The sequence below is a fragment of the Budorcas taxicolor genome, chromosome 1, assembly GCF_023091745.1.
Source record: "Budorcas taxicolor isolate Tak-1 chromosome 1, Takin1.1, whole genome shotgun sequence".
NCBI classification, from domain to species: Eukaryota; Metazoa; Chordata; class Mammalia; order Artiodactyla; family Bovidae; genus Budorcas; species Budorcas taxicolor.
The window spans coordinates 160672480-160744568 of NC_068910.1; the positions used below are offsets into that span (position 1 = coordinate 160672480).

Below are 72089 nucleotides of genomic sequence, written 5' to 3' on the forward strand. Positions count from 1 at the left end.
CATTTGTTAAACAAATATTGAGTGCCTACTATGTACCAGGCACTCTCAAGCCGCTGCAGATAACAAGAAGGGCAACATCTCCTCCACATTCATGGAACTTAAATGTGGTGAGGAAAGTGGACCATGATAGACTGTAGCCTATCACGCGCCTCTGTCCATAGGATTTTCCAGGCAAGAGTACTGGAGTGGGTTGCCATTTTCTCCTCCAGAGGATTTTTCTGACCCAGGGATTGAACCCGGGTCTCCTGCATTGTAGGCAGACACTTAATCATCTGAGCCACCAGGGAAGTCCAAATAATAAAATAGTAACAATAAATTTAAATAACAAAATAATTTCAATATTTGATATTTTAATAATTAGATATTTTTACTAGACCTTTCAATTTATTAAATGTTTAATTTTTAATAAATAATGGTAAATCAGATTTCAAGCATAGATCTATGAAGAAAATAAAGCAAAGTAACAGGCCTGAGAATGAGTTGGGGGGTAGGTTGTGCCCACCTTAAGAAGCCTGCTTGGAGAGCCTTGTTGAATCCTCAAGGGAATATAAAGGAGCCAACCTCAGACAAGCCTGGTGGAGTGCTGTAGGCAGAGCAACGTCAAGTACAAAGCTGAGACTGGAACATGTTAACCAAGTCTGAGGACAGTGTGGCTAAGTCCAGAGAAGGAGAGCAGTAAAAGGCTAGGTCAGTGTCAGGGAAGGTTATATCAAATCAGCCTCTCAGGCTGTGCTGACCAATGTGGGTTTCCTTCTAAGGGTGACAGGGAAGTCTTTGGAGACTTTTAAGCAAGGGGTATTACTTTCTGGTGCATGAGCCATAAGAGCTGTGGGTTTGATCCTGGATCAGGAAGAGATCCCTGGAGGAGGGCATGGCAACTCACTCCAGTATTCTTGCCTGGAGAATCCCATGGACAGAGGAGTCCATGGGGCCATCAAGAGTCAGACACCATTGAAGCAACTTAGCATGCATGCCTTACTGTCTGGTTTACTTTTAAAATCACCATTGGCTTCTCTGTCAAAAAGAGACTATAGGATGAGACTGGGGGCAGGGAAGCCAGGCTGGGCAGTCACATTCAGGACAGATACTGGTGGGATGGATCAGAGTGGGATCTGTGGAGAGGGTGAGAAGAGGCAGGCTACAATAAGGACAAACTTGACTCAGAAATCTTAAAATACACTGGCTTTCTTCAGAATCTAGGACCTCCCAATATTCTTCCCGCACTCCTAGGTTGGCCCAGTTTGAACCCATTTTATTTGGTTCCCCAGAGATGCCTTTCAGACACGACTGAGCGACTTCACTTTCACTTTTCACTTTCATGCATTGGAGAAGGAAATGGCAACCCACTCCAGTGTTCTTGCCTGGAGAAGCCCAGGGATGGGGGAGCCTGGTGGGCTGCCGTGTATGGGGTCGCACAGAGTCAGACATGACTGAAGCGACTTAGCAGCAGCAGCAGCAGCAGCAGCAGAGATGCCTTTGCACTTCTCCATACCTGAGCCTATCAGAGAGGGATGCACATGCTAAGAGAGTGAGTTGTCTTTTTTCCATTTATAGAAATAAACTCTCATTTCACTCAAAGTAAAGATACTATGGGGTTTCCCAGGTGGCTCAGCCTGTAAAGAACCCGCCTGCCAATGCAGAAGAAGCAGAAGTGGATTCGATCCCTGGGTGGGGAAGATCCTCTGGAGAAGGGAATGGCTACCCACTCCAGTCTTCTTGCCTGGAGAATCCCCATGGACAGAGGAGCCTGGCAAGCTGCAGTCCATGGGGTCACAAAGAGTGGGACATGACTGAGCAACTGGGAGGGCAAAGATAACACAGAAGAAAGGAGGGGAAGCTCTTTTCCATCCTTGAAAAACTCTCCAGTTAGAGCCACTGGTGCCTACTATGAAGATTAAATTAATCAAGAAGTAATCAGAATATGACTTCAAGTGTTTAAAAAGCGAATCCTAAAAAACAAAACCCACCACACAGAGCTGGTTTTATACCACCCACAGGGCATCTCTGGGTGATTCTAGGCACTGGTGTACCTCATTGGGTGGCCACCATCCCGTCAGCAAAGCGAGAAAACGCTGACTTTATCTCACAACCAGGGAAGCATGGAGACAACTCCAGGCAACCGGACCCGCCGCTCCTCGGGTGGATGCTAAGGCAGACTCTCCTGAGAGGCTGAAATACATTATCAGTTCTCCGAGAGCTAAATGCCAATGCAGTCACTGTTAACAATTCCTCCACCCTACAACTGGAGATAAAGTTCCAGCCCATCCCTAAAAGGTGCAGAGATTACTTATTTCTGAGTAAGAGCAGAACAGGAGAGGTCTGGGCTAAGCCAGAGGAAACTGGTCTGGGTGGCTTACGGTCCCGCATCCCGGGTTAACGAATAGCAGGGCGCACTTCCAATGGAGAGAACAGCTACCCTGCTCGCGCTGCGTGGCTCCAACCTAGTAAAAGTTAAAGGTTTCCTGACCTCACGCCGCACTCAAGACCATCTCTTAAAAGGTAAGTTCCATAAACAAAGGTTGGTAAACAGAGGGGACTATTATTTTTGACAGCAGCACAAAGACTTTCTGGCAGAATATCATGTCACTGGAAAATGATTGCTAAGAAGTCCTCTCCTGATTTAAGACGCTCTGACAATGGCTGTAGACATCACCAGCTGAAACTAGAGCAGAAAGCCAGGAGCCAGGCTATGCACGAAGAGGAGTGTAGCTACCAGGGGTCTTCAAAGTCTGATTTCAAAACTGCCCCCTAAAGCGTGGCTGTGCAACGGAGAGTGCCTTCTGTTGTGGTTGAACTGGTTAATGCGTGTAAAGTGCTGAGACCAGCATTTGGCACCAAGCAAGAACTCATAAAGATTAACTATCTTTGCTAATAATACTCGTTCATGCCTTTCCACCAAGAAATTACTGTATTGTTGTCTATAGTTACGTTTATCTCTCCGTATGCATTATGAGCTCTGAAGTCTCTTTTTATATCGTGCATTGCAGAGCCTGGGACTGTGAGTTGAAATGAATTATTGACTCACTTGCATTATCGGGTAGAAGTGACAGAAATGGAAAGAGGGCGGAGAAATAAAAGACAAATGAAGTCTGAGTGTCCTTTACGTCCTCACCCTCTGTTTCTTTGTAACACCCCTCATTTAGGGGCTGTTCGTTACATTTTCTTTGTTGGACACTGGTTCCGGTTGAGCCTCAGTGGAGTCAGTAACACTCTCTGCTAGACACAGTTCAAGCTCAGCCGAATGAGATGTCACCCATCTCCCCACAAGGACTGGACATCACAGAGGATACACAGAAGGGCACAAGCCCAGGCCCTGCGAGCAGGTTTATTTGAGACCTCTCCACTACTGCCCCTGACAGGTACTTCCTGACATACACTGAACCAATAACAGTAATAGCAAAAACAACAGCAACCAACATTTGCTGAGCACTTATTCTTTCATATATTACCACATTTAACCCAATCCATTAAAGTGTATATTCTGTTCTTTTGTCATGTGAAAAAACTAAGGCACAGAAAAGTCTCATGCTTAAGGTGACACCACTAGAAAAATGGTGAGATTCAAACCCAAGTTCATGACTGTCCAAGTTCATTCAGGTAACCACTCAAGCCTACAGTGACCCCGGACCACACAGTTGGGCTCTGAAGCAGAAGCACCACAGCACTGGTTCTCTGCAGGGCGTCTGCCTCCTGTGCGCCTGTCTTTCTTGTCCGCACAACAGACCAGGGCAGCCCAGCATATCTCATTTGCTATAAAAGACTCTATAAGCTTTCTTTTTCCCTTGCCCCTGGTTACTGCCCCACTTAGCACGTGCCTTAAAACACAACCATCTCTGGTTTGTAACTTACACAGAAGAAACCTGCTCCCATTTTCTTTCCTGGTAGAACAAAGACATTGAAGCCACAGGTAACAGAGGCAAAGCATTTATTGATTAGATTCTCATCAATATTCACCTCTGCCCAAGATTAGACTTGGCCTCATGCCTCCTAGCCTGGCCCCTCCTATTCTAATGTATAACTAGTCTCAGAAAGCTGGAGAAGGACAGTCAGAAGCTGGCCACTGCATCTGCCACTCTAGACCTGGAGTTAAGAGGAAGACTCCGGCCCATAAAATGACAGAAGACAAGGTACAGTTGTATTATGTCCATTTGAGGACACGAATAGGGAAATCTGTTCAAGTCAGTGAGCATATTGAGGATTCTGTAGGAGTGTATTGAAGATCTGGGGAACGTTGGGTGTAGCAACTACAGAACTACAGATGAACCCTTCTTCTCTTGGCCAATTGATAGTTAATTTAGCTGCTAAAAAATCATATTTTTTTTCATTAATTGGAAGTTTAAGAATATTTGCTCTGTTTTCTGACTAGCCTGTGTAATGTTTTCTCAAGTGGTATGGCATAACCATATTACTGAAGGAATGTGCAAAAAAGGGCACTTTAACCCAAATCTAACTAATCATGAAACTGATCTGAAATCTTCAAAAATATCAGTATATGAGAATGACTGTCCTAGATTAAAGGAGACTAAAAAGGACTATTCTAGATTAAAAGAGACAAAGAAGAAAAGACAGCCAAATGCAACAAGTGAGCTTAGATTGTAGAAGGAAGAAGAAAACAGCTCCAAGGGACAATATGGGGATAGAAATTGTGGGTATATTAGAAATATTTCATAGCTACTATGTTCTTGGATATGATAATAGTATTATAATTATAATAGGAGTAGGAGAATGTCTTTTTCTTAGTGAGTACATGCTGAAGGATTTAAGAGTAAAGTGACATAACATCTGATACTTATTTTTGAATGATTTGCCAAATAACACACACAGACACACACAATGAGAATGAAACAAATGTAAAGGCTAACCACTGGTGAACACAGGTGAAGGTTATGGAGTGTTCACTGCACTACTCTTTCAATTTCTCTGTAGAAAAATACTTTTCAAAACAAAAACTTGAAAAGAGAAAGGGTATAGTGCTATTGCTCCCTTATAAGTGTCCCCCAACCAAATCACAATCATACAAGTAGGTAAATGGGTGTTCGAGGAGGGACCTCTGAGTTCTGATCTGGTGTAACTTACTCTGCCGAGCCTTCCTTCATGTCAGTAAGTGACAAGGCTAGGAGCACAGGCTTTGTGGTCATGATCCTAGATTGGGAGTGTGCTAATGTTGCCTACCTGCTGTGATATGAGGGTTAAGTTTTTTAATTGGCCTATCTACCAATTGAGATTTTAAGAATATTTGCTCTGTTTTCTGACTAGTCTGTGTAATGTTTTCTCAAATGGTTTTTCTGTCTTGCAACAAATTAAAAACACATTGGAATCGAACATAAGGATATAGTATGGGAGATAGGGATTATAATAGTTCTTTACTGTGTGGGGCTTCCCTAGTAGCTCAGACAGTAAAGTGTCTGCATGCAATGTGGGACACCTGGGTTCGATACCTGGTTGGGAAGATCCCCTGGAGAAGGAAATGGCAACCCACTCCAGTACCCTTGCCTAGAAAATCCCACGGATGGAGGAGCCTAGTAGGCTACAGTCCATGGGGTCGCAAAGAGTCAGACACGACTGAGTGACTTTACTTTCTTTCTTTCTTTCTTTCTTTTTACTGTATGGGAGTAATTAAATGAGATAATATTAGAGAAACTCAGATGACAAACAGTTTACTATCAATAGCTGTGTGTTTGTATAATGTATATTTAAGGAATACTAACTAGGATTTCATGATTTCTTATTATAGCCCAGGATACAGCTGAAGTAGATAAAACTTTAAAAGCAATATAAAGATAAATATTGAGTTAATAAATATACAGATGATATGTAGATTTGGCAAAAAAAAATCATGAAGGTAGCGTTCAAACAACTGAAGTTTGGTAGATACTGCAAAACAGAAGGTGCTTGTCCACAGTGCCTGGCACAGAGAAGATACTCAAGTTTCATTTAAAGTGATTATTACCTTCCCTTAGCAGCCCTAGAAATTGTGCTATAGCACTTCTCTTGAGAATTAAAGAATTGGCTAAAAAGGGAACCCAGAAAGAATGAGAACTAATGTAAAGCACTCTGTCACCTTTGTAAATTCACCCAGGTTGAAAGGAGCTAAGCAGGAGACTGAGGGGTAGGAGCCCTGGATTCTCACTCTGGATATAGCCAGTGATGCGTTGTACAACTTAAAGGACTTCGATTCTCCAACTGAAAAAAGAAGGATTAGACTAGAATCCATTGCTCTCAAAGGTCCCTTGAAACTTGAAAATTCTATAGCTTGAGAAACTCCTGGACTTTTCCAAAGCTGAGTGCAAGATCGCCTTTGACTTGGTGTTTGTGGTATTTTGTGGAGGAAACAGTACAAGCTTCTCCTCCCGGCCTAGTCAATCAGTAGCTGCTGAAAATCTGAAAATCATTCTGTTTAGCAGTGGGAGTTTAAGATGAGCTTTGGGTTCCAATAAAAGAGTATCTGTTATTTACCAGCTATGTGTGTTGGGAATACCACTTAGTCTCTGAGCCCTGGTTTCCTCACCTGCAAAATGGGGATATTTTATAGTAGTGTTGTGAAAACGATATGTTTGAAAAATTGACAGGTGTTTTTTTTGGCAAGAGTGATGAACAAGATGATAATGATGTGATTAAAAATCAGTTGTTTTATAGCCCTTTTACTGTTTATAGGAAGAGCATAGTGTGTGTCTTATTCAGTCTTTATAATAAGTCTATGCATAACTGCTGCTGCTGCTGCTGAGTCGCTTCAGTCGTGTCCGACTCTTTGCGGCCCCATAGACGGCCTCCCACCAGGCTCTTCTGTCCCTGGGATTCTCCAGGCAAGAACACTGGAGTGGGTTGCCATTTCCCTCTCCAATGCATGAAAGTGAAAAGCGAAGGTGAAGTCGTTCAATTGTGTCCAACTCTTAGTGACCCCATGGTCTGCAGCCCACCAGGCTCCTCCATCCATGGGATTTTCCAGGCAAGAGTACTGGAGTGGGGTGCCATTGCCTTCTCCGCTATGCATAACTATTATACCCATTTTGGGGGCAAAGAAACTGACACTTGGGGATGTTAAGGGCCTGGATGGGACTCTTATAGGTTTTCTGACTCCCAAGTTTTGTTTTTCCTGATGGACTCCATCTGACCTCTAAGTCACAAAATAAACACCACATTTTGTTCTATGTTAAGGTTTACCCTACTTGCCCACATTCTTTTCTTCTACATTTATCCAGCAGCATATTTTTAATTGGATATAGAGCATAGCTTTCTTTAACTTAAAATCATTAAGCTCCCAATGTCTTTCAAAAAGTGCAGACTTGATACTTTGCTGCCTATGAAAACGAAGAAGGTAATGGCACCCCACTCCAGTACTCTTGCCTGGAAAATCCCATGGATGGAGGAGCCTGGTGCTGCAGTCCCTGGGGTTGCTGCGAGTCGGATACGACTGAGCGACTTCGCTTTCACTTTTCACTTTCATCATTGGAGAAGGAAACGGCAACCCACTCCAGTGTTCTTGCCTGGAGAATTCCAGGGATGGGGGAGCCTGGTGGGCTGCTGTCTATGGGGTCGCACAGAGTCGGACACGACTGAAGTGACTTAGCAGCAGCAGCAGCCTATGAAAGGTTGAGAAAAGACTTGAATATCTTCTACCACTTGGTGGTTACAGGCCTTCAGACAAGTTCCTTACCCTTTCTGTATCAGTTTTCCCATAGGTAAAATGGTAGAATTCCAACCTGCAAGGTTATTGAGAGAAAAGGCAAACCAGTTAGATCACAGAGCCTGGACAGAGTGAGCTCCCAGCTAAGTTATCACTAGCTCCTATGTACTTATTTGTGGGTCAATCTCTTGGATGATAGATTGAATGAATTAGGGTTAATGGGCTAATTCAAATGTAGTAGTTTTCAGAAATTCTCCCTCTCATAAACAGAACTTTGACCAAATCTAACCACATAGAGGGTTGACTACAAATGTTACCTCTTTTTATTTGACAATGGAAAAGGAAAAGATGGGACGCAAAGAGCCAGTTCAGAATGGAGTTCAGAGAGGGAAGTCAAGCCTGAAAGAAAGAGATACAAAACAAAAAAAGAACATGCAATCAAACAGTTCCAGAGTCTTCGATATTTGGAACGATCGCTTCAGTTGGGAATTCAAATAACCCGCTTAAAATAAATGAGACTGCTCCTTATCTGACCAAAAATTTCTCTCTCGAGGAGTTAAAGTGGGGAACTACAGGCCATAGGGTGGCAGGACCAGAGCCTTCACTAAAGAAAAGAAGCCAGGAAGACCAGAGGTCAAAGATTTTAAGAATATCCTACAATTCCTAAACATTTAAAACCTCTCCTGAGTGGGACGAGTGAAGAAAGTAGCATTGACATATGTACACTATCATGTGTAAAATAGGTGGCAAGTGGGAAGTTACTATACAACACAAGGAGCCCAGCCTGGTGCTCTGTGATGACCTAGAGGGGTGGGCTGGGAGGAGGGGATGGAGGCTCAGGAGGGAGGAGCTCCAGTTCCAGTTCCGGTTCAGTCGTTCATTCATATCTGACTCATTGTGACCCCATGGACTACAGGATGGCAGGCTTCCCTGTCCATCACCAACTCCTGGAGCTTGCTCAAACTCATGTCCATTGAGTCGGTGATGCCATCCAACCATCTCATCCTCTGTCGTCCCCTTCTCCTCCCACCTTCAATCATTCCCAGCATCAGGGTCTTTTCAAATGAGTTAGTTCCTCAAATCAAGTGGCCAAAGTATTGGAGTTTCATCTTTAGCATCGGTCCTTCCAATGAATATTCAGGACTGATCTCCCTTAGGATGGACTGGTTGGATCTCTGTGCTGTCCAAGGGACTCTCAAGAGTCTTCTCCAACACCACTGTTCAAAAGCATCAATTCTTCAGCACTCAGCTTTCTTTATAGTTCAACTCTCACATTCATACATGACTACCAGAAAATCCCATGGATGGAGAAGCTTGGTAGGCTGCAGTCCATGGGGTCGCTAGGAGTCGGACACGACTGAAGCGGCCTAGCAGCAGCAGCAACTAGAAAATCCAAAGCTTTGACTAGATGGACCTTTGTTGATATATATATATATATATATATATATATATATATATATATATATGTATGTATGTATGTATATATAAATAAATAAAATTATGGCTGATTCAAGTTGTTGTATGACAGAAACCAAAACAACATTTTAAAGCAAGTCTCTTACAATTAAAAAATAAATTAAAAACCCTATCTTTCCTGTCTCCTTCTCAGTGGTATTTTTTGTTATCTTTAAGTGGAAGAAAGTGATCTTAGGGGCAACTCCAGCATTCCTACAGCAATGGCTTAGAACAATTTAATTGGGAGGTAATGAAACAGAGTTCTATCTTTAAAAGTTAACTTATTTTTGTCAAAGAAATGTAGGAACAGCTAACACTGTTGTGACTGAGACTCATTTGGAGTGTCAGAGGAAGGCTGATGGAGTGTGTGTGTGTGTCCATATGCAAGCACATGCACTCGGTCGTATCCACTCTTTGAAACTCTCTGGACTGTAGCCTGGAGCTTCCCAGGGTGCTAATGTAAAGAACCCACCTGCTGATGCAAGAGCTGTAAGAGGCGCGGATTCAATCCCTGGGTCGCGAAGAGACCCTGGAGAAGGGAAAACCCGCTCCAGTATTCTGACCTAGAGAATCCCCATGGTTGGAGGAGCCAGGCAGGTTACAGTCCATAGGGTCACAAAGAGTTGGACACGACTGAAGCGACTTAGCACGCAGCATGCACAGATTGTAGCCTGCCAGGCTCCTCTGTCTGTGGAATTTTCGAGGCAAGAATACTGGCGCAGGTTGCCATTTCCTCCTGCAGGGAATCTTCTCGACCCAGGGATCAAACCCTCCTCTCTTGGGTCTCCTGCATTGGCAGGTGGATTCTTTACCGCTGCACCACCTGGGTACAGCAGACCAAACCTGCTGCAGCCACTACCTTCACCCCCAACTTCCATTCCTGCTCACCACTGCCATGGTCCCTGGTTGCACTCAAAATAAGAAGAGAGGAACCATATGCTTGTCTGGTAGGGAGCAGAGAGCCAGCAGAGAGCAGAAGCCTGGGGTGGGTGGGGCGTCACTAAGACACCAGGTGCTGGGAGACCCTGCCGCCGGAGGAACAGGGGATGTGGAGGGGAAACTAGGAGAGTATATTGTGGCTCTGGGCTTGGTGTTGGGTAGAACCTAAGGTTCTTCAGCTGAGCTACAGAGGAGCAGTTGAGTAGCCTTTGTTTGTCTTTTCAATTTTTGCCAAAAACTTCACAAAAGTCTTCTGTGGGTGTGTGAGGATGGTGGGCGTTTGTGTGATGAGTGGTAGGAAAATGCGCTTGGAATTGGTGGGTGTTTGGTCATTTGGCTTCAGCATCAAAATTGGCAAATTCTATGAATATGTGCACTCTTGGATATTTTTTCCAATTTAGGAAAATTAGGATCCTAGATTTTCAGATATGTTTGGCTTTTGAATGTCTTCTGATTCATGAGAAATTCAAAATAACCAAGTAATTAAAAGCATAGGTTCTAGATCCAAATCATTATTCTACAACTTACTGGCTGTAAGACCTTAACCTAGCCTGCTGCTGCTGCTGCTAAGTCGCTTCAGTCGTGTCTGACTCTGTGCGACCCCATACACGGCAGCCCAATAGGCCCCTCCTTCCCTGGGATTCTCCAGGCAAGAACACTGGAGTGGGTTGCCATTTCCTTCTCCAATGTGTGAAAGTGAAATGTGAAAGTGAAGTTGCTCAGTCGTGTCCGACTCTTAGCAACCCCATGGACTGCAGCCTACCAGGCTCCTCCGACCATGGGATTTTCCAGCAAGAGTACTGGAGTGGGGTGCCATAACCTAGCCTAGTTATCTATAAAGTAGGGATACTAATGGTACTGTTGTGAGGAGTGCTGTTGGCAGAATAAGAGCCCTCGAAAGATACTCTTAACTGTCCCTGGTTGTGTTCTTTGTCCCATGTGAATCTGTTACCTTACACAGAAAAAAGGGCCTTCCAAACATCTTTACTGTTATGGACCTTGAGATAGGGAGATTCTGTTATGAAGATGAAGGAAGGGCACAACTAATCAAGGGATGTTGTGGCCTCCAGAGCTGGGAATGGCCGTTGCTTTACAGCCAGCACAGACGCTGGTCCTTCAACAAGAAGGACCAAAATTCTATCAACACGAATTTTCCCCTACATCCTCCAGAGAGGAACCCAGCTTGCCAACACCTTAATTATAGTCTGGTGAGACTAGTATCAGACTTCTGACCTACAAGAATTGTAAAGTAACACATTTGTGTTACTTAAGCCACTAGTTTGTTGATTTTTTTGTAATAGTGACAAGAGAAAACTATTACACACACACACACACACACACACACACACACAGTGTGTGTGAAGTGATACTAAATCACTTGAGTCATGTCTGACTCTGTCCTTCCCCATGGTCTGTAGTCCGCCAGGCTCCTCTGTACAAGGGATTCTCCAAGCAAGAATACTGGAGTGGGTTGCCATTTCCTCCTCCAGGGGATCTTCCCAACCCAGGGATCAAACCCGCATCTGTCTCCTGCATTGGCAGGCGGGCTCTCCACCGCCAGCACCACCTAGGAAGCCCCTTGTCTTATAGGAGAGGAGATTTAATGACAAAGATGAGAATGCAGAACCATGTATGACAGAGAGCAGGTGCGCAACAGTCTTTCAGGAGAAAACATCAGCCTGCCAAGGGCAGAGCTGAGCGCTGTGGGAAGAGGTGGTCTCCAGCCAGTGGCTTCTGGGCCTCCTGCCTTGCTGCTCTTCTGCGTTCTGTAACTTCCATGCCCAGCCCTCTTGGTTGCATTTCTGGTTTGGTTCTCGAGTTCAAGTTTCCGGGTGCTACTTACAACTCTGCACATACAGCATCTTGCTTCCATGTCAAGATGCAAAGTAAGTGACTTCATTTGTAAAGCAGTTCTCGGAGACAATTTAGTATCGTGTCCTGTGGGTGCTTCTTTAAACATATATGCCCCGATCCCATCACTTAGGGTTTTGTGTTAACTGAAAATTTTTTCATGCTTCCCAGTACATGCCAAGTCTGACACAAGGAACCCCTCTTATCTCCTATCTCAAAACCCTGCCTATTCATATAAAGAACTCAGATTCCCTTTTAGCTCAGTAAAGAATCCAGCTGCAATGCAGGAGAAGCCTAGAGAAGGCATTGGCTACCCACTTCAGTATTCTTGAGCTTCCCGGGTAACTCAGACGGTAAAGAATTCGCCTGCAATGCAGGAGACCTGGGTTGGGAAGATCCCCTGGAGAAGGGCATGGCAACCAACTCCAGTATTCTTACCTGGAGAATCCCATGGACAGAGGAGCCTGACAGGCTATCGTCCATGGGGTTGCAGAGTTGGACACAACTGAAGCGACTTAGCACATACACATGTGGAGAAGGATGTTTGGTTCCTTCCCTGGAGGAAGCTGTCCCAGACTTTTTGCTACTTTGTCAGTATAGGAGAAATGAAAGACACCCACACTCCCATATGAATGAGCCCTGCCAGGAACACAGGGGTATATGATGAATAAGTATCAAGTGGCAAGAACCAGCCCATGGAACCTGTCAGAAGCCCATGCTGCAGACTGATGGATGGTGGGTAACTGAAATTGCTTGGTGTTTCCCAGCCCTGTGTTTCATTCCCCGCAGGTCACCGGGACCTTGGTTTTGGCTGTCTTCACTGCTGTGCTGAGTTCCTTCCAGTTTGGATATGACATTGGTGTGATCAATGCACCTCAACAGGCAAGTGAAACATACAAGTTCTCTTTTTGGCAATTTCTGTCAGTGGCAGAAAGATATCAGCTCCTCATCCAGAGAGATAAAGTGTGCCCACATGGGGAACACGTGATAATCCAGTCTCCTGTCAGGTACCACGTGCCTGATTCCAATGCTGATGACTTGACCTTTACTCCTCATTTAATAACCCTCATAGAAAAAGAAAGAGTAATGAATAATTCTTGATCTCTGATTCTGCTGTTCGCTGAGCTCACAGAAAACTTCAGCCAGAATACCACGTGGCCAAAAGGATTTAAAAAACAAAAACAAAAAAAGGCTTAAGAGCTTATTGCAGCATATATTCAGAGCTCCTAGCCAAAAATGGATAGAAATGCCAGGGTGTAAGAAGAAACAGTGGAAGTATAGGTTTTTCTCAGTGCAGAAACATGTACCGAGCACCAACTCACTGTGTGTCAGGAACCAGCATAGGCTCTCCCCTGCTGATTCGCCCAACAACCTGGTTATGCCCATTTTTTGTCCAGATCAAAGCATTTTGGAGCCTTGGGTGGGGAGGGGGTGGAATCAGATAAAGGTAGTTAAAAGGTACAAACTTTTAACTGTAAGATAAGTAAGTACTATAGAAGTGATGTTCAACATGACAAATGTAATTAAATATAACTAATACAGCAGTGTGTTATATATGAAAGTTGTTAAGAGGGTAAATCCTAAGAGTTCTCATCACAAGAAAAAAAAAGACAAGCAAAGGAGAAACTCTGTAGGAGCCTAACACTGGAAAGATTCTAGTCCTTCCCTCTACGTCAGTCTCCCATGTATGATCCAAAGTAAAATAATATAAACCGTTTAAATGAGTCAAGAAGTCCAACAAAGTTTGGGTTTTCTCCACGTTGACTCTTTGGGTATTTTTAATATTGGATACTTTCTATCATTTTTCACTTTTCCTGTATGCATCCCTACTCTGGTTTCCAGGAAATATACAGGAGAGAGATGTCATTTGTCTCAGATCCCACAGCCTGTAAGTGGGGGAAATCAGGACTTTACTCCCTCTTCCCTAACTCAGACCACCAGGTCATTTAGGGTGGGACTGATATTGTTTTCCTCTTGACACCAGTGCCAAGCACAGTGATTGAAATAAACATAAAGCGTTTAGCGAATGAAGAAGAGGGAGAGAGACAGAGAGGAGAAGCTGGGGAAAGGGATGGCATAAGGTGACAATACAAGCTTCTGTTGGGTGTTCTCTGTGAACCCATCATATTTCGCCTGCTTCTCTTAACATAGTGGACTCTAAGGAAGACGTAAGAGACTACAGGGTGTGAATGTGGGAAATGTGTACTTGTCAAGTCCACCTGTTGGAAAGGGTTGCTCCTTGGACCAAAAGATGCTCTCTGGTTAGGCACCACATAGCATCATGAATGTGGCAGGTCTTGCCAAGGCTGAGAGATTTAAGGAATCACTCTAGGGGGTCATATCTTTTTTTCTGTGGCGGATAACATGTGCCAATGTAGCAGGATTCCTGAAATTTGGCATTGGTAGAACCTTTTCTCTTCTTGGAGAACTTTTCAAATCCTTATTTAAACCATCCTCTTCAGTGTTGGATGTAAAAATTAACCTAAGGTTCCCCTCCTCTAATCCAAGTCCTAGAGCCAGACCTGACAACAGAGGTCATCCCTCTCCAGCATCAGGATTAATGCCCCTCTATAGCCCCTTCCATCTGTATTTAAAGAGCTGTTTAAACACTGTTGTGTAAGAAGAATTTGTTTTTTATTAGCAGAATGACATTTGGGGTTATTTTAGGGTATTTTTAAAATCACATTTTTTTATGACTGTGAATATTATGCATGCATGCCTGTTGCAGAAAGTTTCAGAAAGAAAACCATTAATGATTATTCATGTAGGGCAAACTGCTGAAAACATCTGGGCTATTTCCTTTCAGCCTTTCTTCTGTGTATATTATCCATATAGAGTGACCTTCCCATGAGGCAAAGGTCTGGATTGGAGTTCTTTTATCATAAGAGGATGTAAGTTCTCTCCTTCATCAGCTGACTTTACCACATAGGACTTTGCCCAGGTCTGGCAGCCTAGGACAGCTGCATTCCAGGTCATTGTTAGAGGTCCTCCCAGCCCACTGCTGCCAAGTGGTGACCAAATCATCCGGAGGAATGGCATGGAAGAAGGAAGAGCCGGAAGGATGTGCGTTTACTCAATTATATTTTTGTTTGAGTTTGCCTCTACTGAAACATTGTAAAATATGGCTCTGTCAAATCTCGTTTTGAACACTGTTTACTCTGTTACCTACTGCACTCTGAGGATCCACACAAGACACTTCCTTTAGGTCCCAATACCTTCTCAGCCACTTCTGAGTTGGTTTTGATCTTCAGAATTCACCCATATACATGATTGTTCTCCTCTCTTTTCACTGGCTGCTGGGAAACTTATTAATAAATGTGTAGCTCACCTAAAGCAAGGATAGAGCACCTGGTGTTTGAATTTTGTATGCTAACTTTATTTTTGGCCTCAACTTTCTCAAACTTTTTTCTTTTTTGTTTCTGTTAAAATATTTACAGTAGCCAATTTAAATCCTGCTATGCAGGGCTAACAGTGGCATGGAAATGTATCTTTTCAGCTTGCAGGATAGTTTCAATATGGACAGTTGCCAATCTTTAAAACTTGAAGAATTTTACATAAAAATACACATGTCTGGCTTCTCTTTAAAAATTAAAGGCCATGCAATGCTAGTCTCAAATTGCAGCTTCCTCCTTCAGATGGGACAAATAAATCCTGCCCACTCAGTATTCTATTCCCAATAGTTGTTGTTTAGTCACTGAGTCGTATCAGACTCTTTGTGACTCCATAGACTGTAGCCCACCAGGCTCCTCTGTCCATGGGATTTCCCAGGCAAGAATACTGGTGTGGGTTGCCATTCCCTTCTCCAGGGATCTTCCTGACTCAGGGATTGAACCCATGTCTCCTACATTAGCAAGCAGATTCTTTACCACTGGAGCCCATATTCTCAATAGTATAGACTATATTTCAGCCCTCAAGTTATCAAGCTTCTTCTTGCTTCCTTTACTTGTTTGTTCCTGCCAGGTTCCTTGTTGGCACTGGAATCTGTGACCTGTTTTATAGGATGTGGTCAACTGTAAGCAATCTATATGCATTAGTATGTGCATAACACACATAATTGAAATAATCCTGCTTGAACACCTAACAAATACTTTCAAGGAAAAACAAGCCAAAAATATATAGAATGTTTGAAATATTTCAGCTATTTTTCTTTATTTTATCTCCTTAGGTAATTATAACCCACTATAGACATGTTCTGGGTGTTTCACTGGATGACGGAATAGCTATCAACGACTATGCTCTCAACAGTACAGAGGAATTGCCCACAAGCCCAGGAGATCCAACACCAGTCTCTTGGGCTGAGGAAGAGGCTATGACATCAGCTAGCCTCATCACCATGTTCTGGTCCCTGTCTGTGTCCAGCTTTGCAGTTGGTGGAATGATTGCATCGTTCTTTGGAGGGTTGCTTGGGGACAAGCTTGGAAGGTAGGCAAATTTCATAAATAAGCATACACACAGAAAAGTCACTATTTGGGGTTTCAGAATTTGTTTAGAAAGAAATAATCTTCCATTTTGTGGGATAGTTTTAGAGTTGTTTTTTTCAACTCATGACCTTATGAGTTAGGTTGGTATGGGACCAAATAAGGGCTTCCCTGGTGTCTTAGATGGTAAAAAAATCTGAATGCAATGCAGGAGACCCAGGTTTGATCCCTGGGTCAGGAAGTTCCCTTGGGAAAAGAAATAGCAACCCACTCCAGTATTCTTTCCTGGAGAATTCCATGGACAGAGGAGCCTGGTGGGCTACATTCCATGGGGTCACAAAGAGTCGGACACGACCAAGGGATTAACACTTTTACTTTCTGGACCAAATAATAGAGAAAGCTGTTGCAGTAAACTACTTGATTGTGAAGATATTTACAGAAAAAGTGAATTTGGTGTGTATTTCTAGATAATCACTTTGATTCTCTGACTTTATAACTTATAAAATGTATTAAGAAACCACAGCCCATGTGGTTTAGTCACGAACTCAAGGGAAGAGTCAGGCATGGAATTTTTAAATCTATTGTTGGCTTTACCAAATTGCTCCATTTCTCAGACACCCAGTTTTTCCTATTCAGATTAGAACTTGACATCTGGATCAGTCAAATCATAAGGTTAAGTCAATATCACCAACTCCCAGTTGCCCAGTGTACTTGATAGGGGGTTTCTAGCTGCTGCTACTGCTGTCTCAAAACCCAGCCACAAATGAAGCAAATTCCTCAACTTTCTGTTTTGGATTGAAGCTTCCTGTTTTGGATTAAAAACATCAGTAGAACTCCTTTACATCCAAATTTCATTTAGTCATGTGAAATACTAAAGCTCTTAGAGTTCCCCCACCCCCATCAACTCAGTCCAGTTGCTCAGTCGTGTCCATCTGTTTGCAGCCTCATGGACTGCAGCACACCAGGCTTTCCTGTCCATCACCAGTTCCTGGAGCTTGCTCAAATTCACGTCCATCGAGTTGGTGATACCATCCAACCATCTCGTCCTCTGTTGTCCACTTGTTCTCCTGCCTTCAATCTTTCCCAGCATCAGGGTCTTTTCCAATGAGTCTGTTCTTCACATCAGGTGGCCAAAGTATTGGTGCCTCAACTTCAGCATCAGTCTTTTCAGTGAATATTCAGAACTGATTTCCTTTAGGATGGACTGGTTTGGTCTCCTACCAGCCCAAGGGACTTTCAAGAGTCTTCGCCAACACCACAGTGCAAAAGCATCAATTCTTGGGTGCTCAGCCTTCTTTATGGTCCAACTCTCACATCCATACATGACTACTGGAAAAACCATGGCTTTGACTATATGGACCTTTGTCGGTAAAGTAACGTCTCTGCTTTTTAATATGCTGTCTAGGTTTGTCATAGCTTTTCTTCCAAGGAGCAAGCGTCTTTTAATTTCATGGCTGTAGTCACCATCTGCAGTGATTTGGAAGCCAAAGAAAATAAAGTCTGTCACTGTTTCCATTGTTTCCCCACCCATTTGCCATGAAGTGATGGGACCCGATGCCATGATCTTAGTTTTTTGAATGCTGAGTTTTAAGCGAGTTTTTTCACTCTCCTCTTTCACTTTCATCAGGAGGCTCTAGTTCCCCTTTACTTTCTGCCATAAGGGTGTTATCTGCATATCTGACATTATTGATAGACAGGAAATAAAATAGAAAATCAAACAGTTATTTCTTTATATTTATTTTCTGGTCTTTGCATCCACTTTTTTCTTTAGCACTTTTCTCTGATGATAAAAATATGCAAATATGGAAAAATTAGAAAATGCAAAAACTTGTAAAGATCTAAATGATTTAGGTAAATACCTTAGTAATGTGTGTGCTCAGTCGTGTCCAACTCTTCATGACTACTGTTGTAGCCCACCAGGCTCCTCTGTCCATGGGATTCTCCAGGCAAGAATAGTGAAGTGGGCTGCCATGCCCTTCTCCCCGGGATTTTCCCAACCCAGGGTCTGAACCTGCATCTCTTACTTCTCCTGCATTGGTGTACTGGGTTACAATTCATTTAATTATTAAAATTCCTACTTTAAATTATAGTTTTCCCTCTTTGGTTATTCAGTTCAGTTCAGTTCAGTCGCTCAGTTGTGTCCGACTCTGCAACTCCATGAATCACAGCACGCCAGGCCTCCCTGTCCATCACCAACCCCCGGAGTTCACTCAGACTCACGTGCATCGTGTCACTGATGCCATCCAGCCATCTCATCCTCTGTCGGCCCCTTCTCCTCCTGCCCCCAATCCCTCCCAGCATCAGAGTCTTTTCCAATGAGTCAACTCTTTGCATGAGGTGGCCAAAGTACTGGAGTTTCAGCTTTAGCATCATTCCTTCCAAAGAAATCCCAGGGCTGATCTCCCTCAGAATGGACTGGTTGGATCTCCTTGCAGTCCAAGGGACTCTCAAGAGTACCTTCTCAACACCACAATTCAAAAGCATCAATTCTTCGGCGCTCAGCCTTCTTCACAGTCCAACTCTCACATCCATACATGACTACTGGAAAAACCATAGCCTTGACTAGATGGACCTTAGTCGGAAAAGTAATGTTTCTGCTTTTGAATATGCTATCTAGGTTGGTCATAACTTTCCTTCCAAGGAGTAAGCGTCTTTTGATTTCATGGCTGCAGTCACCATCTGCAGTGATTTTGGAGCCCCCCAAAATAAAGTCTGACACTGTTTCCACTGTTTCCCCATCTATTTCCCATGAAGTGATGGGACTGGATGCCATGATCTTCGTTTTCTGAATGTTGAGCTTTAAGCCAACTTTTCCACTCTCCTCTTTCACTTTCATCAAGAGGCTTTTTAGTGGCTCTTCACTTTCTGCCATAAGGGTGGTGTCATCTGCATATCTGAGGTTATTGATATTTCTCCTGGCAATCTTGATTCCAGCTTGTGTTTCTTCCAGTCCAGCATTTCTCATGATGTATTCTGCATAGAAGTTAAATAAGCAGGGTGACAATATACAACCTCGACGTACTCCTTTTCCTATTTGGAACCAGTCTGTTGTTCCATGTCCAGTTCTAACTGTTGCTTCCTGACCTGCATATAGGTTTCTCAAGAGGCAGGTCAGGTGGTCTGGTATTCCCATCTCTTGAAAAATGTTCCACAGTTTATTGTGATCCACACAGTCAAAGGCTTTGGCATAGTCAATAAAGCAGAAATAGATGTTTTTCTGGAACTCTCTTGCTTTCTCCATGAGTCAGCTGATGTTGGCAATTTGATCTCTGGTTCCTCTGCCTTTTCTAAAACCAGCTTGAACATCTGGAAGTTCACGGTTCACGTATTGCTGAAGCCTGGCTTGGAGAATTTTGAGCATTACTTTACTAGCATGTCTGCCTACAATGCGGGAGACCTGGATTCGATCCCTGGGTTGGGAAGATCCCCTGGAGAAGGAAATGGCAACCCACTCCAGTACTCTTGCCTGGAAAATCCCATGGACTGAGAAGCCTGGTAGGCTACAGTCAATGGGGTCGCAAAGAGTCAGACATGACTGAGCGACTTTCCCTTCCCTTCCCTTCCCTTACTAGCATGTGAGATGAGTGCAATTGTGGGGTAGTTTGAGCATTCTTTGGCATTGCCTTTCTTTGGGATTGGAATGCAAACTGACCTTTTCCAGTCCTGTGGCCACTGCTGAATTTTCCAAATTTGCTGGCATTTGAGTGCAGCACTTTCATAGCATCATCTTTCAGGATTTGAAATAGCTCCACTGGAATTCCATCACCTCCAATGGCAACCCACTCCAGTACTCTTGCCTGGAAAATTCTGTGGACGGAGGAGCCTGATAGGCTGCAGTCCATGGGGTCGCTAAGAGTCGGACACGACTGAGTGACTTCACTTTCACTTTTCACTTTCACGCAATGGAGAAGGAAATGGCAACCCACTCCAGTGTTCTTGCCTGGAGAAGCCCAGGGATGGGGGAGCCTGGTGGGCTGCCATCTATGGGGTCGCACAGAGTCGGACACGACTGAAGTGACTTAGCAGCAGCAGCAGCCACTAGGTTTGTTCATAGTGATGCTTTCTAAGGCCCGCTTGACTTCACATTCCAGGATGTCAGGCTCTAGGTGAGTGATCACACCATCGTGATTATCCGGGTCGTGAAGGTCTTTTTTGTACAGTTCTTCTGTGTATTCTTGCCACCTCTTCTTAATATCTTCTGCTTCTGTTAGCTCCATGCCATTTCTGTCCTTTATCGAGCCCATCTTTGCATGAAATGTTCCCTTGGTATCTCTGATTTTCTTGAAGAGATCTCTAGTCTTTCCCATTCTGTTCTTTTCCTCTATTTCTTTGCCTTGATCACTGAAGAAGGCTTTCTTATCTCGTCTTGCTATTCTTTGGAATTTCTTCCTTTTGTACTGGAGCTTTTCATAAGACTGTAAGAATTTTTGTAAACTAATAGGTAGCACGGAAACACAAGTTTTATTCTTATTCTTATTTGAAAGGGACTTCCCTCTACCATAAAAGAAAATGGTCAGTTTTTCAAATTTTATCAAATTACTGGTGTTTAGCTGAGCTGTTTTTTAAAATGATTTTCTCTGTTTTTGGCTATGCTAGGTCTTCACTGTGGCGAAGGCTGTTCCTTAGTTGTGGTGAGCAGGGGCTACTCTGTAGCGGCAGTGTGCGGGCTGCTTATCGCGGTGGCTTCTCCTGTTGTGGAGCATGGGCTCCAGGATGCGAGGGCTTCCGTAACTGCAGTGCATGGACTCAACAGTTGCGGCTCCCGGGGTCTAGAACCCAGGATCAATAGTTGTGCTCAGGGGCTTAGATGTTTCCAGGCATGTGGGATTCTCCCAGACCAGGGATCGAACCTATGTCTCCTGCACTGGCAAGCAGATTCTTTACCACTGAGCCACCAGGGAAGCCCCTTAGCTGAACTTTATAAATCAATATTCATAAATTATGCAGGTCATTAACTGGCTTTAGTTATTTTAAATTTTTTTCAAAATTATTTCAGTTTGAACCAAGTTTAAGCAGTAATTGGAAAATTTTCTAGATTACTTATCTCTACAATAAATAAAATTAAAACTAAATTAAATTTTTAAACATGGACAGACCAATTCTTTTAGCAGTTATTGATGTTTTATACTTCTCATCACTGAAGGAAAAAAATGTAAGCCCTTGTCCCTCATTTAGAGATAAGAGTCTAACAATTCAGAGACTCACTCTACATTTAGTGTCCTGCTGATGAAAACAGAATGCACGTCTTCTCAAGTCTTAGGATCTAGCATTGACAACGGTCATACCCCAAAACAATGTCAAATTATGATTTATTAAATTATTTGTGGTGGATTAAAAGCAAAGTTTCTTCTAGCTTTCAGTAGAAAAATGAAAAATGCTCGCTTCCTTGAGAACAGCCCTGAAACTAATCATTTAACTTCAAAATTCACACAAAACTGTTGAGTCTCTATAAAAAAAACTATTTTCCTAGGAAAAGTCACTGACATGATTATCCCTATTGCCAGGATCATTGCTCCACGCATGAAAAGGAAACAAATAAAAATGTACTATTCCATTACTGCTTTTAAAAAAGCCTTTGCTTATAATTGTGTTAATAGGTATCTGTGGCCACTATTTGGGTTCTCAAGGTCAAATGTGGCATAGATTTGGGTTCTCGAGGTCAAATTTTCCTTAAAATTTAAGGACCAGGGTAAGGTGGGGGAGACCATGATCTGGGCAGTCTACGTGCCATGAGTGAAGGGAGATATCCATAGCTTGCTGCCTTTGAATGCGTTCTTCCTTGTGAACCAAAAATGGAACTGACCAAAATCAAGCATTAGCCTTTGGTTCCCCAGAGATCAAGTCCCAGCTCTGTAACTTAATGAGCAAGTTACCTCGGTTCTCTAAGACATTTCCTTGCATCTGCTCTGTGGGGGGAAAAACACCTCCTTTTGTGGCATTATTGTGAGGATTAAATGAAAATGAATCTAAAAGGTTTAGGACACTGCCTGCCACAAAGTGAGCAGGGAGCAAACGGAGATGATGATGATGAAGAAGAAACTTATGCTAACAGAAGCATTCAGCGCAGATTTAAAGAAATAGACCTATATTTCTTTCTCCCTGATTCAACCATTTCGTGTATTTTTAGATTATTTATTCGTGGCCCTTTCTCACATCTGAGTAGAAGTTAAAATCCTTTAAGGTGTATAGAATGCTCCAGCAACCACTGGTGGTAAGGAAGAGGGACTTGAGAGCAATCTGGTATCAAAAATACTTTCAGGCTATCTGTCTCTGGTATGACTTTTTCTCTTTTTTCCCCTACTAGAATATATTATCAGCTAGCTAGTAACAATTTCCTAAGATAAATTACTGAATTTGCCTACCCTCTGTCCTCGTGTAGAGAAAAAACTTCACAGAGAAACACCCCTATGTTTGTCTACTCTCCAGTTCTGAAGCTGGTCAGCTCTAAATCACTCTATCTCCCTGCCTCTGGGGTGTTGATAATTTCCATATACTGCTGCTGCTGCTGCTGCTGCTGCTGCTGCTGCTGCTGCTGCTGCTAAGTCACTTCAGTTGCATCCGACTCTGTGCGACCCCATAGACGGCAGCCCACCAGGCTCCCCCGTCCCTGGGATTCTCCAGGCAAGAACACTGGAGTCGGTTGCCATTTCCTTCTCCATTCCATATACTGGTTTCCTGTTACTGCCCTAATGAATTATTACAAACTTAGTGGCTTAAAACAACACAAGTTTGTTTCCTTACGGTTCTAGAGAACCAAATTCAGTTTCATTGGCAGAAGTCAAGGTGTCAGCAGGACCTATTCCTTCTGGAGGTTATAAGGAAGGGTCCATTTCCTTACCCTTCCCCAGCTTCTGGTGGCCAGCTCTGTCCTTGTCTGTGGCCTCTTCCTCCATTTTCAAAGCACATCATTACAAAGCTTTATTTCTTTCATCTCATCACCTTCTCTTCTGCCTTCTTAATATAGGTACATCATTGGGCCCAATTTTCAGACGAAGAGATTATCCAATTTAATCCTAAATCATATCTGCAAAATCCCTTTACCATATAAAGTGATATATTCCCAGGATCTAAAGATTAAAATGTTGACTATTGTGGGGTATTATCCAGCTCATCACATGAATTGTTGGGAAAATGAGTATGAGATTACATAGTTTTATTCTTCCGGAAAAAAACAATCTGCTTGGTGTTTAAGATACTTGTTTAAGAAAAGCTCACCTATTAAAGTTTGAAACACTGAAACAGAATGCAACAAGATACTTACGTTTCTTTGTGGGACAAATCTTCACATTTATTCACTCAGGTGCTTTTATTGGCCTTATCATCATTGACTGAACTTTGAAGAAGGTTTTTGTATACATCACTTTCCCATTTAACAGGAAGAAGAGTATCAGATAACTGCAAATGTCAATATTTGTATGATCAATTTTGAAAATGGTGGTGTTTTTTGCTATTATCATCTTTACTATGTATTTTGCATTGGTTGACATTGATTCATAGATTCTGGAAATATGCTGGCATACATTGATAAAATATGAATAATTATAGTTCTCTGATAAGGCTAAAGGTAAAAGCAGGTTTTAATCTACTTCCAAATAATTTATACTAAAGAAAACTTAACTTTTAAAGTTCTTTCATGATCTATAGCAGCTAAAACCTTGTACCATTAAAAGAAAAAAAAGTGTCAGTGTCGTAGGTTACAGCTACAGAGTTAAATTTAGCTATCACCAGGCATTTATTCTTCAAAACAGTCAGCATGTAGAAAACTAATTGTTAACTATTTAAAACGGTCTCAGAAGTGTTATCTTAAAGCAAACTAGTCATCATCACAATGGAATCATCTCTATCAAAATGTGGAGATTAGGTACATGCAACCCAAATTCTCTCATTAAAAATATTATGTGTTGTTAATGCTTTAACACATAGGCAAATCAAAGTAGCAATCATGGTTTAAGATTCCCCAACTAGCTCTATCAACAAAATTAAAATAATCACTCTTTGGTAAAAATCTCAGCATGCTCTGAAAGCAAATCCTTTTTACCAAGTTTCGATGCTAAATTTATAATCCTTGCTTTTCAAATTTTCAGAATCAAAGCCCTGTTGGTAGCAAACATTCTTTCATTAGTTGGAGCTCTCTTGATGGGGTTTTCGAAATTGGGACCATCTCACATTCTTGTAATTTCAGGAAGAGGCATATCAGGACTCTACTGTGGTAAGTCGTGCACACACACACACACACCCTTCCACACAAACACATATGTACATCTGAAAATTATTCTCAAGGTAGATGTGGTTACATGTAGGGAATTTTTTGAGCATAAGGTGACATCACAAAAAGGAAAGGCAATAGCACAAAGTTTCAGTTCTGAGTCAGGGAGGTTTGGGACCAGTAAGTGGAGTTGTAATGAGATGTTCTTATCCAAAGCAATGACATCATTTCTAGTCATATGCTCCAAGACAAATTAGTTAACTCTTGGTTTTCTTATCCATTAAATGAGAAGGATAATAATATCTACCTCGTAGGGGCGCTTGTGAGAATATGTGTAAAATGTTCAGCATAAAATCTGACTACAGCTAGCTGTTATTATTACTTACGTTGTTCAGTAGACACTGGAAGACTGCTATGCCCAGAACCCCTAACTCTACCCTTATGGCCTGCCCGGCTACTGATGTCTCTGTCTCTCCTATCTGGAAAGAGCTTGATGTTCTGGCCCATCTCTCAGGCCACATTTCCTTACCCTATCTGCTTCCACACTTGGCTGGTCCAAGTGTTAAAGTGAAGGTGGCCATAGGGAGAGGGGCTCAGGCAGAAGCAGCCAGTAGAGGAGTTCAGAATGGTGGAAAGCTGCTTTTCCCATCTAAATATCTGAATCACTATTTCTTGGAAACAGCTCTTCAATCTTCCTGAAGCAATTTACCAGCAGCAGCCTAAAGAAAGGGAGGATAGTCCATTCTCTAAAATAGTCAAATCTTTTGTTCCTCAATCCCAGTAATACCCATTGTCCCAAATCACAGCCACTAATAATAACCGTTGCGGGTGAGAGAGGGAAGGTGATGGCACAAAATGCTGTATGAAATATTTTTAACACTTTTACCTGAAAAAGAGGAAAGACTACAATTCTGTGCATTGTCAATGATTGGTTGAACCAAAAGTCTGGTCTTCTGTATTGCAGGCAGATTCTTTACCAGCTGAGCTACCAGGGAGGCTCGAAATAAAAATCTAAGATTATTTAATTAAATGGCTCTTCTTGTTATTTTCAATGTTAATACAAATAACTGAAATGATAGCTTGATTAAGGTAAAGAGGCAACTCACTTATGGGAAGAGCTTTGGATTCAGAATGCGTCAATTCTGGCACTGTCTTGGTCTGGCCTTAGTAATTGAATAGAAGGCTCGATTTCCTCCTCAGTATTAGTTCCCCCTTACTGCTCTAATGAATTACTTCAAACTTAGTGACTTAAGACAACACAAATTTGTTTCCTTACAGTTTTGAAGACTCAAATGCAGTTTCACTTGACTGTAAAATGCAACTAATAACACCATCAAAGAGATGCAAATCAAGATTCTTCTTTATTTTCTCTCTACTTTTTGAAATACAATAAGAAAAAAATTATAAAAGATTTTTAGTCAAATTGAAAATAGATGTTATATACAGTGTGTAGCAACCTATTACTATCATAACTAAGTAACTTGTACTCTCCAAGCACCTTCTAAAATTATGTCTGATCCTATTATGAACATTCAAATAGCTAAAAATTAATGAAAATAAATTAATAAAAATTAATAGAAAATACAATTTAATTTCAAGTTCATAAGACTTCAGACCAGGTGGCCAAAACAGCTCAGCTGAAGAAGGCGTTAGACTGAAGACTTCAGACCTATGAGCTTATCTGCATTTTCTGTTCTTGAGGTATGTTTGGCTTTAACAAAAATACTACAGCCCAGAATAGGACCAAACAAAGTTTATTTTTTATTTTTTTCCCCCTGCTTCTTTAAGATCAACAGACCACACAGTAGAGTTGCATGTAAAAGCAGAAATTTAGATGCTGTATCAGCCATGCAAATGTTCATGGGATATTAAGAACAATTTGAAGCATTAAAAAATATTGAAACAATTCTCAAAAGCATCTTTTATACAAAGACCATACATTTCCATTTGATAGGCCCACAGTATATCTAAGAGGAAGCCTCTGACAAATCTCATTTTCAGAAAATGCCAAACATTGCATTCAGTTTTGCTCCTTGACTAGTCTCTGATCTTTTTATGCTCTTAGCAAATGGCTAGATTCTCCACCATTTTCATCATGACTGGTTACATCTGCATCTAGGAAAACTACAGAAGGCATAACAGCTGAGAACTTCTCAAAATTTTGTTTTCTTTTAAGCATCAGAGGGCTTCCCAGGTGGCCCTAGTGGTAAAGAACCCACTTGCCAGTGCAGGAGACATAAGAAATGTGGGTTCAATCCCTGTGTTGGGAAGATGCCCTGGAGGAGGACATGGCAACCCGCTCCAGTATTCTTACCTGGAGAATCCCATGGACAGAGGAGCCTTGCAGGCTACAGTCCATAGGATTGCAAAGAGTCAGACGCAACTGAAGCGACTTAGCACACACGCAAGAATCAGAAGTCTTTATTCAAATAAAATCTTTTCTGAAGCCCATTATTTAGAGAGAATAAAGAAGCTAGTTTGCTCTGGTTGGAGTAATTGGGGGAAGAGCCCCTGAGTCCCTTAACCCCTAACACCTCTCTACACACCCCGCCCCTCCACTCTTAAGTGTAACTTTGAGGCACCTCCACATTGTGGAAACTCAAGAAGGGCTTTGTTCTCCTGCTAACACTCTATTGCACTGTGATCTTGGGTAAGTCGTTTCTCACCTTTATCAAGTAAAGAGGTTGGCATAGACTTGTTCTAATTTCCTTTAATCCCATGATTTTAGAGTAAGAATATTACTGTATTTTTAAGAATATTGTTAAAGCATTCTTCAATCTCTTTTCTGAAGATAACCTAAGGCATCATGATACAAACTCAATATTAACATGAATTTTTTAACTAAATAAAGACAATGCAATGAATAATTGCCAGATGAATGACTAACCATCTCCTTCTATTTATATCTCCAACTACAATTTCATTTGGAGTCTCATCAACAAACATTCTTTCCATAAATCGTGTCTGCCGTTGGTGACAAGGGCTCTTCCTTCCAATAAACGCAGAAAGAATACTGACTGTACTTAAAACAAGGTTACTGCTGTTGATGTCATCCTGATTACACTTAAACGTGTATGTTCATGTTTCACTCAGGGCTAATTTCAGGCTTGGTTCCAATGTACATTGGTGAAATTGCTCCAACCACACTCAGGGGTGCCATTGGTGCTCTTCATCAGCTGGCCGTTGTCACGGGCATTCTTATTAGTCAGGTAAAAACTCCCATCCCTTCCCTCACCCATCCTGTACTTTACCCAGCTTCTCTCCCCCGACTGGCCACTCTTACTGTAAAACAACACAGAGGAAAAGACAGTTCCACAAGTGGTCTTGGAGGTGGCAGTACAGAGACATAGGCTTTTTAGCTCAAAGTTGAAATATTACTAATCCACGTCTCACTTTTCCTCTGGAAGTTGTGGTGGAGTTGGCACTGAAGGTGACCTGGTAAGCCACGTCTTAACTACTGGAGCTATTCCAGAATTAAATTATTCCATTTAGATTTCAAGGGAAAAAATTTCAAAATTTTGGCTGCCTGGGTTTCCTTTTTTCTGAGCATCTTTCCTGCTCAGATTTAAAATGCAAAGGATTGCAGTAGCAGTTCTTGTTCAGTTACCTTATTCTTTCCTTCTCTCCTGTGTTCTCAGAGGGAGTCCTCAGAACCTCAAACTTTATGACTATCCAGAGGATAAACTAGTTTGCAATAGGGATCACAAAACTCGTTCTCTCAGAGTAATTGCTTTATCTATGTAACCCGTTCTATTTAAGTTCTGGGTAATTGTCCAAAGTTATGCATGATTTTTGCTGTTGTTTTAGATATCAAATGTGTGCTTAAAAGTTTGGTTGATTTCTATCCTAAATGTCCCATAAGAGTTAATGAAAACAAATCTAGGTGAACTCTTTGTAAAACAGAGTCCCTAATTCAGTTAAGGAGAGACATACTAGTTAAGCATACTTGCGCATACTTGAATCAAAGTTGTCAGGAATTACTATCAAACAGCCAATGTGCTTTTTCAACACATTCTTTCAGAAGGCGGATCCAAAGTGATGTGTAGTTGATATGCTTCCTCCCTGCCTTTTCAGATTGTCGGCCTTGACTTTATCCTGGGCAATCATGAGCTATGGCACATCCTGCTTGGTTTGTCTGCTGTGCCAGCCATTCTCCAATGTCTGTTGCTCTTCTTCTGTCCAGAAAGCCCCAGATACCTTTACATCAAGCTGGATGAGGAAGCCAAGGCAAAGAAAAGTAAGTCTGTGGTGGTTTTCCTTTCTTCCTATTGTTTTGGAATTATCAGTTAATGAGAAACACTGCACGTGAATGGATACTCATGAAATTGGTACCAATGCTTTTCAAATGAAGTCAGTGATTGTATGTAAGAATATGCATGATCACTTAATATGACTGGTACCTGTCATTTTGCAACCATAAACGTTCACACAAGCCCAAATAGAAAATCCACATGCAGTGTATTGAACTCAGAGACCTCTAACAGATCTTCCCTACATTATACGTCTATGATAATGAGGAATAAGATGAAGCCAAATGTTCTGCTTTCTTAAAAAATACAAAGACAGGATTTAACAAGAAAGGATTTCCAACACCCATTCTCTTAGGTAATAGAACGGGCTATGCAGAACTGTAGTTCTTTCATTAGCATAACAAAAATAAATTTATTTTTGTTTTGACCTGAGTTGTGTCAACCTGATCATTTTGGGGGACAGGCTTGAAAAGACTCAGAGGAAGTGATGATGTCACCAAAGATATCACTGAGATGAGAAAAGAGAGGGAAGAAGCATCAAATGAAAAGAAAGTCTCCATAATTCAGCTCTTCACCAATGCCAGCTACCGACAGCCTATTCTAGTGGCATTGATGCTGCATGCGGCTCAACAATTTTCTGGAATCAATGGGGTAAGTTTAAGAACACCCTCCCTCACTCTTAAGAGCAAAGTGAATTAAGACAGATGAGGACAGGAGTTTAAGTAACTAAAGGACATGTTAAAATGCTGACATCACAGATATCTTGAAAGAGCATTAATTTTACCTTGCCTCGTCTGCTTTCTAAAATTACCTTACAATTTTTAAAAGATGTCAGTGATCAGTGGTCTGCATGTCAATTAAGATGGAGATTAAAAGGCAAGTTATAACAAATACAAAAGAGGGCAAAGGAGAATAAATATACCAAGAAGACTGAATTACCAGGGGCTTCTAGAGTTGAGTATCAAATTTAGGATTTCAGATAGCCTAGGCAGTAAGACTCGTGGTTCCTACTATCTATTCAAATGAAGTGTAGCAGATAGCTTAGTGCAAAGTTTCCTGTCATCCAAGAAATTTTCATTGTTTGCGGAGACAGCACACAAAATAAACAGTAGAAGGGACTGATATGATATTGGTGAGTGAGGGTAATAGAAAAGACATGACTGAAGAACACACTGAATACTAAACTAGCTAGCTTTTAGCTTTTGAAATCTTTGTATTATGCAGACTAAAATTGTCTTACTGACGGTTAGCTGCTAGAAGAAAAAACTTAAGCATTGGTTAAGAAACTAGATTTTAAAAACCACTTATCCCCATTCAGTGCTGTTAAAAATGTGATTTGGGCTTCTACAGTGAGTCAACCCCAGATTCACAGACACTGTGGGGGTGACTGATGGATGGGCAGAGACGTAGAGGAAGTAAAGAAAGTATTTCCCCTGAGGTGAAGCAAAAGGAGACCTGAGCCTCATTCCACAAGCTGAATGCTCTGCTCTGGCCTCTATCCTCCTTTAAAGGTCCTTGATGTTGATTTTTTAATCTCTTAATTCTTTAAAACTTTGGGTCTCAGAGACCAAATCTCTCTGAGCTCTCTCAGCTCTGTGTGTGTATCCAAGAGCACAACACTTAATCTCTCTGAGTGTCCCTGCTTTAGCTTCTATCCCAGTGCCTGGCTTAGAGGCATCCAGGAAATGTTGAACCAGAGGCTTTTGGGTAGGACAGTGTGCAGTGAGCAATCCATTCCTCACTGAACACAGTCTGAGCAGTCCTTCTGCATCAGCCCTGTCTGCAGGACGAGGCTGTAGGAAAGGAATGACAGAGGATGACACAACCAAAGAAAATGACTGTTGTACACATAAAGACGTAACTAATATTAAAGGCTATTAAGGAGGCTGTGAATCAGATTTCTCCATTTGTACTGACATGAGTGGAAAATTTTGGGTTAAGTGCAATGAAACCAAAATTCTTATACACACTGGTTCAGTTCAGTTAAAAGTTGCTCAGTCGTGTCTGACTCTTTGTGACCTCACGGACTGCAATACACCAGGCCTCCCTGTCCATCACCAACTCCCGGAGCTTACTCAAACTCATGTCCATTGAGTCGGTGATGCCATCCAACCATCTCATCCTCTGTTGTCCCCTTCTTCTCCCCTTCCTTCAATCTTTCCCAGCATCAGGGTCTTTTCAAATGAGTTGGTTCCTCAGATGGCCAAAGTATTGGAGTTTCATCTTCAGCATCAGTCCTTCCAATGAATATTCAGGACTGATTTCCTTTAGGATGGACTGGTTGGATCTCCTTGCTGTCCAAGAGATTCTCAAGAGTTTTCTCCAACACCACAGTTCAAAAGCATCCATTCTTCTGGGCTCAGCTTTCGTTATGGTCCAACTCTCACGTCCATACATGACTACTGGAAAAACCATAGCTTTGACTAGATGGACTTTTGTTGGCAAAGCAATGTCTCTGCTTTTTAATATGCTGTCTAGGTTGGTCATAACTTTCCTTCTGTCCTTTCCGTCTTTTAATTTCATGGCTGCAATCACCATCTGCAGTGATTTTAGAGCTCCAAAAAATAGTCTGTCACTGTTTCCCCATCTATTTCCCATGAAGTGATGGGACCAGATGCCATGATCTTCGTTTTCTGAATGTTGAGTTTTAAGCCAACTTTTTCACTCTCCTCTCTCATTTTAGTGAAGAGGCTCTTTAGTTCTTCTTTGCTTTCTGCCTTAAGTGTTGTGTCATCTGCATATCTGAGGTTATTGATATTTCCCCCAGCAATCTTGATTCCAGTTTGTGCTTTATCCAGCCCAGCGTTTCTCATGGTGTACTCTGCGTATAAATTAAATAAGCAGGGTGACAATATACAGCCTTGATGTACTCCTTTCCCACTTTGAAACCAGTCTGTTGTTCTTTGTCCAGTTCTAACTGTTGCTTCTTGACCTGCTTAAACATTTCTCAGGAGGCAGGTCAGGTGGTCTGGTATTCCCATCTCCTTAAAAATTTTCCACAGTTTACTGTGATCCACACAGCCAAAGACTTTGGCATAGTCAATAAAGTGGAAGTCAATGGTTTTCTGGAGCTCTTTTGCTTTTTTGATGATCCAGTGGCTGTTCGGTGACTTGAGCTCTGGTTCCTCTGCCTTTTCACTGGTAAGAGTGCAAATTAACACAATTTCTTTGGAAAACTATTTGGTAGTATCAGTCAAAGCTGAGAACACACACACACTGTGATCCAACAATTCTATTCCTAGGTGTAAATGTGTACATATTTTACCAAAAGGCTTGTACTAGAATAGAATGTTCACAGAAGCACTATTCATAATCACTCTAATGATAACTACCTAAATAAGCATCAACAGTAGAATGGGTGACTAAATAGTAGAATGGGTAACTCAATAGTAGAATGGGTAACTCAATTGTGGTATATCACTACAATAATACTCTAAATAGCAGTGATAATAAACAGCCTGCCAACGAAACAATGTGGATGATTCTCACAGAGGTAACGTTGATGCCAGATATAAAATATACATCAAACAGTTCCACTTATATCAAGTACAAGACTAGGCAAAATTTATCTACAATGGCTGAAGTTGAAAGAGTTTCCTTTGAAAAAAAAAGGTGACATTTAGGGGGCTTCCAGAAGGCAGGAAATGATTTATTTTTTACCTAGATTATACAGGGGTATTGGAGAAGACTCTTAAGAGTCCCTTGGACTGCAAGGAGATCCAACCAGTTCATCAAAAGGAGATCAATCCCGGGTGTGGAGGGACTGATGTTGGAACTCCAATACTTTGGCCACCTGATGCAGAGAGCTGACTCATTTGAAAAGACCCTGATGCTGGGAAAGATTGGGGGCAGGAGGAGAAGGGGACGACAGAGGATGAGATGGTTGGATGGCATCACCGACACAACGGACATAGGTTTGGGTGGACTCCAGGAGTTGGTGATGGACAGGGAGGCCTGGCGTGCTGCAGTTCATGGGATTACAAAGAGTCGGACACAACTGAGCAACTGAACTGAACTGAACAGACACAGGTGTGTTTAGTTTGTGAAAATTAATTGAGCTGTACACTTAAAGGATATATGTACCTTTTTGCATGTATTTTAACTTTAAGAAAAAGTTTTAAAACTGAAAAATGTTAGATGCAGATGTAGAGTTTTCAGCTGAATATAAGGATAGTTTAAATGATTGGAAGTTTTGCACACTAAAGGAAGATTGTGATTTCTCCTTTTCTGGAAGAAGAGGGATGATAAAACCTTTTGGGATCTCTCGGAACTCTGGTTCCATTGAAACACTCAAAAAATAAAGAACCTAAAATAATTCTTGCATTAAAGCCTTAGCACTAGGCTTCTTGATTAAAGCTAAACTATTCCCATCTTTCAGATATTTTACTACTCAACCAGCATTTTCCAGACAGCTGGAATCAGCCAACCTGTTTATGCAACCATTGGAGTTGGTGCTGTCAACACAGTTTTCACTGCTGTCTCTGTAAGTGAAATACTCTAAATAAATATTCTGCTTGTTCCTCAGTCCAGAAATAGGAGTGAAAAAAACCTTGTAACATAAAAGCAACCTGTGATTTATTGTCTGCATGTACTGGATATGTAGATAGAACCATGTGAGTCACAAGAAGAGTCCCAGATGTGAATAACCAACCATTGTAGTGAGATTAGGCATAACTGATTAGGCATCCCTGTCTCCAAAGATGTCATTTGTCACTCACTAGTGAATCAGGAACTCACTTGGGGACAAGACACTTGGTATTTTTGTGTAAATACCTAGGCTTTTTCTCCTTTGCTCTGTACTTAAGTCCCTTAATATTAGCAAATGTGTGTATGCATGCTCAGTTGTGTCTGACTCTTTGCAACCCCATAGACTGTAGCCCACCAGGCTCCTCTGGGATTTTCCAGGCATGAATACTGGAGTGGGTTGCCATTTCCTACTCCAGGGGAATCTTCCCAACTCAGGGATCGAACCCTCTTGCGTCTCCTGCATTGGCAGCAGATTCTTTACCACTGCACCACCTGGGAAAGAAAGTGTGAAACTGTTAGTCATTCAGTCATATCCGACTCTTTGCGACCCCATGTACTGTTGTCCATGGGATTCTCCAGGCAAGAATACTGGAGCAAATTGCCATTCCCTTCTCTGGGGGATCTTCTGGATCCAGGGCAGATTCTTTACTGTTTGAGCCACCAGGGAAGCAGAGAAGCACCCTGGGAAGCACCACCTGGGAAGCCCCTGATATTAGCAAACAGCTTGTCATTTCTGTCAGTACTGGATCTTCCACCTTGATTCCTATCCATGGTTGAAATTTTTTATCCTGATATCTTAGGGGGAAAAAAAAATTAAAAAAATAAACATTGTCCTCTCAATTAGATATCTAAGTCTCTAGCAAAATTAAACTGATTGAGCAGATTCTTATGATGTTAGGTCATTGGGCAGAGCTTCCAGGCAGCTCTGAGGCTTCACATGTAGCTCAGTTGGAAAAGCATCTGCCTGCAGTACAGGAGATCTGGGTTCAATTCCTGGATCAGGAAGTTTCCCTGGAGAAGGAAATGGCAACCTGCTCTAGTATTCTTGCGTGGAGAATCCCATGGATAGAAGAGCCTGGCAGGCTACAGTTCATGGGATCACTTGTTTTTCATTTTCTGCACATGGACTTTTAACTATTACCTAGAGTGGTCAATAATTACAGCCTTGCTACCTAGATCAAAAGGCAAGTTTGTCCAGACCACAGTAAACAGAACTGGACCTTGGAAAGAGAAGGAAGAACAGATAATAAGGGAACACCAGTGCTTATGCCCTTAGAGTTAATGCTTGTTCAATCCAAAAGGCCACTCTAAAATCAATAAAGGATTGGTACTGGGATGGAATCCTAGCAACTATTTGCATTCTTTTGTCTCCTGAGATAATATTTTTGCAAATCTCAGTTCAACATATTTTTCTCATATAGAGATTGTGATTAAAATATTTTATGCGTAACGGGATTTGCTATGTGAAGAATCAAGTTACCAAGATCAGGGCAATTCAAACTCTAAGAATGCCTAAAAAGAAAACTACTGTAAAATTCCATTGTTGTCCACCCATCCAACCCCACCAACTCCATGGAGTGGGAGGAGTTGTTCTGAAAATAGTGTCCTGATTATTTTGAATATACCTTTTTAGAACTCATCCTTTTAGTCGGTGAACATTTTTGCAGGAGTGACATAATTTTAAAAGTCAACTCTAATCAGCCATCTAATGAACTCTCCAGGACCACAAGTAATATTTAACACTTTTAATTATATTTATTTTTGAAAAGTTTTAAAGTTCTAAGAAATACCAAAAGGATAACCTCTCAATCATCCAGACCTCTTGCCAAAATCAGCCAATGTTACTGAATTCTGTGTATCCATTCAAATAAAGATGTGCAAATAGGAATATGTACTGATAACATAGTAATGTTTCAACAATTTGGAGGGAATATAATGCTTTTTTTTTTTTTTCTGAATGAGTATTTGGAGAGAGAGACTTTCTAAACTTGATGCTGAATGATGTTCTATATTTTGTATTTTCTTTTACACTAATGATCCAATAGATGGAAACCTGTAATCTTGAGTGAGAAAACAAAACAGAAAGAAATATGAAGCAAACTGAAAGACAGCATGGGTTTAGAGGAGAAAGAGCGCCTCCAAGTAGCACTGAGGATCTGAGTGCTACACACTGTCTGTGGGGAAAATGGAAGTTAAGGTCAGGCATCCAGGTCTCTACGACCTGACCAAGTCTCACCCTGGGGCAGTGCTCACCTGGCCCCAAGGGAGACTGACTCAATTTTCAAGGCATGTAGTTTTAGAATTTATAATCCTATCAGTAATACTTGTTCAGAAATAGAAGAAACAGATGTAGTGAAAGCCCCTTTTGCTGAAGAAATGCTCCAGTTTCCTTGGCGGCTTGACATGGTGTCATCAAATCAACTTTAAAAGTCATAATATAGAAATAGTCAAAATATAGAGAGAAATTTTATGAACTAGAGGAAGGTTTGTTTTTCCCACTTCATTCTCAACAATTAAATATGGGTTCCTTGCTTACCACTCTGGAGTGATCTGAAAGCCTGAGAAAAAGGGGTTTTCGCTATAAGTAAAAGAAATGTTTCTCAGATATTTTCAGAGCCAAAGCTCACTGCACTAAGAGTATTGGATTGCTGTTGATTTACTGATAGATTTATGAGAACAGCCAAGTGAGAAATTATGACAGGTAATTTTTGTGTGTGTTTGACTCACCAACCTTGGCAGTATTCCAAGGATCAAGCCAGAGTCTATTCAGCAATCTCTGGTCCTCGCTAATTGTAAATCTTAAACATTAGTGCAAAGATCCCGACCCAAAGGAGTTGATGCCAACTCTCCTAAAATAGGATAAAAAAAGCACTTTAACCTTTTGTTTTAAAGTCTTATCTTTTCAAGTGGAGAGTTCATTACCAAGACCAAGTACTTTCAGGCTCACCAAAAAAAATACAGACCTGACTCTTTGGTAAGATGATCAAGTTCTGTATTTTGCCCCTGAGCGGTCACAATTTGACTTTGTTTGCAGTAAGGAAGTTGGATGATGATAGTTGACACGTCAATAATTGCACTGTTTCAGAAGTCTGTAGTGCTCAAACGCTTTTAATTATGACTTAGGATAATTATCATAAGGGAAATTAATGTCACATTTATGTAGACCCTTCATATTTTATTTTTGTAGAAGGAAATGGCAACCCACTCCAGTATTCTTGCCTGGAGAATCCCATGGACGAGGAGCTTGGTGGGCTACAGTCCACGGGTCACAAAGAGTGGACACAACTGAGTGACTTCACTTTTCACTTTCATATTTTAAGGGTAGAAGAAATACTGGACATCCAAGATGTCCAGTCTCTAACTATTGCACCCAAAGTGATAAACATCAGGTGGTGATAATGCTATGGTTCTTTCTCTAGAATGACCTGTTCAAATCAATGTGACAAAAGGAAGACAGCATCTGTTAATCATCTCTGGTCACTGAGACCAGTTCTACCTTTCTGGACAAGAGTCACTTCCCTCCTTAATTCCACATCTGCAAAATGGGATAATAGAATGGCTTCTTCTCAGCTGTATAGATTTAAAAGATCTCTTTGGCAGTAGAAACTATTGAAGTATAAAGCCACTATGTTTTAAAACTTCCCTAGGTGTTCCTCGTGGAGAAGGCAGGGCGACGCTCTCTGTTCCTAATTGGAATGAGTGGAATGTTTGTTTGTGCCATCTTCATGTCGGTGGGACTTGTGCTTCTGGTGAGTCTGGGGCCTGCACTCAGATTTTTGGTTACCCAATGATAGCACTTCTGAGCCCCAAGTTAAACATCTGAGACTTACTTAACAAAATAAAGCAAGAGAAACAGCATATAAAACAAAAGAGAAATGTGAAGAAAAAGAGAATTAGCTTCAGGGTTTAAAGACTGACCATCAGCAAGTAAATGGTGCTTGTCACCCGGGAGAGGCAGGGTGTATAATAACCAGGTTTCAACCCTGGCTCTGCCACTTGGCTGCTTGTGTGACTTTGAACAAGTACCTAGACCCTTCCACCACTTTACAGGGTGGTTGCGCATCCTGTCTACTGACCTTGGTATGAGTAGAAGCAGAGGTCACTAGATCCTTGCTTTGCTTCTTCCACAGAAAAAGAGTGACTAGGAGGCAGAGAAAATCCGAATCCAGAGGATTTCTTATAGCTCAAAAGATTTAAGGGTGACTCAGACTAGGAAAAGGGAAAAAAAACTCATCTACGACTCACTGGAAAAGACCCTGATGCTGGGAGGGATTGGGGGCAGGAGGAGAAGGGTATGACAGAGGATGAGATGGCTGGATGGCATCACTGACTTGATGGACGTGAGTTTGGGTGGACTCCAGGAGTTGGTGATGGACAGGGAGGCCTGGTGTGCTGCGATTCATGGGGTCGCAAAGAGTCGGACACGACTGAGAGACTGAACTGAACTGAACAACTAGAATAACTTATACTTAATTGAACATAAACACATCAGGAAGAGTGCTATGTCCCCTCTGAACTCAACAAGGACTTAGCTACAGGAAGAAGCAGTCAATGATCCCAGTTCCACTTTTATTTATTTATTTTTTCTCCTCAGAATAAATTGCCTTGGATGAGTTACGTGAGCATGACATCCATCTTCCTCTTTGTCTGTTTTTTTGAAATTGGGCCAGGCCCCATCCCCTGGTTCATGGTGGCTGAGTTCTTCAGTCAAGGACCACGCCCTGCTGCTTTAGCAATAGCTGCGTTCAGCAACTGGACGGGCAATTTCATTATAGCTCTGTGTTTCCAGTACATTGCGGTAAGCAGCCTAGTTCTGTGCAAACTTACTGAACAGAAGATAAGGTTTAACAGCTGCTAATTGGAACTGTTTCTTCTCTGCAGGACTTCTGCGGACCTTATGTGTTTTTCCTTTTTGCTGGTGTGGTCTTGGCCTTTACTCTATTCACATTTTTTAAAGTTCCAGAAACCAAAGGAAAATCCTTTGAGGAAATTGCAGCAGAGTTCCGAAGGAAGAGGGGTTCAGCTGAAACGCCCAAAGCTGCTGTAGAAATGGAATTCCTGGGACCTACAGAAACCATGTAGAGATAACCTGCTTTTTGACATGAACAATAACAGGAAGAAAGCAGTGTTTTTTTAATGACACTTTTTTGAGAATTTTATATCTGTATCTTGAAGTATTATTTTATTTTTTATAGAGACTTTATAGGCTCTGATCAGAAGTATCATCAAATATTACTAAAAAGTATTTTTTTCTTTTAACTTAATCTATGTTGGGTGGTAAGACTATAAGAAAACCAAAAAGTCTAGCTCATTTTGTTACACTAACTGGCAAGTACATTTAGTACCAAAAAAAAATTTTTTTTGTTACTTTGATGACCAAATGGTTTTTATAAAATTAAACACTAAATGGCTTGGTCATTTAGCATGGGTTATCCGTTAATAATAACAACTATCATAAACTTGTGCTAATTCCTTGCTGGCTGAATCCCTTGAGCTATATTTTGTTTTGCTTTTTTATTGACCACAGCCTGGTTTTCTGAGTTGTCTTATAAAATACACTGAAACAGTGAAAATACAGCAGTCTAATGTTAGAAATTAGAAGCAAAAGATTGCTCTGTTTGTTAAAAAATATTTTCTGAACTATTATGTTTTAAAATAGGTTGAAAAGGTGGGGTTGGAAGATCCTGAGGGTGACTTCCTGAAAATTCAAAAACATTGAATTTCAGCCTTGATGAAAATCCTTATTTAATTTTCCTGGAAAGACTGAGTTCCCAAAGAAAAAGCAATCATTCTTTTTGGTGTTTCCTTTTTTGCCTTGGCAGTATATGGAGCTATCTAAGCTGTTCTATTACGATTGCTAACATTTATTGTATACTACTTACGTGCCAAGCACTAAGTGCTTTTACCTATGTAGACAAATTGGAAATACACAGATGATTAAACAGACTTTCACTCAGTCAGTTTTGCAACTATGGAAATAGAGTTCTGAAGGATACCAAAGGCTTAGCAGGGAGCTGAAATATCTCCAGACTCTTCCTCACAAAGTGGAGCACTGAATCAATCCTTTTTACACTTGCTTTAATGTATGGAAGAGTCTCTTTTTAAAAGTTCTTTTCAAGAGTGGGAAAAAAATACTGAACACTTGAGGGGGTTTGCTTTTTTTTCTTTGACCAAGGTTGTTTACCTTTATGTAATTTGATATTCCAAGCAAGACGAAATTATTTTTTCTCACTTTGATTTTTGTTTCTTTTTGGCCAGTTTGGGATTATCTATGTTCCCCTAGCTGTTCTAGGACACCAAGTGAGCTTAAATAGTTTGGTAGACCTTTTTTTCTAAACTGTGAACTCAGTTTAAAAAAAAAGAAAAGTAGGGACTTGGAGTAGGGCAGAAGCAGGAAAATGGCTCATCCCGCGGCTCCTGTCTTCTTCAGGATGCTGGTGGCCTTTAAGAAGCCCAAAATTGCACCAGTAAAGAAATTTAACATATTTATAGGTGATGAATGTGATTTATTCAAATCACTATTCCCGATCTCATTTAGAATAAAGTAGTAAGTGTTTAGGACTTCCCCGATGACTCAGTGGTAAAGAATCTGCCTGCCAAAGCAGGAGATGCTGCTTCAACCCCTGAGTCAGGAAGATCCCCTAGAGAAAGAAATAGCTACCCCTCCAGCATTCTTGCCTAGAGAACCCCATGGACAGAGGAGACTGGTTGGCTATAGTCCGTGGGATCGCAAAGAGTCAGACACGACTTAGTGACTGAACAACAAGTAAGAGTTTAAATAAAGAACCCACAAGACCCCTTTTAAGTTTTGATTAATTTTTCTGACTGAGCACAAATTCTCAAAATTCAGACCCTGATGTTTTCTGCCTCAGAGAAATGTAAATAGCATGTATTGTTTCCCTTTCATAATTTTTTCCTTGCAAAGGTACTAGTGAGTTGCAAAGAAACATTCAGATGAAAGAAGCGGTTAAAGCTTCATACTAAAAGGAACTAGCTTAACATAATACAAACTCCTAGGTTCTCAGCAATATTCACCATAATATATAATAAGAGTGACACTAATTAGTTAGATTTAATCCCAGGGAAATTAGATGTGAGTTTGAATGGTTAATTTTCGTAATACACTATCATTTCTGTGGAGTCGTTTTCATAGTCGAACATCCTTACAAATGTGATCTTCTCTTAACTTGCTCGGAGCGTGGTCCGGTCGTTCATCAGCTACATCTAGTATTGTCCACTGTCCTGACACCAGTGCAGGGGTTTCCTCTCACTTCCTCTTCCCCGCTCCCTTCTACAGGATCAGCACTGTCGTGCACTCTGAGACACAGTAAGAGAATGCCTCACATCAAGGAGCTCAGTCTATTGAGGAGTTCAGGAAGATCACCTGCATTTCTTGCCTTCTGTCACCTCAGTGTAGAGCACTTTGTAAATAAAATGCACTCAATAATATACCTACCTCAGAGAGCTGTGAAGATTAAACATAAAGTGCTAAGCAGAGTGCCTGGTACAGAGAGGGCACTCAATAAATGTTACCTAAAGTTAGTATTCATGACAATACTGTTAGGACACAGAGCTATCATATATAAGATAGTTCCAGTTTTTTTCTTTTGAATAAAAAAATGTTTTATAAATGCAATATAATATTTTCTTACTTCCAGCAACAATCCCAAAATGACAAGGGAATTGTAAGAATTAGGGGGAATATTAAGCTGTCTAATACTTAAACCCATACTTGATATTTCTAAGTAGGGTATAAGAGTTTTTCTTGTATTTTTAAAATTTGCTTCTGCCTAAGTTATTTTTAAGAGGTCTATATGTAGTATTATTTCTTTGGATAATGCTAAGTACAAAATAAAATGCTGTGTATCATATATAAATGTAACAACAGGATTAAATCACAGGACAAGGCCAAGCCTTCTTGATAAGATGAAAAAATGAGGACTTCTATGGCGGTCCAGGGGCTGACTCTGTGCCCCCAGTGCAGAGGCCTAGGTTCCAACCCTGGTGGGGGAACTAGATCCCACATGCCGAAACTAAAAGATTCGGTGCGCCGCGATGAAGATCGAAGACCTTGTGTGCTACAGTGAAGATCTGGCATAGTCAAATAAATATGGAAATAAAATTAAAACCATTTAAAATATTAGATTACCTAAAAAGGTATAAAACTAATTACAAAAGTGTATAAACTAGTGTATGTGAATATTTCTTGCTAGCTTATTATTGTATACATAGTAAAGCAATGTTAGGCATTATCTTGTGCTTACAGTGTCCTAAGCAAAAGTGCTGAGTAAAGTGTGCAAAAATATAATTTTTCATTGCAGTTGTATATTAGTGATCTGAGGAGAAAGGGTTTATTGCCAACCACTCTTGAGCCATCTGCTGGTGTTTAAACTGCTTTCCAATTGGGTGCATGTTAGAAAGAATCATGAAAATACACTGGTTTTAGTTAAGAGTGTGTATACACTGCAGTTTTATGTCAATAAATATATTTCTAATTATTGTGTTACTTTATTTTATGTAGAAAATAACCACATTTAAGAAAATTGGTATTGGTTTACTATATATAATCATTTCCTTCTCACAATACTTTTCCTGTTCTCATACTAAAGATAATATGTGAGTTGCATTTTAAATCCAAATATTATTTCCATCAAGCAGTTGTTTTGATTATCAGTTTAGTAGGGAAAACTAACTGGTAGGCTAGGTAAGAACAGTTGAAGAGGAATGAAGGACTCCCTTTGATGAAAATAGAAATACTTCAATTCAGTAAATATTTAATTGAGGTCCTATTATGGACACAACACTTTATTAAAGTTTTGTAAAAGATAAAAAGCTTAGAAAACATGGTCCCTATCCTCAATCACCTGCATTCTCATAAAGAAGCTAAACTTTAAAAACAAATAGTTATGGCACAAGGGGCAGAATAGGAAAAACTGTAAGTTAGTGGTTTTAAAAATTTTTAGTGGACATCTAAAATTTTCATCATATGTTTAAATAGCTGCAAAGGATATAAATTTTCAAAAAATTTATATATACATTTAAAAATTACTATGCTCTATTTATCCAATAGCATTTAATTACCATAGTAATTTGTTACTCACCATAACCATTTTTGATGAAATTATTCCTTTTCTTATTTTTAAATTTTCATCATGAAATTTAAGAACACTAGCAAGTAAAATGTACATATAAAAGCATCTAGAAAGTAAAGGCAGGTCACATACAAAGAAACAGGATTCATAAAAGCATGTCATATCTGAACAAAAGCTGTGAAAGCTGAAAGGCTGTGGAGCAATACCTACAAAATTCTAAGGGGAAATGATTTTCAGCCTAGAATTCTGTTCCCAGATGTACTATCAGTTCCAGACATGCAAAACTCAAAAATTTACCTCTTCTGTACCTTCTCTCCTGAAGCAAGAGGAATGTGTACGGTGCCAAAAAGAGAAAGAGAGAGAGGAAAAACTGAGAATGAAAGACATGGAATTCAGCAAAAGGGGAGGATGGAAGAAAAGTCTCAGGGCCTGGGTCATAGGTGACGGCAAGCACCAGGGCCTAGAAGACAACCAGTTCAGACTGAAGCAAGAAAAAGAAGGTTCTGGGGAAAAACAGAACTAAAATATTTTCTGATGTGTTTGGCCATATGCGGAATAATTTGGAACCTTTAGGAAAAACGAATAGTGCCAAACACATAGAAAACTAAACAAATGCAAATACAAGGCAAATATGAATTCCTGGGGAGAGAGTGCGGTAGGGAGCAACATAGAAAAGAAATGTCCTGGTGCACTACTCAACTCAATGGTGAATAATTATTTAAAAGACTGGATATTGTTACAATTCTCATTTTCAAATAAAGTTTCTAATAGTACTGTTTATGAGATATGTGGAAAAGAAAGGTGAGGAATTATGAGGAAAAGCTCAATGATAATTAACACAGTAAGTTGTTGACACATAGCCACCAAAATCTATAAAGCAAAAAATATCCATATGAGGCTATGTGCTGGAAATTTTCCCTGTGCTCCTGCAGTCTATGTTTACCCATTGTGCTCTGCTCTGTGACTCAGAAAGCTGGTCTCTTCAGACTCTATCATCTAGGTTCCTTGCCTTTGGCTTCTAGTTGAGTTTGCTTAATGCGCTGCCCTGGTGGGAAATGGAAGGATAAGAAGAGGGAGAAGGAAGGCTATTGTTTCCTTCAGCTTCCAGCCTCCCTCTCCTTGGGCAGTGACTGTATTCCTCCACTTATGGCCACAGCTTCCGTATAGCTCCAGTTATATCCATTACTGGGTTCTGGTAATCATTGCCCCAAATCTTGCCTCTTTTAATCCCAGAGTTGGCAATGGCATCATACTACTGTGAGTTCTACTACCACTAGTCCCAGGTACTTGACCATCACTTGCGGTTCCTTAACTTGGCCCCCTCCCTTGTAAACTGTTTCTTCATTAAGCTTCTTTAACGACTCCTTTGCAGTGGGCCAGCTGCTTCTGTTGAGACCCAAAGAATACAACATATGAACTTGAATGTAGAAATTAAAGCTTTGAGAAACAGTTAAAAATTTTTTAAGGGGCTTCCCTGGTGACTCAGTGATAAAGAATCCACCTGCCAATGCAAGAGACACAGGAGATGCAGGTTCAATCCCTGGGTCAGGAAGATCCTCTGGAGGAGGAAATGGCAACCCACTCCAGTATTCTTGCCGGGAAAATCCCATGGACAGAGGAGCCTGGTGGGCTACAATCCGTAGGGTTGCAAAAGAGTCAGGCACAACTTAGCAACTAAACAGCAGCAACTACAAAAATTTTTCAAATATTCACCTATAAGAATATTCATGGTTGAAGAAGGCTGGGGCAAGAACTTATTGTGTTTTTTTCAAATATATGTAATATAAGCCTATGTTATTATTTGACCTTTAAACTATAGACATGTATTACTTTATAAAAAATTATTGCATAACAATAAATATTTTAATTTGAACTATTGAATCAACTGATAAAATGTTACTCAGCACAAAGGTGGATGAGCTTATATATACCAAATATATTTAGACAGATGAGAGAGGCTGAGAGGGTAAAGAGGGGTAGAAAGGGAAGGAGAAGAGACAGAAGGAGAGAGGAAAAAAGAAGAATGTACAGTAGTTAGTGTTTATGGATAGATGATAGGATTTCAGCTAGGTTAGGGTTATGGTTGGGGTTGGTGTTCAGCTATGTATGTTTGTGTGAGCATGCGGTCCAGGTTTCCTTCACTGTGCATGTATATTATGCTTATAATAGGCCAAAAAAATGTGGGGGGAATTAACCTTCTTTCAGAAATAGATGGTGAGAAGAAAAGGAGAAACAGGTCTGCAGTTTGCGGAACGATAAAGAACTTTATTACAATGCAGGGATGCATGAATGTATTTACAGACTCATGGAAAAGAAAAATAGAGAAGAATCTTAAGACACATGAGAGAGGATAAGTGAAGCCTGGGAAAGTTTAACATAAAAAAATTATAGGCAGTGATATTAGAAAGGAGGAGACAGGTGAGAGAAAAAAATTTTAAATGAAAAATGATATGAAGACATTTTGAGACAAAGAGTAAAAAGGTTGAGGTTGCTTGTATAAGGTTAACTCTCCATTTTCTGCAGAGAAAGGACTAGATGAGCTCCTACCTGAGCAGGAATCCTGAAGTTCATTGATTCCTGAACCAACTCCTATAAATCAATTGCACCCTAACACTAAACCCTGCCTATAGAATTATCAGCTGAGTTTACACATCTTGGGCAGTTTACACAATCCTCTAAAGTTTCAATCATTTGCTCTTAATGTGAAATGAAAGTAAAGATAGCACAGATTTTGCTTACATTATAGGATTTTGCAAGGTACAATAATTAAAAAAAACATTTTTAACTGAAATGCAGTATGAAATATGTACATAATTTAGTCCTCTAATGATGTATTTGTCTTCTCAGACTGCCATAACAAAATACCATAGACTGTGTAGGTTCAACAACAGAAATTTCCCACAGTTCTAGAAGCTAAGAAGTCCAAGATTAAGGTGCCAGCTGATTTGGTTCCTAGTGAGGGCTCTCTTCTTGGCTGGCAGATGGTCACTTCTCGTCACAAGGCAGAAAGGGTTCTAGTGCTTTTTCCTCTTCTTATAAGGGCATCAGCTCTGTCAAATTAGGGGCTTACCCTTATGACCTCATTTAACCTTTATCACCTCCTCAGAGGCCCCAACTCTAAGCAGAGTCACTTCGGGGTTAGGATGTCAACATATGAATTTAACAGGACATAAACATTCAGTCTATAAAAAATGGTAAGGAACTTTTACCTTCAGGAGAGAAAAAGAAAAGACACAATGAGGGAGGGCTGGAAGTAGAAACAGGACCAACTTGTCTTGGAGGAATTAACATGTTCTAATATTCTATTAAACCAACCTCAGATATGCAGATGACACCACCCTTATGGCAGAAAGTGAAGAGCCACTAAAAAGCCTCTTGATGAAAGTGAAAGAGGAGAGTGAAAAAGTTGGCTTAAAACTCAACATTCAGAAAACGAAGATCATGGCAAATAGATGGGGAAACAGTGGAAACAGTGTCAGACTTTATTTTGAGGGGCTCCAAAATCACTGCTGATGGTGACTGCAGCCATGAAATTAAAAGACGCTTACTCCTTGGAAGGAAAGTTATGACCAACCTAGATAGCAAATTCAAAAGCAGAGACATTACTTTGCCAACAAAGGTCCGTCTAGTCAAGGCTATCATTTTTCCAGTAGTCATGTATGGATGTGAGTGTTGGACTGTGAAGAAAGCTGAGCACCGAAGAACTGATGCTTTTGAACTGTGGTGTTGGAGAAGACTCTTGAGAGTCCCTTGGACGGCAAGGAGATCCAACCAGTCCATCCTAAAGGAGATCAGTCCTGGATGTTCTTTGGAAGGAATGATGCTAAAGCTGAAATTCCAGTATTTTGGCCACCTCATGCAGAAGAGTTGACTCACTGGAAAAGACTCTGATGCTGGGAGGGGATTGGGGCCAGGAGGAGAAGGAGATGACAGAGGATGAGATGGCTGGATGGCATCACCGACTCAATGGACGTGGGTTTGGGTGAACTCCTGGAGTTGGTGATGGACAGGGAGGCCTGGCGTGCTGCAGTTCATGGGATCACAGAGAGTCGGACATGACTGAACGACTGTACTGAACTGAACTGAACTGAATATTCTGTTTTGAAGAACGAAAATGTAGCCCATTTTTGTTTACTTTTGCTGGTACAGTCTTTTGGTTTCTTTAAAAGCAAAGAACATTTATTCATTTGGCCGAGTTGGGTCTTAGTTGCATCATGCAGGATCTTCATTGTGTCATGGTGGGATCTTTCATTGCAACACACAGACTCTCTAGTTGTGGCATACTGGATCAGTAGTTGCAGCACACGGGCTTGGTTGCTCTGCGGCATGTGGGATCTTAGTTCTCTGACCAAAGATCAAACCTTCATACTCTGCATTGCAACGCAGATTCTTGACCACCGGGCAACAAGAGAAGTCCCTCTGATGTAATCTTTCACACCTAAGAACTTCCCAAAGCACCTACCCATCATTTTCTTAAAGGATTCTACTCTTCACTTTTTTAAAAAAAATAATAGAACATTCTGTGAAAGAAAAAGGATTATGGGAAATATGTGTGACAGATACTGGAATTTATTATTGCCAGAGGAGAAGGGGATGACAGAGGACGAGATGGCTGGATGACATCACTGACTTGATGGACATAAGTTTGAGCAAGCTCTGGGAGTTGGTGATGGACAGAGAAGCCTGGTATGCTGCAGTTCATGGGGTCACATAGAGTCAGACACAACTGAGTGACTGAGCTGAACTGAGAAAAATACAGGTGAATCAGTTAGATCTGAACTTTGGAATCTCATGAAATGTTTGAAACATACATATGTTGAACAATTATTCATTGTTTATTTGAAGTTCAAATTTAACTGAGTGGCCCATATTTTCATTTGCTAATTCCAGCAACACTCAAAACATATCAATATAAAATTGTGGCATGAGATAAGAAGGCCTTCTCAAACGAACAATGCCAAGAAACAGAGGGGGAAGATAGAATGGGGAAGACTAGAGATCTCTTCAAGAAAACTGGAGATATCAAGATTTCATGCAAGGATGGGCATGGTAAAGGACAGAAAGGGCAAGGACTTAACAGAAACAGAAGAGATTAAGAAGAGGTGGCACAGAAAAATACCCAGAAGAGCTGTACAAAAAAAGTCTCAATGACCTGGATAACCACGATGGTGTGCTCACTCATCTAGAGCTGCACATCCTGGAGTGCAAAGTCAGGTGGGCCTTAGGAAGCATTACCACGGGCAAAGCTAGAGGAAGTAGTGGAATTCCAACCGAGCTATTCAAAATCCTAAAAGATGATGCTGTCAAAGGGCTGCACTCAATAAGTCAGCAAATTTGGAAAACTCAGCAGTGACCATAAGACTGGAAAAGGTCAGTTTTAGTCCAGTCCCAAAGGGCAATGCCAAAGAATGTTCAAACTACTGTACAATTGCGCTCATTTTACATACTAGCAAAGTGAAGTGAAGTCGCTCAGTCATATCTGACTCTTTGCGACCCCATGGACTGTAGCCTACCAAGTTCCTCCACCCATGGGATTTTCCAGGCAAGAATACTGGAGCGGGTTGCCATTTCCTTCTCCAGGTGACCTTCCTGACCCAGGGATTGAACCCGGGTCTCCCACATTGTAGGCAGACGCTTTATTGTCTGAGCCACCAGGGAAGTTCACATGCTAGCAAGGTTATGCTCAAAATCCTTCAGGCTAGGTTCAAGCAGTATGTGAACCAAGAATTCTGAGATATTATAAGCTGGGTTTCGAAGAGGCAGAGGAACCAGAAACCAAATTGCCAACATTCATTGGATTATGGAGAAAGCAAGAGAGTTCCCAAAAAACATCTGCTTCTGCTTCACTGACTGTGCTAAAGCCTTTGACTATGCGGATCACAACAAACTGTGGGAAAAGAGATGGGAGTACCAGACCACCGTACCTGTCTCCTGAGAAACCTGTATGCTGGTCAAGAAGCAACAGTTAGAACCTTACATGGAACAACGAACTGGTTCAAAATTGGGAAGGAGTACAACAAGACTGTATATTGTCATCCTGCTTATTTAACATACATGCTGAGCACATCATGTGAAATTCTGGGCTGAATGAACCACAAGCTGGAATTACGATTGCCAGAAGAGATATCAACAACCTCAGATATGCAGATGATACCACTCTAATGGCAGAAAGTGAAGAGGAACTAAAGAGCCTCTTGATGACAGTGAAAGAGGAGAGTGAAAAAACTGGCTTAAAGCTCAACACTCAAAAAACTAAGATCATGGCATCCAGTCCCATCACTTCCTGGCAAATAGAAGGGGAAAAAGTGGAAGTGATGACAGATTTTCCTTTTCTTGGGCTCCAAAATCACTGTGGGACAGTGACTGCAGCCATGAAATTAAAAGACATTTGCTCCTTGGAGGAACAGCCATGACAAGCCTAGACAGCATATTAAAAAGCAGAGACATCAATTTGCCAACAAAGATCTGTATAGTCAAAGTTATGGCTTTTCCAGTAGTCATGTACCAATGTGAGAGTTTGATCATAAAGAAGGCAGCACTAAAGAATTGACGCTTTCAAATCATGGTGCTGGAGAAGACTCTTTTCTCTTTTTTTAGCATTTATAAGCAGTGTGATTTTTCTCTTAAATTTATTTATTTTCAATTGGAAGATAATTACTTTATAATGTTGTGCTGGTTTCTGCCATACAGCAATGTGAATCAGCCATAGGTATACATGTGTCCTCTCCCTCTTGGAATGCAAGGATATCAAACCAGTCAATCCTAAAGAAACTCAACCCTGAATATTCACTGGAAAGACTGTTGCTGAAGCTGAAGCTCCAATCTTTTGGCCACCTGATGTGAAGAGGTGACTCATTGGAAAAGACTCTGATGCTGGGAAAAATTGAACGCAAAGGAGAAAGTGGCAGCAGGGGATAAGATGGTTAGAGAGGGTCACTGACTCAATGGACACGAATCTGAGCAAACTCTGTGAGTTAGTGGAGTATAGAGGAACCTGATGTACTACAGTCTATGAGGTCGAAAAGAGTTGGATACGACTTAGCAACTGAATGACAACATCAACAAATACACAGACTTATGGTAAAATAGAATTAAAAACTCAGCAGTCACAACTATATAAAAGTAATTAACACTTGATAAAACGGTATTTCAAACAAGTGGAAAGTATACGTGCTATGCTTAGTTGCTCAGTCATCTCTGACTTTTTGCGACCCCATGATTCTCCAGGCAAGAATACTGGAGTGGGTTGCCATGCCCTCCTTCAGGGGATCTTCCCAACCCAGGCTTCGAACTGGGGTCTCCAGCATTGCAGACGGATTCTTTACCAGCTGATCTACCAGGGAAATTATCTATAACGTGACAAATGTTACTGAATATATGCTTGTGCAGTGCTAAGTCAATTTAGTCCTGTCCAACTCTTTGTGACCCTATGGACTGTAGCCCTCCAGGCTCTTCTGTCCATGGGATTTTCCAGGCAAGAATACTGGAGTGGGTTGCCATGCCATCCAGGGGATCTTCCCAACCCAGGGATTGAACCCACGTCTCTTTAATCTCCTGCATTGGCAGGAGAGTTCTTTACCACTAGTGCCACCTGGGAAGCCCGAATATATACTAACAAGTTAGAAAAAATAGATGCCTACTTCACACTATCCAAAACAATTAGCTGCAAATGGAGAAAAAGTGCCAAATTTGGAAAACAACAACTAGAAGGACCAAAAGAAATGTGGTATACATAGGGAAAATATCCTTCAGGATGAAGGGAAAGAAAAGACATTTTCAGATGAAGGAAAAAACAAGGAATTTTTGTTACTATTGTAAAAGAAATTCTAAAGACATTTTCTAAGCATTTTTTCAGGTTGAAGGAATCATACAAATTATTATGATTGCAATGGTGGTTTATTGAAATATATATTTGTCTTAACATAGAATTATATATCAAATAGAGTGAATTTTAATGTATAAAGTTTATAAAAAGTAAATTTAGTGTTTTGTAAAAGCTGGATAAAACAAAAGGCAATGTCTTCTTATTGTCTTAGGTTACTTGGAGATTTTTTTTTCCATCTTTTTCTACATCTGGCCAGTCATCAAAACATGAATCAAAACCAAATAAATTAAGCCTTGTTTATTCTGTTAACTATGAGTGACTTGCATTAGAAGAGGAATATGCCAATCAATAAAATCCAGAGATAATTCTGAAGCACAATTTGAACTTCTCTTCACAGTCTCTGAGCTGACACTCAAAACCTTTTTCCAAAACAGTCAAGGAGGCTTGACTGAGTTTCAGCATCATTGCCAGACCTCCCCAGGTGGAGCCATTAACAATCAGTGAAATGGACCCAGAAAAGAGAGCATTGAAAGGAACACGAGTTTAAAAAATCTGCTAACTGCATCATCAATTTCTGAATGATTGAGAGCAGACTAGAAATGCCTTGGTAGCACTTGTCCTGTCTCACACACCTGTCACACTGTAGCAGAAATCAGCCTGCAACAATGATCTCATGATATTGTGTAACCCTGAGGCCAGGATGAGGCCTTCTCTGACGAATTTTCAGCCATCAATCTGCACAATCAGGAATGTCTGTACCCAGAGCCTCTGGCCACCAGTTCTACTTTAGACTTGTTCCCAAGTGACACTGCTGATTATTGTTATCTCCTAATGTTATTGTTTAACTAGTTCACTAATGATTAAAACAATTTCAAAGACTGAGCAAGCCCCACTAACTAAAAGGCTGTTGCACTCTAGTTAAGATAGAAAGGGTGTCCACTGCCTGAAATTAGCTGATAATGCATTATAACTAATAGTACTTTGGGAAAGTGTCCTGTCAGCGGGAGCCCGGGGGTTGTTTTCCTAATGCTTGAAGATCATCCCCATTAGTGCTTTTCTGTTTCATTGGATTAAGTGCTTGGTGCTGTACTAACCCTGATTCTTTTTTTTTTTTTTTTTTTTTTTTTGAGTGGACCACTTTTTAAAATCTTCACTGAATTTCTTACAATATTGCTTCTGTTTTGTTTTGGCTTTTTGGCCCTGAGGCATGTGGGATATCTTAGCTCCCCAGTCAGGGATGGAACCCACACCTCCCATATTGGAATGTGAAGTCGTAATCAATGAACCACCAGAGAAGTCCTCCTACTCTGATTCTTCTAAATTCTGAAAGTAATTTGGGTGCTGATTCCACAAACTCACAGAATTTTCTTCATTAGCATTTTCTTGAACTATGATGTGGAGTGCTGTGATGTGGATAACCACCTTCCTGTTTACTCATGTCCAACTGTGCCTTGCAAAAGCATATCTATCTCAGCAGGAGGGCATGGACAAGCAAAATCCAGGGGAAGTCAGAACAATATTTCATCTATCCCATTAAGTATTTCTCCATTTGCTTTCTCTATCCCATGCTTACTTTCTTTAATTTTTATCTCCCAGTGTATAGGATCTGCTGTTTCCATTATTCATCTAATAGGTATATTTTGTATATAGGGTGCTAAAAGTATATTTTGTATATAGGGAAACCAATCTTGGATGTCTTACACTAGGAGTCCCCAGCCTCTGGGCCACTGGCCGGCAACTCCTGGCAGATCCCAGAGCTTGCTCAAACTCATGTTCATCGAGTCAGTGATGCCATCCAACCATCTCGTCTTCTGTCATCCCCTTCTCCTGCCTTCAATCTTGCCCAGCATCAGGGTCTTTTCCAATGAGTCAGTTCTTTGCATCAGATGGCCAAAGTATTGGAGCTTCAGCTTTAGCATCAGTCCTTCCAGTGAGTATTCAGGACTCAGTTCCTTTAGGATTGATTGGTGTGATCTCCTAGCAGTCCAAGGGACTCTCAAAAGTCTTTTCCAACACCACAGTCCAAAAGCATCAATTCTTCCGCACTCAGCTTTCTTTATGGCCCAATTCTCACATCCATACATGACTACTGGAAAATCCATAGCTTTGACTAGATGGACCTTTGTTGGCAAAGTAATGTCTCTGCTTTTTGATATGCTGTCTAGGTTTGTCATAGCTTTTCTTCCAAGGAGCAAGAGTCTTTTAATTTCATGGCTGCAGTCACCATCTGCAATGATTTTGGAGCCCAAGAATATAAAGTCTCTCACTGTTCCCATTGTTTCCCCATCTATTCCCCATCTATTAGATCCCGGCCATGTGACTGGGATCTAAGGGAAGGTAATCCAACATGGTTCTTAGTAAACATGGAATGTCAGCAAGCAACGGGAGATGTTATAACTTGAGGTATCTAGTAACTTTAGGCTCTGAGATTGTTTCAGATTGGAACACTCCAACTATAGATATGTTAGGATATTTATCCGGCCAGAATGTGGGGCCTGGGGAGGTCATCTTGTTGCTATATGGTTTACTATATATATCTCTACACTGATATATTACAGCAGTTGTAATAACAATAATGATGATGAGAATAATAACAATAATAATTTGGTGAGCACTTTGTTTGTTATAAACATTTTCTCATTTATACCTTACAGTGCTCCTATAAAGTAAACACTTACAGATGAGAAGACCAAGATTCATAGAGATACACATGGACTTTCTGCACTTTTGCCCTTCCAGTTTCCCTGCCTGGGACACACACTTGCCAGTCACCTGGATCACTCCTGCTCACCCTTCAGCATGCAGTTCTAGTGTTCCTTATTCTAGAAAGCAGGCCCAACTCCCCTTCCTGGAGCCTCCTCTGGGCTAGACACCCTTCCTCTCTTCTCCCCAGTCCTCTACATGACCTCTGCAAAGCACTCACTCCATCGTATTAAAATGTTCTTAGATGTCTCTTCCACTAGTGCCTTGCTATGAATGTGTTGTTGTTTAGTTGCTCAGTCGTGTCCGACTCTTTGAGACCCCATGGACTGCAGCATGCCAGGCTTCTCTGTCCTTCACCACCTCCTGGAGCTTGCTGAAACTCATGTCCATTGAGTCGGTGATGCCATCCAACTATCTCATCTTCTGTCTTCCCCTTTTTCTCCTGCCTTCTATCTTTCCCAGAATCAGGGTCTTTTCCAATGAGTCGTCTCTTTACATTGGGTGGCCAAAGTATTGGAGCTTCAGCTTCAGCATCAGTCTTCCTAATGGATATTCAGGGTTGATTTCCTTTAGAATTGACTGGTTTGATCTCCTTGTAGTTCAAGGGGACTCTCAAGAGTCTTCTCCAACACCACAGTTTGAAACCATCAGTTCTTTGATGCTCAGCCTTCTTTATGGTCCAACTTTCACATCCTCACATCCATACACGACAACTGGAAATACCATAGCTTTGACTAAACAGGCATTTTTTGGCAAAGTGATGTCTCCGCTTTTTAATATACTGTCCAGGTTTATCATAGCTTTTTGCCCAAGGAGCAAGAGACTTTTAATTTCATGGCTGCCTATCTCCTTTCTTTCCAGAGGTGCTTCATATTGGGCAGAAATGATTAGAATGAGTACTACTCAGTAGAATGAGTACAGTGCCTGGTACTGAGTAGGTACTCAAATACTTGGGGAATCACAAATTAAATAAAAGCTTTAAGTAGCATACAGGTGATTAGACTGAGGATCCTTTAAGATTCAGTTATGAGACAATACTGTTTTGAGATTCAGATTTGAGCCTGGTTGGCTTGAATAGATGATGCTGAAATTAACTGAGAAATAAAAGCAAGAGCAAGATAAGGCAGTAGTTTTGAATTCAGATGACCAAAAGAAATTATCCCTTCTAAGTTGGTAAATGCACCTAAAATTTGAGGACCTACTTTTTTTTAAAGGAAAAAAGCAGTATATTATGTTTTTTCTGCACTATTTGTGTGCTTAGTCACTCAGTCATGTCCGACTCTTTGCAATCCCATGGACTGTAGCCCACCAGGCTCCTCTGTCCATAGGGATTCCCCAGGCAAGAATTCTGGAGTGGGTTGCCATGCCCACCTCCAGGGGATCTTCCTCACCCAGGGATTGAACCCAGGTCTCCCACACTGCAGGCAGATTCTTTACCAATTGAGCCAGAAGGGAAGCCCTTTCTATATACTGTTCTACTTCTAATTTTCAAATGTAAATCTTTATGCAATTGCTAGGAATTATAGTAGTTTGACCCTGGAAATAATCCAACTTGAGTCATATCTTCAAAGAATAAGCTGCTCAGTTACATAACTCAGATTATATATTGAAGGACATGAAACTGCTACACAGGAGGGGAGGGCAAGCCCCTCTGTGTTACTGAATGGCCACTGCAGCAGCAGCAGTGGCCTGCAAGTCTCCATTCACAGTCTTGATTTACCTTAGGCCTCTGCTGACTACCCCTGTTATCTTCACCAAGGTGCCTCATGGAGTGGTCATTCTTTTCTGAGGCCCTTAAGAATTGTAAATCAATTCAAAACTGATAAGCTCTGTTCCAAAGCATACTTGTTTCCATTAGCCTAAAATTTGCCATAAACCTTTCACACTAGGAAATCTATGGTGAGAATCTCTCTCAGTCAAAAGCATATTTAGTTCAGTTAAACCTTAGAAACCAGCTTAACAAAATGCAGCATGGTTTCTTTTGTTTCTAATATCTCTTCATTGCAGGATTCGCGGGGTCGAGGGCTGGTTTTGATTGCCAATGTCATAATCTAAATTTCATCACAAGTACTAACTGATTCAATAGTAACAAAGGAGAATGATCCCCAGTTCTCTCTTGTAGAGCCGAGTTTAATCTGAGTGTTGGGGGAATATTAATTCCTTTGCAGAATTTAATGCAAGATAATATGCTCATGTTCTTACACAAATCTGTATCATGTCGGGTTTGCCAATAAGTGTCCCTATAGTACAAAACCAAAGTTTAATGGGCCTGTATTCACGTGCTTTCAAAATGCATTTCAGAGTCCACTTGTAGTACAGATAAGCTATGAAGTCTGCTATTCTGGATTTTATCCAGGGAACTCTCTGCAATCAAGAGGCTGTGTGGTTATTGTAACTTGTGAAAATCACCCGTCCTTAGCTGTCCATTTCTGTTAGAAAGCTCTAAATGTTGGAAACGACTTCATTAAACTGAACCAACAGTTGCCTCCCTGAAATTTCTCCATTTTTAAAGGTGGAAATATCTTCCAGGTAAAAGCTAAAGGAACCCAATTTCAGCCTATAATGAAGAATAACTTTCTAACAGTCAAAAGCTTTGGTGGACAGTGAGTTTCCTATTAACAGGACCATTGCATGAATTGAGTGTACATGAATTATATGCATATAGGCTCCTCCACTTATGGTGGGGTAACATTCCAATAAACCCATCATAAGCTGGAAACATCATAAGCTGAAAATACTTTATACACTTAACCAATTGAACATCACAGCTTAGCCTAGCCTACCTTAAACGTGTTCTAAACATAGGACACATAGGGTATCGGTTGTTTACCCTTCTGACTTCATTGACTGGGAGCTGAGACTCACTGCCACTGCCCAGCATCATGAAGGAGTATCATACCACATATTGCTAGCCTGGGAAAAGATCAAAATTCAAAGTCCAGTTTCCGCTGAATGCCTATTACTTTTGCATCAGTTTTCAGTTAAAGTAAAAAAATCTTAAGTCGAACCACTGTAGGTTGAGTATCATATACTATATGCCTGAAATCATATGTGCAGACCCTAAGTAAGTAGAGCCAGGACTCACATTCAGGCAGTCTGACTCCACTGATCATACTGCAGAGCCCTGTGTATTGCATCACCAGCTGACACGGAAAATTGCAGCAGCAAAAGAGGTTTGAGCTAAATGACATCTGAAGTCTTTACTCACCATGAGAATACATGGCACAGGAAATTCTCATGCAGTGTGAACATTTCCCCTTAACTACCCTTCCTCAAAGTCTGGAATAGTTGTCTCTCACAAGCCCCCTTGGATGAGTGTACTTCTTCTAATGGCACGTGTCCGAAGACTTTATGATTATTTATTGTGTTTCTCTCACATAAAACTATACTTCCTCAGATTAACAATTACTTGTACCTTCGTCATCATTATCCTGAGTATACTGCACAGATCCTGGCACAAAGTAAGCAGTCAGTAAGTATTTGTAAAATAAATGAATGAAGGATATAATGAACCAGTGGTAACATTCTATTGTTCTACAAGTTAAATGGCTGTCTTACTGCCGAACTAGATCCTGGAATGAAACCTAGGGAATAAAAGACAAACAGATGCACACATGCTAGAAGTTAAGGGTCTTTTATGCTTTTATGCTTATTATATGCTGCTTTCTAGTGAAAGAATATAAATATTTAACAGTAGGAAATTAGTTAAATAAATTATGATCTGTTCACCCAGTGGAATATTAGACTTCTATTAAAAAATGATGCTGAAAACTAATGGGTAATAGCATGGAAGTCTATTCTCAATACATTAAATATTTTAAAAAATTAAAACCATTTTTTGTGCATGCATGTCAGAAAGGAAAGGAGAAACAAAATGGTATATATAGTACACATAAAAATTATGAAAGGATATGTTATAGCCCTATATGGCAATAATGCTTTTCTCTATAATAGAATCAGAAATGAATTTTTATTTTTTATTTCATTGATCTGTATTTTCTAAATTTCTACAATAAACATATATTACATTAGGAAAGGGAAAAATAAAAAGTTTTGTTCCTGCTTTTGATTTTTTGCTAAATACAAATAAATTACTCATATAAAATAATTAAAAAGGAATGCATACAACTTCTGCCCGTATACTCAATTATGTTTTCTTTGTCAATCCTTTAGCTCAAATACTGTATGTAGGCATGTGTAAGGGGAATGGGTGACTCTTGAGAAATATATTTTCAAAGTGGAAACAAAAGCACAATAGACCATCATCACCCAAACTTGACTAAAGTATTCAAAGCTTCATGCATTCAAAGCATTCAAAGCATTCACCTTTCTCCACTGATTGTAACAAATGCACCAAGTCCCATGAACTGGTTAAAATCAACCAACCAAACAAGCAAGTAATAACAAGTTCTTCATAATAACAAGTGCCACTGAAAAGAAGAGGAAGTGCTGGTTGTAGAAATGAAAAAAAGTAAACAAGGGTAAGACAGTGATTGCTCCTGACCTAGAACTGTGTAATTGGATTCGGGGAGGGGTGGGGGCGGTTATAAACAAAAATTCTAGACAAAAACAGTTTTTTTTAATGTTCTCTTTAGGTCTTTCTATTTTTCCGCTCCAATAACATCAGGCTTGGAAGTTTCTGAAAAATGTCATGTCAAGATTACAACTTCTGAATTTTTTCCCTGCCACAACAACAAAAAGAAAGAGTGGAGAGAGAGAGGAAAACAAAGTAAGAGAGGAGGGAAAGGGTTCAGTTCAGTTCAGTCGCTCAGTCGTGTCCGACTCTTTGCGACCCCATGAACCACAGCATGCCAGGCCTCCCTGTCCATCACCAGCTCCCGGAGTTCACCCAGACTCATGTCCATTGAGTCGGTGATGCCATCCAGCCATCTCACTCTCTGTCGTCCCCTTCTCCTCCTGACCCCAATCCTTCCCAGCATCAGGGTCTTTTCCAGTGAGTCAGTTCTTCGCATCAGGTGGCCAAAGTATTGGAGTTTCAAGGTAGTAGGTGAATAATACTACTGCTGGCTCTTGTAAAGAATTCAATTGTCAATGAAATGGGCAGGAAATATATATTTTTCAATGAGGAAGGATTGCAGAGGAGGATGTGCCTGTGAGTCACTGAAAACTGGCCCTCCTTCCATCTTTTTGTGGGGAGGGTTAGATTTCAGTGTCCAATACTGGGAGAAGGAATAGAGAGGAGTGGGAGCGATGATCCAGATGTGAGCAAGGGACAATAAAGAAGGTAAACAGCTCCACCTCTCTACACCTTGGAGTCATACACACAACAGCCTGGGAACCATTTATCACCATTACAAGACTTCCTTACAAGCTACAGAAATTCTTTGCATTAGAAAAACACAATATTTAGTAAAAACCCCCTTCTTGAAAGAAATTGTTTATACTGAGAGATAACAATGCATTAACAAAACACAGAAAACCCAAAGCTCTTTTTTTTTCTTTTTAAAGAGAGAGCTATGGTAGCTAAAAGGCAGTAACTTGAACGGAAAAAAAAATTACTATTGAGACTGATAACAATAAGGACAAGCACATAATGGGTATCTAAAACCTCTATAGATACCACCCATCCTAAGAAATCATGCCTATATATCTAGTTGATGTCGATATGAAATATATATGAGGTCCAATCTGGGTGTACAGGGAGTGTCTTTGGAACAGCACTATAACTAAAAATAAGCAAGTCTAATCAAATACGAGTAGTCTGACTGCTTGGAGGCTGGGATTGTGGCTAGAATAGGTATCTTCTTGGACCATGTGGTTTGTATTAAGAATTACATACAGTAACACGGATGAATTCCACAGGCTAGCGTAGGGTGAAAGACATCAAATACCAAAGGATCCATACTGTCTAATCCATTTACATGATGCTCTAGAATAAGCAAAACAAATCCATACGTTCAGAATAATGGTTGGGATGGAGGCTGAGGATGAAGTGGGGCTTTGACTAGGGGAACAAGAAGGAAGCTATCGCACTGCTGATAATGTATAACTTCATCGAGGCGATGGCAATATGACGTGTATACATTTGTAAAAGTCCACTGAGTTCTTAAGTATAAACTTAAAATTTGTTTACTTCTCTGTGAGACTTTAGCAAGTTAAGGAAGAAAAGAAATAAGGATTACATAGCACTCTGAAACAAAACATAGAGAGAGACACTGTATTTGACAACCTAAATCATTCTGGTTACCAGAGAGATCCACCACATTATGAGATGTGTGTAGTGCAAATATTCTTATGGCCTTCATGACATTTCCATCAGGTGCGTTCCTCTCGCTTTTCTCTGTCTCCTGATCAGCCTTCTAAACTCTCGCTCAATCTCCCAGGAGGGCTAGCACAATCTGGAGCCAGATGGGTTTTTTAAATTTTATTTATTTATTTTAATTGGAGGATAATTACTTTACAATATTGTGGTAGCTTTTGCCATGCATAGACATGAATCAGCCAGAGGGTTTTAATTTTACTCTCATCACTCTGACCAGTTTTGTGAGTTTGGGCATGATTTCCATGCCTTCTTCAAGTGTAAATGAAATGTTAAAATGTATAGCACTTGACACGCTGACATTTTAATAATTGTTCACTTATGATCACCCCTGGAGAGGACATGGCAACCCACTCCAGTATTCTTGCTTGGGAAACCCCATGAACAGAGGAGCCTGGCGAGCTACAGTCCATGAGGTCGCAAAGAGTTGGATATGACTGAGCAACTGAGCATATTATCTCGTTTCCCTTCCTAGGAAGGAGAGAGTATTTTGAGTAATGAAAACAAATTATTCTGGTCCTCTGAATAATACTTCAGCATTATTGTGTGCCTGGAAAATCCCATGGATGGAGGAGCCTGGTAGGCTGCAGTCCATGGGGTCGCTAAGTCGGACACTTAGCGACTTCACTTTCACCTTTCCCTTTCATGCATTGGAGAAGGAAATAGCAACCCACTCCAGTGTTCTTGCCTGGAGAATCCCAGGGATGGGGGAGCCTGGTGGGCTGCCATCTATCGGGTCGCACAGAGTCGGACATGACTGAAGTGACTTAGCAATAGCAATTATTGTGTGTAGCTGTCCTGAGTGTTGATCATCCACTGGAGAAACTGGAAGCTTCCCATCTCCGGGTTGTACAAAGTTGCAGTTAGACCCCACTGTGGAAAAGGCAGCTTGTGATGTCCCAACGGAAACCTGCTTGCCTCCCCGCCACCCACTCCTCTTTCCACAGGCAACAGCTGATGGACAAACTTTCTCAGGTGATTGATGCTTCTTGCAACCTGATCGTGAAGTGTGCATCTCCCATACCACATTCCTGATCCTTTACATAAACAGTTTCCCAGACCTATGAACTGCCCCACTGGAACCAGTCAAGACAATTGGTACCCTCCACATTCCCACCATTGGTTCCCACCATTTAGCTTATCTGGGAGCCTTTCACAAAGCTCATCAGGCCATTTGAATTTGTATATTCAAAAATGACATTCTGGTGATAAAGTCAAGCATTTTTTTTTTTTTTTTGGAATTTAAAATAAGAATAGAGTAACTGCCTCCTTGTGTGGTTGGCAGCCTGCTGTTTACAAAGTATCTACAGCTGCTACTGTCCAATGGCTTCCTAGGTGGCGCTAGTGGTAAAGAACCTGCCTGCCAATGCAGGGGACATAAGAGACTCAGATTCAATCACTGGGTCTGGAAAATCCCCTGGAGAAGGGCACAGTAACCCATTCCAGTATTCTTGCCTAGAGAATCCCATGGACAGAGGAGACTGGTGGACTACAATACATGGCGTAGCAAAAAAGCTGGACACAACTGAAGAGACAGCACTACTGCCCGAATCACTGTGTACTGCAGACAGTGGTGGCATGGCTTGGATGGCGCTCAGCCACTGGGGATGCTGCCTGCTGTGAGGCCCCTCTACCACTCTTATTCCCCAGTGGCCAATGTCAACTACAATCAAAGTGCCGCTTCAGTGTAACCACCAGCATCTTTTGCCTAGTGTGGCCTAACTGCTTTAGTTGAGATAATAGCACTCATCTAAAACAGTGACTCTGAACCATATATGCACATTAGAATTACCTGAGAAGGACGTTCCTGGTGGCTCAGTGGGTAAAAATCCACCTGCCAATGGAGGGACACGGGTTTGGTCCCTGGTCCAGGAAGATCCCACGTGCCACAGAGCAGCTAAGCCTGCGTGCCACAGCCACTGAGCCTGTGCTCTAGAGCTTATGAGCCACAGCTACTGAAGAATGCATGCCACGACTACCGAAGCCATGTGCCTGGAGCGCATGCTCCGAGACGAGAGGGGCCACCGCTATAGGCAGCCCGTGCACCGCAACTAGTGAGCGGTCCCCGTTTCTCACCACAGCTGGAAAAAGCCTGAGCACAGCAAAGAAGACCTAGCACAGATAAATTCTTTTTTTAAAAGAATTTGCTTGAGAAGTTTGAAAAGAAATTAATTTTTCCTGGCTCCCTACCTATTCCCACATCTGCTGGGGACTTTGTTCTGGGATGAGACTGGTTATGGTTACAGTCTCATCTTTTAAAAGTTCCTTAGGTGAATCTAGGGACTCCCCTGGAGGTCCAGTGGTTAAGATTTCATGCTTCCATTGCAGGGGGCATAGGTTCAATCCCAAGTCGGGGAACTAAGATCCCATAAGCCATGGGGGGACCAAAACATATAAATATATACACACATTTAAAAAGTACTAAATATTGTTACCAGATTTCTAAGCGCAGTTATCTTCCTACTACATTAAATCTTGGTATCTGCTTGATTTCTCTGGTTCTACTTGTACTCCTGTGTCCCTCTGTTCCTAAGCACGGTAACCATACTTCTTAACCCTCTTTGGGTTCCTCACCTTTTCTCTAATACTGTCTTCCCTTGTGTCATCATTTGACCCTTCCAATCCCCTGGTTCTGTGTGAGGCCTAACGACTAGTATTAGAGACTGAAATTCCTTCCTGTCGTACTGAATTTGATGTATATAATATGTATTCTGAATACTGTATGCATACTGAATTTTACGTATAGAATAGAATAATTCTGAGATATAATTATTTTCTAAAAATAAATTTTGTTATTTTTTCTTAATATAGCTGCTCATCATTAAAACTCAAAAAGTAACAAAATTAAAAATAATCCCCAAACCTACAAATATCTCTGCCATCATGTTTAGTTTTTCTAAACATATGTATTTTTTCCTTCCGTTAAAAGGTATTATGACATCAATACTATTCTGTAATTTTCTTCCACTTCATGCATCAGACGCCTCTATGTTCCTAAATATTATTCTCTAAATATTTAGAGAAGTCTCAGTTCATTAAATATTATTGAAGTCTCCACGTAATTAATTGTATGAATTTGTTTAACTACCTCTGTATTGTTGACTAGTTAGGCTATTTCCAATTTTTATCTTTTATAAATATGTCCTTCCAAATATTCTTCAAACAAATCTTTGAGCATTCTTATCATGTTCTTACCTAGGAATGAAATATACATCAAATGACATAAGAAGGTTTAAGAGTTTTCACATAAGATGTCAAATTGGGTGGAAATTTTCCTTCAAATTTGTTAATTTTTTGGTTAGTGGTTAGTGTAGTTGACAAGCCATGGACATCCTTCATCTACATTGGTTTCTCACTATAGTGGCCCTTCATTGCATATCTGTGAAATGAAAAACCAGAGTAAGCCTGGCAATTGGTGGTGATTAGTCAGCACTTTCACCACTTCTGTAAACTAGCTTTGAATAATCCTGAAATTCAATTCCACTGACCTTGAGTGAATGCCACATAGAACTAAACACAATGTGGAGGCTATAAAGACAAACTGCTTCCTTGAAAGTGTTTGTAATTTAGTATTCACACATAGTTATTACATAATACAAAATGTGATAAGTCATTAAGAAAATTAGTGCTGTGGGAAGATTTCTGAGTGGGTTGCTTGGGAAGATTACATAAAGAAAATTACATTTAATCTAGCTCTGATGGAAATAAGGTCAGATTTGGTCTAGTGTTGGGCGTGGTGGGCAGAAGGGCACCTTGGATATGGAGGCATACGAAGCGAAACACTAAAGGGCAACAAAGTATCTAAAATTCATTTGGGAAAAAAAGACAGCAATCAAGGTGTCTCAGGAGTAGAGTTAATACAAGACAAATTTAATGGGAGATACACTGGGGAAGCAGACTGGTATCAACCTTGAACACTTTGCTGAGGAGTGGAAATTACTTGGAAGGAAATGGGGAGCTGATGAAGGGGAGAGAAATGCTGCAGGAAGGTCATTGTGTCAGCAGTGTGGATCAAAGCAGCTTTTGGCATAGGGAATCATTACAGCAGCCCTTGTGAGAAGTAAGTAACAGAAAAGGGCAGAAGAGAGGCAGACAGCGAGCCAAAAAATTTTATAGCTAAGACTCTTCAATATATGTAGGACATAATAAAGCAAGCAAGAGTGAATACTGGCAAAATTTAAAAGCTGGATTTATAGTTGGTAATCCCTCCCATCCCAATTTTTTTGAAATAAATATTCAATTAATTGACCTGTTTATTTGGCTTTATTTGAAAAGCATCAGCACCACCTGGTGACAGTAACTCAGATTACCCCAACTGTCCTGAATTATACCTTTCTTTTTTGGAAAAAATTTCAAACATATAGAAAGTTGAAAGAATACCAAAATAAACACCCCTATATCACCCTATATGATCATCTGTATTTACCAGTTGTTAAATCATGGCATCTGGTCCCATCACTTCATGGGAAATAGATGGGGAAACAGTGGAAACAGTGTCAGACTTTATTTTGAGGGGCTCAAAAATCACTGCAGATGGTGACTGCAGCCATGAAATTAAAAGACGCTTACTCCTTGGAAGAAAAGTTATGACCAACCTAGATAGCATATTCAAAAGCAGAGACATTACTTTGCTGACTAAGGTCCGTCTAGTCAAGGCTATGGTTTTCCCTGTGGTCAGGTATGGATGTGAGAGTTGGACTGTGAAGAAGGCTGAGTGCCGAAGAATTGATGCTTTTGGACTTTGGTGTTGGAGAAGACTCTTGAGAGTCCCTTGGACTGCAAGGAGATCCAACCAGTCCATTCTGAAGGAGATCAACCCTGGGATTTCTTTGGAAGGAATGATGCTAAAGCTGAAACTCCAGTACTTTGGCCACCTCATGAGAAGAGTTGACTCATTGGAAAAGACTCTGGTGCTGGGAGGTATTGGGGGCAGGAGGAGAAGGGGCTGACAGAGGATGAGATGGCTGGATGGCATCACTGACTCGATGGATGTGAGTCTGAGTGAACTCCAGGAGTTGGTGATGGACAGGGAGGCCTGGTGTGCTGTGATTCATGGGGTCACAGAGTCAGACACGACTGAGCGACTGAACTGAACTGAATGCTTTGCCTGGCTTTAGTTCTTTCTTTCTGTGTGTGAGTGTGTGTGTGTGTGTGTGTGTGTGTGTATGCAAAGTCATTTGATAGTAAACTACAGACACTGAAACACTTAAAAATTTTCTGCATGAAGTTCCTAAAAAACGAATATCCTCTACTTAAACATAATACCATCACCTTACTTGAAAAATTAACAATAATTTTACATAATCATATTATTACTGCTATTCAAATTTCATAAAAAATGTTTTGAAGTTTGTATTTTTCTTAATCTACAAGATTTGTTTTGCATTTGATTATGTTTCTAAGGTCTCTTTTAATCTAGAACAATTTTCGCTACCTTTTTTTTTTTTTTTTTACTTCCCATGACATTGCCATTTTTTAAGCATCCAGACCAGTTATTTTGTAGAATGTCCCATATTCTGGATTTGTCTTATTATTACCCTCATGATTAGATTCACATTAAATATTTTGGCAAGAATACTTCATAAGTGACTTTGTGTATTTTTTATTGCATCACTTCAGGAAACACAATACCAGGTTGTCCTATCACTGGTGTTGTTATGTTTGATCAATTGGTTAAGTAGTAACTGCAAATATATCATGTGTGGGGTGTTATTTTGAGGCCATGTGAATACCTTGACCTTGACAAAGTTTTAGCCAAAGGCTTTAACAACAATGACAATCCTTACTTGAATCAGCTTATTGCACTGGGAATTGCAAAATGATGATATTCTATCATTCTTATGACATGCATTACTAAACAGAAACAGATTAATCTAACTATAGATCAAACTGATATAACAAAGGAGAAAATAACTAAGATTCAAGTAGATTTTGACCAAGTACTTTGTACATCCTTAGTGAAATATATTCTAAAGGCAAGAGGAACTAAAGAAGAAAACTTAAACTACTTGGTTAATATATTCTTAGTAATTACACAGATATTGCAATTCTGAAACTTTTTAATATAATTCTAGAATAAAGCAAATAAACAACTATATTCATCAAATTAGGAAACAAGATTTCACTGTAAAAGAGATCCACATATAAAATAAAATCAAGTATGGAAAAATGCTATAATTTTACAGTTGAACTAGAAATATCAAATATTAGCTCATGATTTAAGGAAAAAAATACTTCTTAGTTCTGTCCACAATCGTGTAAACAAAGGTATTACAGTAGCAACAGCATAACGAGCACCCAGATTTTGGTTTTTCATGCGCTTACTAACCATTTGCCTATCTTCCTTGGTGAAGTGCCTGCTCAAATCTTTTCCCTGTTTTTACTGGGTTGTTTGTTTTTTATGATGGAGTTGAAGGACTTCTTTATGTATTCTGAATATGAGTTCATTATCAGATATATGTTTCATGCATATTTTCTCCCATTCTCTGGCTGTATTATATATTTTCTCAAGGAGTTTTTAATTATGATGAAGTTCAATTCATATATTTTTCTTCTTTTATAGTTATTGCTCTTCTGTGTCTTGTCCCCCAAAAACTCTGCCTAATGGTAAGTCACAGATATGCTAATATTTTCTTCTAAAAGCTTTAGTTTTGCTTTTTATGTATAAATCTATGGTCCATGTAAAATAAAATTTTAGATGTACATCTTTTATTAAATACCATCAAGGGGTTAATCATCTCCAACTCTGTGTTTTAGATATTTCACATTTGTTGAATAGCAGGAAACACATGTTAAATGTCAAAATAAATTTTTAGAAACATAAGTGTTTTTCCTTTCTATTTTTTAAACTGAAGTGTAGTTGACATACAAAATATCAGTTTCAGTTGTACAACATGGCAATTTGACATTTATCTACATTGCAAATTGATCACCACAATAAGTCTAATAATCATCTATCACATCATTACAGTATTATTGTAATGTACATACACTCCCTATGCTGTAGATTACACCTCCGGACTTACTAATTTATAACTGGAAGCTCATACCTCTTAATCCCCTTCACCTATCTCCCGCGTTCACGGACTCCTCTTCCTTCTTTCGATCATCAGTTTGTTCTCTATGAGTCTGTTTCTGTTTTATTCTGTTCATTTTTATTTTTAGGTTTCATATATAAGTGAAACTGAACTTACTTCATTTAGCCTAATGCCCTGAAGTTCCATCCATGTGGTTGCAAATGGCAAGATTTCATTCTCTTTCATTTCATTGCAAGTATATACTATACTTCTTTTAATCTAAGTGAGTCTCTTTCTAGCAATATGGACATATAAGTCTTGTTTGTTTGTTTTTTTTAATGTATTTGGCCATCCTATGTTTTTTGATGGGAGCATTTAGTCCATTTACATTTAACATAATTATTGATAGGCATATTTATTGCATTTTGTTCACTGCTTTCTAGTTGTCCTGTAGTTTTTCTTTGCTCCGTTCTTCTTCTGTTCTCTTCTATTGTAATTTCATTACTTTCTTTAGTGTTCTTGTATTCTTTCTCTTCCTTTTTTTGGTATATGTATCAGGCTTTTGGTATGTGGTTACCATGAGGGTCATATATAGCCACCTGTATATACTATAGTCTATTTTAAGTTGACAGTTGTTTAAGTTGCACTTACAGTGCCTCTTACATAGCATATAGTTGGGTCTTGCTTCTTTATCTCAATTTGATCATCCTCATTGCATTTTACTTGGAGTGTTCTTAAGTGTCTTATTATGTTTGTTATGAAATGTAATTATTAATATAGCTTAAGTCCATCATTTCACTATTTTGCTTTCCACTTGTGCTACCTGGTTTTTGTTTCTTCATTTTTGCTTTTGCTTTATTTAGTGAAAGATCTTAATTTTAAAAATTTAACTTATTTATCCACTGCTTTTTAGTTATACCTTTTGGCATTAAACATTTAGTGGTCATTACAGAGATTGAAGGCAGGAGGAGAAGGGGACGACAGAGAATGAGATGGCTGGATGGCATCACTGACTCAATGGACATGGGTTTGGGTGAACTCCAGGAGTTGGTGATGGACAGGGAGGCCTGACATGCTGTGGTCCATGGGGTCGCAAAGAATCAGACACAACTGAGTGACTGAACTGAACTGAACTGAACTGAGATTACAAAATATATCCTTAAATTTTCTCAGTCTGAAAAATTGAAAGTCATTCAGTTGTGTCTGACTGTTTGTGACCCCATGGACTATATAGTCCATGGAATTCTCCAGGCCAGAATACTGGAGTAGGTAGCCGTTCTTCCAGAGGATTGTCCCAACCCAGGGATTGAACCCAGGTCTCTCTCATTGCACGTGTACTCTCTATCAGCTGAACCACAGGGAAGCCCATAGTTAATATCACTTTACATAAAATATAGTTTAACTATGTAATCAGAAGGCTGATGAAACCTCTCATCTTTAGGCTATAGTTGTAATATTAATATGTAATATATTACATTCACATATATTATAAACTTCAAAACAGTATTATAATGTTTGCTTTAAATAGTTATATGTACTTTAAATATATGCATATGTGTACATATATTGTATATATGTATATTTTAAAATAAGGAAAAGTCTTCATATTTATATACATATTAACTTTTCTAATATTACTATTCCTTTCTGAAAATCTGAGTTCCTTTCTGGCTTTATTCTCCTCAACTTATAGAACTTCCTCTCACATTTTTGTATAAAGTTTTCAGTGGTTACTATAGAAATTGCAATATATACCCTTAACTTTTCTTAATCTACTTTGGCCTGCATGTAAAAAATTCTATTTTATGTTCATTTCTTAAGAACATTTTCACCAGATACAGAATTCTAGTCTGACAGTTTTTTCTTTTATTCCTTAAAAAAATTTTGATCTAGACTTTTGCTTCCAGTCACAATTTTGTTAAAAGGATAAGATTTACTCTTCTGCCTTAACAACAACAAAATACCTATACAAAATACATCAAACAACAGTTTTCAAGGTACTAGATATTAGAAAACAAAGAACAGTAGTCCCTGACAAACAAAAAACATACAAGGGAAACTAAGGGGAAAAGGCAGAACCCAGCAGTCTTCCTAAATTGAGGAGATGTAGCTGAGAGTATGAAGAGGCCCCGGCAGCTAGAGTTCAAAGGACGTAAGACTGGAGAAGAGAAAGCTGCACCGAGAAAGAGCCTCAGAGACTGCATCGAGGGTTCCCATCACTGTTCAGTCCATGTGTGCAAGGAAACTACCTGAAGCCATGGAAAGAACTATCAGGAAGGATTACAGGGGAAAAAATGCCTGGAACTTTCAGACCTGGCAACAGCGACTGTTCCCCCTAGTCAGACTGCAAAATTTTCACAGTTCAGGGGCATAAATCAGGAAGGTGTTGCCTCAGAAGAAGGGAATAATTAGCTCTAGACGGAGCACTGCTCTGACCCACTTAGTAAATCTTAAGACCAAGGCTCAAAAGAATCAAATTGTTTCCCACTAGCTTAACTGCATCTGATAGCTCAAGATAGTTTATAGGAATACAAAAATATCTTAACACCCAGCAAAGAAAAGTTTACAAGGTCTGGTATCCAATCAGAGATTACCCAGCATGCACAGAATAGGAAAACAGAACACACATAAAAGAAGATAATCAATCATTAGAAAAAGATGCAGAACTGACAAAGATGTTATAATCAGCATAGAAAGACATTCAAACAGTTTTTACAACTTAATTCCATGTGTTCACAAAGTTGAGTAAATACTTAGAAATTTAAAACAGAACCAAATCACTGTGATGAGATTTCAGTGAATAGGATTAATGGCAGATTTGGCATTGTGGAAAAAAGATTAACGTATTTGAAGGATACACACACACACACTGTGTACACATGACTTAGTATATATACATTTATTTCCAGGTGGTGCTAGTGGTAAAGAACCCGCTTGCCAATGCACAAGAAGTAAGAGATGCAGGTTTGATCCCTGGGTTGGGAAGATCCCCTGGAGGAGTGCATGGCAACCCACCGCAGTATTCTTGCCTGGAGAAACCCATGGACAGAGGAGCCTGGCGGGCTACAGTTCATGGGGTTGCAAAGAGTCAGACGTAACTGAATTGACTCAGAACACACACACAAATTTCCTAGCTCTGTATACAGACAGCCTAAAAGCAGCAAGCATACCTAACAGAGATAAGATCTTGATATGTAAACAAATACCATTTGATTTCAGAGTTAGGCAGGAAAAATACAAAATGAACCTGGAGCATTGTATAATCCCAAAAAGTGAGGAAATACTTAAACAAACAAACAAACAAAATACATGAGGCATGTCAAAAGGACAGAGGCTCCCAATAGCCAAAGCCTGAAAATTTTAAACTACAAAACAGTGATACTATTGATTATACACCAAATAAAAAAGAAATATCCATGAGTCCATATTGATAAAAATAAATAAACAAATAGAAGGGACAAATCTTTATAGAAGAATTTCAAGTAATAAGAAGGGATGGGGAAAATAGAAAATCACCATTAAAATATCACAGTAACAATTGTTCAAGCAAGATCCATGGATGAATGCTATAATTTGTAGGAAAAACTTTAAGGAGAGACCAGATAAGTGTATAGCCTTGAAATACCTACCCCAATATATTTATGAATAATTGTGGTGCATTTTAAATAAATGTCCAGATATTCTTTGTTATTTCTTCAACTAAAAGGTGGACATTAATAGATCTTCCTGAGGGTATGCTGGATTTAGTGATTTGCTTCCACTGAATAGAATATAGAAAGCATGATCTAAAATCTTCATTGTGTTTTCCATGGAAAAGGCAAGGCAGGGCAGGGGGAAAAGCTTCAGTTCAGTCACTCAGTCGTGTCTGACTCTTTGCGACACCATGAATCGCAGTACGCCAGGCCTCCCTGTCCATCACCAACCCCCGGAGTTCCTCAGACTCATGTCCATCGAATCAGTGATGCCATCCAGCCATCTCATCCTCTGTCGTCCCCTTCTCCTCCTGCCCCCAATCCCTCCCAGCATCAGAGTCTTTTCCAATGAGTCAACTCTTCACATGAGATGGCCAAAGTACTGGAGTTTCAGCTTTAGCATCATTCCTTCCAAAGAAATCCCAGGGCTGATCTCCTTCAGAATGGGCTGGTTGGATCTCCTTGCAGTTCAAGGGACTCAAGAGTCTTCTCCAACACCACAGTTCAAAAGTATCAAGTCTTCGGTGCTCAGTCTTCTTCACAGTCCAACTCTCACATCCATACATGACCACAGGAAAAACCATAGCCTTGACTAGACGGACCTTAGTGGGCAAAGTAATGTCTCTGCTTTTGAATATGCTATCTAGGTTAGTCATAGCTTTTCTTCCAAGGAGTAAGCATCTTTTAATTTCATGGCTGCAGTCACCATCTGCAGTGATTTTGGAGCCCCTCAAAATAAAGTCTGATGCTGTTTCCACTGTTTCCCCTTCTATTTCCCATGAAGTGATGCAACCGGATGCCATGATCTTCATTTTCTGAATGTTGAGCTTTAAGCCAGCTTTTTCACTCTCCACTTTCACATTCATCAAGAGGCTTTTTAGTTCCTCTTCACTTTCTGCTATAAGGGTGGTGTCATCTGCATATCTGAGGTTATTGATATTTCTCCCGGCAATCTTGATTCCAGCTTGTGCTTCCTCCAGCCCAGAGTTTCTCATGATGTACTCTGCACAGAAGTTAAATAAGCAGGGTGACAATAGACAGCCTTGACATACTCCTTGTCCTATTTGGAACCAGTCTGTTGGTCCATGTCCAGTTCTAACTGTTGCTTCCTGACCTGCATACAGATTTCTCAAGAGGCAGGTCAGGTGGTCTGGTATTCCCATCTCTCTCAGAATTTTCCACAGTTTATTGTGATCCACACAGTTAAAGGCTTTGGAATAGTCAATTAAGCAGAAATAGATGTTTTTCTGGAGCTCTCTTGCTTTTTCCATGATCCAGCAGATGTTGGCAATTTGATCTCTGCTTCCTCTGCCTTTTATAAAACCAGCTTGAACATCTGGCAGTTCACCGTTCACATATTGCTGAAGCCTGGCTTGGAGAATTTTGAGCATTACTTTACTAGTGTGTGAGATGAATTCAATTGTGTGGTAGTTTGAGCATTCTTTGGCATTGCCTTTCTTTGGAATTGGAATGAAAACTGACCTTTTCCAGTCCTGTGGCCACTGCTGAGTTTTCCAAATTTGCTGGCATATTGAGTGCAGCACTTTCACAGCATCATCTTTCAGGATTTGAAATAGCTCCACTGGAATTCCATCACCTCCACTAGCTTTGTTCATAGTGATGCATCCTAAGGCCCACTTGACTTCACATTCCAGGATGTCTGGCTCTAGGTGAGTGATCACACCATCGTGATTATCTGGGTCGTGAAGATCTCTTTTGTACAGTTCTTCTGTGTATTCTTGCCACCTCTTCTTAATATCTTCTGCTTCTGTTAGGGCCATAATATGTCTGTCCTTTATCTGGCCCATCTTTGCATGAAATGTTCCCTTGGTATCTCTAATTTTCTTGAAGAGATCTCTAGTCTTTCCCATTCTGTTCTTTTCCTCTATTCTTTGCATTGATTGCTGAAGAAGGCTTTCTTATCTCTTCTTGCTATTCTTTGGAACTCCGCATTCAGATGCTTATATCTTTCCTTTTCTTCTTTGCTTTTCGCTTCTCTTCTTTTCACAGTTATTTGTAAGGCCTCCCCAGACAGCCATTTTGCTTTTTTGCATTTCTTTTCCATGGGGATGGTCTTGATTCCTGATTCCTGTACAATGTCACGAGCCTCATTCCATAATTCATCAGGCACTCTATCTATCAGATCTAGGCCCTTAAATCTATTTCTCACTTCCACTGTATAGTCATAAAGGATTTGATTTAGGTCATACC

General features: G+C 40.4%; 1 protein-coding gene across 1 annotated transcript; it reads left to right on the top strand.

Annotated features, from left to right (window-relative positions):
• The first annotated feature begins 4112 nt into the window (after positions 1-4112).
• SLC2A2 (solute carrier family 2 member 2) lies at positions 4113-38352 on the top strand. The gene is made up of 11 exons (XM_052642387.1): positions 4113-4127; positions 12659-12751; positions 16035-16291; positions 24372-24496; positions 27587-27702; positions 28568-28730; positions 29207-29394; positions 33122-33226; positions 36918-37019; positions 37865-38068; positions 38152-38352. The coding sequence occupies exons 1-11, from the start codon at positions 4113-4115 to the stop codon at positions 38350-38352; spliced, it is 1569 nt and encodes a 522-aa protein (XP_052498347.1).
• Positions 38353-72089: the final 33737 nt, after the last annotated feature.

Bases quoted from the DNA above. Each gene is read 5' to 3' on its own strand.
- SLC2A2 (XM_052642387.1), top strand. The intron at 12,752-16,034 runs GCAAGTGAAACA...TTATCTCCTTAG, and splicing joins TGATCAATGCACCTCAACAG to GTAATTATAACCCACTATAG. The intron at 37,020-37,864 runs GTGAGTCTGGGG...TTTTCTCCTCAG, and splicing joins CGGTGGGACTTGTGCTTCTG to AATAAATTGCCTTGGATGAG.